The sequence below is a fragment of the Nycticebus coucang genome, chromosome 14, assembly GCF_027406575.1.
Source record: "Nycticebus coucang isolate mNycCou1 chromosome 14, mNycCou1.pri, whole genome shotgun sequence".
Classification (NCBI taxonomy): Eukaryota; Metazoa; Chordata; class Mammalia; order Primates; family Lorisidae; genus Nycticebus; species Nycticebus coucang.
Window position 1 is genome coordinate 45,752,233 of NC_069793.1, and position 70,464 is coordinate 45,822,696.

Consider the following 70,464-nt stretch of genomic DNA (forward strand, 5'->3'; position numbering starts at 1 on the left):
TCGCTCCAGGTGCTCAGGTGTGGGCATGGTGCGGGGAGCGCCACAGCATGCCCACCGTGCACCACCGCCTCCTTCCCCAGCTTTGACCCCTTTGTCTCACTTGCTTCTATTCCCTTGTGTGGACCTGTCTGTCCCGCCTCGGGCTCGGCACGCGCAGCCCTACTGGGGTCCCTCTGGCGGTAGCCGTAGCCGCGCAGCTGGGACTTGGGGCTTCCAGAAGAGAAAAATCATGAATGAAATGGATGCAGTGTTTCCACTCCCCCGCCCTCCCTGTCCAGACAACCTTGGCTTGGGGCGATGCCTGCGGGGACTCCGCACAGAGTTGCAGAGGGAAGGAGGGACAACTGCAATAGGGTCAAGGGTTAAGGGTGTGTGATCCGAGACCCTCGGGCCTTGGGCGCTGTCGGAGCTCCCAGCCCCCCAGCCCCGCGGGCCCTGCGCAATTCCCGGGGAGCGGCGCAAGCCCGCCGGGGGCGGGGCGGATCTGAGGCCTCGGGGTGCAGAACCGAGCCGGCGGCTGCGCCGGCGACTCCGCAGCTGAAGCGCATTTGGTAGGGCGGTCGAGCGAGGGAGCGCGCACGGAGCGCGGGACGGAGCGCCGGGCAGACGGACCGACGGACGGACGCCCCCGCACACGCAGACGCACAGAGCTCTGCGCGTCCCCCGTCACACATACATTGGCACAGAGACACACAGGGACACACGCAGACACACGCACACTCGCGCGCGCACAGCCTCCCGCCGGCCTGCCCGCTCGCTCGCCGGCGCCCGGAACCCGCTCTGGCCGGTAAGTGAGGCGCCTCCGTTGGCGCCTTTGTGTGGGGAGCCGGAGGGTGGAAGCCACGGGTGCCTCCCGAGGCTGCCCCGCAACTGAGACCTCCTTCAGCCTTCCCGGCAGAGGAACCGGCGCCCGCCCCCGCCACGCCCCCATGGGGCTCAGAGCGCCCCCAGACTGGGGGAGGGGTCCCCAACGAGGGGGACGGGGCTTGGTGCTTGGTAGCGGAGAGCGTGCGGCAGCCACTCCCCAGGAAGCTCGTGCGCGGCTCCGGGAAGAGAGCGGGATAGCTGTCCGGGGTCCCGAGTTTGCGGCCGAGGCTAGTGCGCGGCTCTTGCCTGCATCGCCTCTCGGAGTCTGAATCCCTGGAAGAAGGTTGGAAATCGCCGCCAGCCTGCTGGCCTCTGAACCGCGCCTCCCAGCCTTCCCATCGCTTTGCCTCCCCCGACCCTTTAGCTGTAGCCACCCGCGTCCCACCCACCCTCAAAATAAAAGCCAGGCGCGTTCCCCTCCCCCAGCATGCCGATTTTTTTCTGGATGCGGCCCAGACTCCTGCAAAATCCGGAGACTGCCTGGGTCAGAGCCTTGGAGGGACTTTCCTTATCAAGGATCACGTGGTTTAAAAGGTCAGGAGGAGAGGAACCTTGTAAACTCATTTAACCCCCTCTTTTGCAGATGGGGAAACTGAGGCCCCCCGAGATGTCTTAACCAAGGTCATCAAAGAGTTAGTGTCAAAGCCTTCGTTAGAATCTAGGGTCCCTGGCTTTCAAACCCACTTCCTTCCCCCAGATTTAATGGGGAAGGAATCCCCCCAAAATTCACCTGTGTGTACCATGAGAGTCTGTAATGCTAGCTCTCCCCACTTGAAGCCGGCAGGTGCCATTCCTTTGCTACCATCCTCATTGTTTAACAACAACAAAGATTGGCCTTTAATTTGCCTCATTCATCCTCAATGGAGAGCTCTCTTATGCAAGCACTCCAGGTTTGGGATTTAGGGTGGGGAAATAAGCCTTGGACCAGAGGTCAAATTCTGGAATGTTAGTCCTGATCCTCCCAAGAGTCTCTGAGTCTGAGTGTCCTCAGTTGGGCCAGGTGATGTGGGTTCAAGGATTCATCCCCTTCCCCCTCTTTGACCTGACTGCATGCCCTCGAGTCACTCTCCTCTCCTTCAGGACCCTGGTCTTCTAGTCCAACCAGGCCCCTTTTGTCATCCCTTCATGGGGGTCCCCCAGTCCTTCATGCCAGGCCACCTCTTCCTTCCTGGTGTTTGTTTAAATGCAGCCTCTTGGTATTGCTGACAAAGCTGCCCGGGAAGCTTGAGTTACAACCATACCAGGCTCAGGTGGCTTCTCAGCACAGGGCTCCCTCAAGGGCAGCAGGGTGTCCCCAGAGCTGAGCCCGATGTCTGGTACAGAGAGTGCACTGAAGTGTGTTGAAGGAGCACAAGCATAGATGGATGGTGAAGGGATGCTCTCAGTCACCTTTGAGGAAACTCTAGATCGGTGGTTCACAACCTGTGGGTTGCGACCCCCACCCCCATTGTGACAATGAAAATACATCCTGCGTATCAGATATTTACATTATGATTCATAACAGTAGCAAAATTACAGTTAGGAAGTAGCAATGAAAATAATTTTATGGTTGGGGGTCACCACAACATGAGGAACGGTATTAAAGGGTCGCAGCATTAGGAAGCATTAGGAAGGTTTAGAACCACTGCTCTAGTATTCTTGCCAAGGAAGGCAGTGTTCAGACTCTAGGGGCGGAAGACTCTTTCCTTAAGAACTTTCTTCTTGAGTGGGGTGAGCAGCCTGGCATGGCAGAGCTAATGTGGTCAAGTGGCATAACTCCAGGGACCACCACTGATGTTGTAGTCCACAGATGACATTGTGCTCCAAGAGGTGCCACTTACATGGACTTCACAATGATTAGTGGCCCCTGGGTTTTTGCCATGCAGAGGTTTCTGTCCTGAGAGTGAAGGGATCTGGGTTCCAAGCCCAATCTCTTCTTTCCTGGCTGTACAGTTTTAGTAAAATGCACATAACCTCTCTGGGTCTCAGTTACTCAAAAAAAAAAAAAATAAGATGATTGGATGGAGATTTTCCAGGTATCATTCAGATTTGAACTGTTTCTTAGGGGATGGGAAGAAAGGAAGGGGAACACTTATTTCTGTAACTGCCATGGACGACTTCTACTCTGTGAGGGAATAATTCCTCAAAAAGATAATGTATATAGTGCACTTAGCACAGTGCCTGGGGCATAGTAAAAACTCAGGAACTGGTAGCTAATAATACTATTAGGGCCTCAGCTTTATGGAGATTACTTCCACTTCTTCCCTTCTTTAGATCATCCAAGGACATAAGATTTTAGGGCTTCAATGTCTTCCTTCCTCAAAAAAAAAAAAAAAAGAGGGCGGCACCTGTGGCTCATGGAGTAGGGCGCCCATCCCATATGCTGGAGGTGGCGGGTTCAAACCTAGCCCCGGCCAAAAACCAAAAAAAAAAAAAAAAAAAAAATCCCTCTCCCACTGACATAATCCTGGACTTAGGGCTCAGTCAGCTTACAACATTCATGAAACCTCCCAGGGAGGAGCAGAACTTTTGTTTATCAGTTATTTTGCATCTTAGCATGTTATAACTTAATAGTCTTTAGTGTCAAAAGATTTTCCTGCACTCTGGAACTTATATTTAATCCTCATAACAGGCTTTTGATAGCCATTGTGTTATCATCCCCATTTTACAGATAGGATGGTTAAGACTCAGACTTTAATTTATCTAAGGGTACATACCTTTAAAGTCTCAACAAGGCCTCTAGATGATCTGAATCCAGATTCTGAACCTTCTATTCCACATCCTGGAATAGAAAGCAATTTATTCCAATTGGAGCAGAAAAAGATAAAAGAAGAGTTATAAGAAGGAAGGCTAGGTAGACAGTTGGGGGCAGTTGGGGAGCTGGGGAGAAGGGGAATTGAGTGCCAAGCTAAGGAGTCAGTCTTTAGTATTTGAATGGGGAAGAAGATGATCAAACTTGACCATGAGGAAACTCACTCTGGCTGCCCAAAGGAGAACAGATTGGAGGGGGAGAGCCTGCTGGCAGGAAGCCCAGGTAGGAAACGATGACAATGGTCTAGGTGAGAAATAATGAGGGTCTGGACTGGGGGTGGTTGTAAGAATGGAGTTGATGCAAGAGGCCGCAGTGTCACCAAAATTGGCAACTGATTGGATGTGGGTGCTGGAGGGAGGGAGTTATAAATGATGGCAAAGCTTGAGACTAAGTACACAAGGATGCCATTCACAGAAAAAAACCAACAGGAGCAGGAGTGGGGCAGGAAGGGGGTGGGGCATGGCTCTGATTCCTCCTGCAAAGCCAGCCCAACCAAGCACCCTAAACTGTGAAGAATCAGTTCCTTCCTTCCTTCATTCATTCATCCTCCAAATTTGTATAGACATCTGTTATGTGCCAGATTGTTCTAGGCTCTGGGGATACATTGCTGAAAAGACGAACTTCCTGCCCAAGCTCTACCAGAGGAGACAGAAAATAAAACATAAGCAAAGATAAAATAGTTCAGGGGGTGAGCATTACTCTGGAGAAAATGCAGGATGATGGGTGACCAGGTGGAAGGGCAGAGGAAGACATTTAAATAAATTTTTTTTGAGGAGATGGTATTTTGGACAAAGACCTAACCAAAGTGAGGAGGAAACCACAAGTGCAAAGGCCCTGGAGTAAGAATAGCTTGTTGTTTTCAGGGAACCTCAAATGTGGCTGTTGGAGATAGGCAAAAGGGAAGAGGGGTGCGGAAAAGGGTAGGAGAGGCCGTGAGAGCCAGTCACATAGGTGCTGATAGCCTTGAGCAATGAGAAATTGCATGGCCTTAATGAGTCCAAGAGAGCCTGGGTCCTGTTCTCCTTGTAGTCTTAATGCCTAACACTAGGCACTAGGATCAAGCTTGGTCCTCCGCAGTGGCCCACTAAATAGTGGTTGAACGAACAAATGTTGGAAATGACCATTTATGTATGAGGCTTCCTATATTAGGCTTTATGAACCAAAGATAAAGATTATGGCATTGTAAGGGCATAGTAAGCTGTAGTATGATCAAAATGATGAAGCTGAGATGACTTGAATGTGTGTGTTGTCATTCAAGCATAAAAACTTGAGTGAAATCTGATACTGTATTCAGAATGCTTGATCACATAAACACTGCAGTTGGCTAAGTCTAAACAGTAAAACATACCTGAAATGATGGTAAAACAATTAAAATGGTGACATTTTTGGTCTTCCTTCATTTCCTTTCCAAGGCCAATGCACATGCTTCTGGCTTCATGTCATGTTTTCCCTTGTGTATCTCATGCCCTCAGCCATTTTCTTCATAGAGATCTTAAAAGAACTCACCTCTAGCACAAAGGTCCATGTTTTCAGGACAGGGCATTATAATCTCCAATAAATTGACAGATTCCCAAAAAGGCAGAGAGGGCAGAATTATAGAAGTATAAATTCTTAATAAGGCACCTAATTGATGAGTTAAGTCCATCTACAAGTGGGAATGGGAAAACTGGCTGGACCATCTGAGGGGCAAATTGACATGTGCCTCAGTCTCAGCTCAGGGCTCCCTGGTTCAAATTCCATCTAAATCCATAGGTCTGTCGCCTCTAGAAACTAGAAACTCAGGTCTCAAGAGAAAAGAAAATACCCTAAAAATTCTTTCAGTTTTTGAACATTATTATCACCAAAAAGCTCTTCCCTACCTTAAACTGGGGTATTATGGAAAATAAGATCTCCCCACCCCATTTTTCACTGCCATCTCCATCTTTCCTGAATCTGATGAGGTGTGGAATGAGCACCGTGACCACTAATGTCTGGCAAAGCTCAGAAGTTCCCAAGCTGTTAGACTGAAACAAGCTTTTCTCACTGAGCTCAGACACATGCAACAAAAGCCACCCTCCTTCCTGTGTCTCCCTTGAAGCAAATGTGACTCCAGTGTCCACACTTGGGTCACAGCATGTTGGGTTGAAAGGGGATCCCCTTGAGCTAGATGCAGTTTGCACATATGGAAGAGAACGAGGCTCTTGGTGGGAGTTCCTAACTTCCGGCTATTGTAGGGGTAATCCCCTGCAATAATCCTCTGGTTACTGGGATGGCAAAATAAAGACCCTAAATTGCCTTCCCTTTTTGTGGTGAGGTGGTTGGTTGCAGTCATTACCAAGTCTCAACATGTCTTTCTTAAGAGTCGACCTGAATTGCCCCTCCTCTAATCTCTCTGGAAGATGTTCACAGGGGATCTGTGCACTTTAGTGGTGGTGTCACGTGGACATCTGGAGTCGACTTTGAAGATTCTTCTGACAATAGGTATAGTTCACATCTTCCTAAAGGTATTGCCCCACCTTTAAAAGATAGATTATAATTATGAAAAATAACCCATTCAAACTCCATATTAGAAAACACAGGTAAGAGTAGTCATTATTTTGTATGTCCCATTCTATTTTTTCTGAGGATCTGTATTTTGTACTAGTTGAAGTAAGTTCATATATAGTTTTATATGCTGAATTTTTCACTTAATATTTTACCATAACTTCTCTTTTCATACGTGGTCATCTTCCTATCCTCAGTGTCTTTTCCATACTTTATGTAACCATGTTTATATTGTTGGATATAGTCAGGAATGAGCATCTCCATACGCATAAGATGGCTTTTCCATCTAGAGTCTCAGGGCATCCATTTGAAGCATCCTCAGGGTGTATGACGGGACCAAGCATGGTTAGAAAGAGGGGCAAGGAAGAGAGCTTGTCACAGTCCTGGGTCCTGGCTTAGAAAGGGAACAGGAAACACCAGAGCTGGAACCAAGATGGAGAGGGAAGTGGATCACGGGCCAGGAGGCCATGGTCACAGAGCACTGAGGATGGCAATGGCAGAGGGCAGTACAGCTCTGCCAGATTTCAGAAGGAGTCCCTCCAGTGTTGTGTTTGTTGGGTTTGGGATGCTTTTATTCGTGGCAAAATACAAAATTTCCTATTTTAACCATTTTAAGTGTATAATTTTGTGGCATTAAGTATATTCACAGTGTTATGCAGCCATCACCCTCACCCATCTCCAGAACTTTTGCATCTTCCCAGACTTAAACACTGTGCTCTGTAAATACTAATTCCTCGTTCTCATCTTCCCCAGCCCCTGGTAACCTCTGTTCTACCTTCTTTGTGAATTCGCCTAGTCTAGGTACCTCATATAAACAGAATTATATTTGTCCTTTTTTATCTGGTTTCTTCACTGAGCTAAGATTTTCAGGGCTCATCCATGTTGTAGCATGTATCAGCATTTCTTTTTAAAGCTGAGTATATTCCATTGTATGTTTATACCACATTTTATTGACCCATTCATCTGCTTTCACCTTTTGGCTATTGTAAATGCTTCCGTCAATATTGGCATGGTAGTCTCTGTCTAAGCTCCTGCTTTCAATTTTTTGGGGTGTATACCTAGCACTGGTAATGCTGGATCATATGGTAATTCTAGGTTTAAAGGTGTAGGGTGCGTTGATTTTTTTCTAAAGGATTTTTCTGTTCCCAGCATGAAAAAGACCACTGAATGAAGTCTTGGGAGTGGAGGGTCCAGGAAGAAGCCATTAATTTAAAAAAGTGAATTTTATTTAGGTTCTATGTGGCCTTGGAGGTATTAGAAAGAAGGAAAGAGGGAGCAGAATACAAATGAATCCAACCTCCATTTCTGAAAAATTATTGTGATTTAGAAGCATTGTGGGTGGAAAAAGAAAGCTCTCAAGAGAGATCTTAGTGGGTGGAATTCATTCATGCATGCAAGTATTTACTGTGCTGGGCGCTGTGGTGGACACAGGACCCTCAGTAGTCAGCATGGCCACGAGGATCTTGCCTGCAAGGTGCTCATACTGGTGGGGGCACCAGAGAAGTAACCTGGCAACAGTGGTCTGCTGATGCATGTTATTGCTATGATAATAATAAGCACTGAGTGCTCACTGCGTTATCTCACCTAATCTTCATAACAGTTGAAGTTTGCAGGTGAGGAACCAGACTCAGAGAACTTTAGTAACTTGCCAAGAACACAAAGCAAATAGTGGCAGAGCCAGAATTCAGACAGGCAGTAAGTGTGCTCTGGGCTGGGTTGAGGGCAAATGCAGACAGGAAGGCACTTGCCCAGGCAGAGTTCAGAGAAGGCTTCCTGAAGGAAGGGATCTGGAATGATAGTGTAAGTTGGCTGTGCTCTTCTTAAGCCCATGATTTAAAAAAATGGTTTTCTGTGGTAGTAGCAGTAGCATCTGGCCCTGTTTCTAGTGACTTCAAACTCTCAGGGAGCCTCCTCACTGAGGCTCCACTTCAGAGGAAGGTGATGACTTTTATCATCCTTGGTGCCTATCATGAAGCTGGAAGGCAGCAGCAAAGCATTTCCTTTGCCCACTGACATCCTCCCATCCTTCTTCCCTAGCTAGCTTGCATCCTCTTCTGTGTCTGGGCTGCCTTTGAGGGACCTCCTGGGCCTCAGCATCTTCAGGCCAGTGATCTGGAGTTAGGCAAATACAAGGCCCAGCAATTGCAATGAAGATCACATGTCCACCTTCTGTGCCTCATCATGGTCCCAAGATGCCTGGACCTTGTGGGTTCCTGCCACTAAACACAGATGGCACCAGTTCCATCTGCCCTTTCCATTCCTCTGTGGCCTTCAATGGTGTCCTCAACAGGGATTCTGATGACCCTTGGGTGGGAGAGTTCTTTGCTGTGAAAGCATCATTGGCCCATCCTGTTTATTTGCCAGTAGCACCTGTCAGTCATTGTGACAAACAACAATACTCAAACACATTTTTGAAGTATATTTTACAAGCAGTCAAGAATCCAGATCTTAAGTGTTACGTTCAGTGAAGTTTGACAATCGTATGAACTTAACATAACCCATCAACAAGAGCAAGACGGGAACATTTCCATCACCCCTGATGTCATTGTAGGTGAGTTTGTCTGTCCTTGACCATCATATAAATGGGGTCATATAGTATGTGGTCTTTTGTATCATGCAGTAGTTTTTGAGATCCATCTATATTGTGCTACGCCACGCACTAGAAATTTCTAAATGCCAACTAGAGTGACAATGCCTGCCTTACTCCCCCTCCAAAAAAATGGCCTGTGGGTTAAAATCAGTGTGTCCTAGGCTGATGTGTGAAGCCCTCTGCTGTGTGATGAGAATCCCCCTCCTTCCTACCCTCTGGCCACACGGAGGTGCCTGCACACCTTGCCTTTTCGCCTCTCCAGGCCTTTGCCCCTGCAGTGTTCACTGCCTGGAATGCCATTTCTGGTGTCCTTCAGGTCTCTTCTGTGCAGCCTCCCAGACCCTTCCCTTGCGCCCTCCTGCATAGGCCCATAAGACAGTTCCCATGGGCACTTAACACATTTCTGACTCTGCTCACCGGGCAGGATGCTGGTGGAGTGCAGGGACTGGCCCTTAGTTGTCTGTATATTCCCACAGGCCCAGCCAGGGGCTGATAGTAAAGAAATGGATATATGATGATGGCAGGTTCTGCCTCAAGATTATCTCAGAGACAAACTAGATTTTAAAATAACTATGCAAAATGTATTCCAAACCACCCTCTGAAGCTGATAAAAGAAAGGTAGTCAAAAAAGACAGTCTAATCTCTGACTACAGATGACAAATGTAGACTGAAACTTCCCCAGGGAACCTGGCACCATGGAAAGGTGACATCAGTGAGTGCAAAGTAGCTCAGCTCAGGGAGCCAAGAGCAGTGGGAAGAGATCAGAACCAGTGAAGGGAGATTGCCTGCAGGAGGTGAGGGCCAAGGGTTTTTGAAGAGGAGTCTATTAGGTCCAGGAAGAGCCTAAAAGCATAACCCTGGATTGTGGGCCTGTTCTGTCCTCTCTGACCCCAGTACTGAATCTCACAGCTGCCCTTCCCTCCTTTTGCTCCTTTCCACTCATTTTTTCCTCCTTTTTCTCCACATGGCCTCTCCTTCGCATCTTTCGTTTAAATCTGAATGTAAAGGAAAGAGCTGGGTATACATTGCCCTGCCTTCCATCCCTCTTCCTCTGCACCGGGCTTCTTACCATGGAGGATATAGAAGGAGGCCTTGTTTGCCCCTCCTCAAAAGGGCAACTTGTAGAAGCCCAAGTTGTGGACAGAAGACCCAGGGAGCAGCCCAAGATGGGGGTGAACCTGGAAGGAGAGAATTCAGCCCCAGGAGAGGTCAGTGTGCCCTGAACTCACTGGAGAGGTTCCCTGAGGAGGCCTGAACTGAGGTGGTATGGAAGAGCAGGAAGCCAAAGCTTGACGGGGAGGAGAAAGGAGGCCCATCCATGAGGCAGGAGGAACAGGGAACACCTAAGCTAAAAAGCAGGAGGGAGCATGGCTGGTGGGGAAGACTGATTTCATGGTGGAGGAGGATTTGGGAACTCCTGCCAAGTAAATTGGGTTTCCAGTTCTTTTAGCCACCCTTCCAGGTCTGACAGGGGGGCCTAGAAACAGCCTGGAGCTCTCCAGAGGGCAGAAGAGGTTCCACTGGGAAGGTCCCTCTCATCCTTAAGCTATTCTTTCTTGCATTGTTCTCATTAGCTCTAGAAACACCTGACAGAGCCTGAGGAAATCAGAAGCAGACCTTTGTAACTGGTGCCACTGCCTGCCACAAAGAGCAGAGTGTCTGCCATGCTAGGTCGACTTGGAGGAAGATAGGAAATGAAGCTCTGAGCCAGGACAGCAGAGTGCCTGCCTCAGGATTGCACAGCTCTTTCTATATACATCACTGACTTTCCAGACTTCACCACCTTGCATCTCCTGTCACTTCCATGTTACAGGGGAGGAAACTGAGGCTCAAAGAGGTGAAGACACTGCCCCAGCACCCCCTGGGGATTAGGTGGTGGCACACTGCATTTCACTCTGAATCCATCCTTTTTCCATAGGGCCTTGGTTGTGTGACCTCAGAGTGGTCAGCCTGTATGCTTTGAGGGATTCATCCTGGTGACTGAGGACATCTATTCACACCCCACATTGGCCCCAGGTTTCCAGCTGTCCACTAGCAGAAGGCGGTGAGATCACCTATCCTCGGCCAAGGACCAGGCTCTGTCCTGTCTTCTCCTTTGGCCACCCGAGCAGGACCAGGGTGACCACTTAACAAGTCTGTATCAATCCCTAAACCCTCTAAGTGCCTGTAGCTATTGCAAAGTGAGTTAAGATGTCTTCTTCCTGGGGTTGTCTTGAGGGACTGATGAAATAAGGTGTTGGAAATCATGCGGCACATAGTAGGTATTATTTATTTATTTTTAAATCAGAATTTATGGACTTTGCATCCTTCACTTCAGTCCCACCTGGATTTTTTTTCCTAGTTCACACTCTCTTTCCTGGCTAAACGGCCTTAAGAGCCAGCTAATGTTTCTAAACCTAGCCTCTGCCTTCCTCTCCCAGTCCCTGCTTCTGACTCAGTTTATCTGACTCTTTCCCCCAAGCCCTAAGGTGCCTGGATCTTTTCTGCCTGTGTTGCCACAGCCTGAGCACAGAGGATTAAATCAGGTTGGATACAGAGGCCCTAATAGGGAACTAGAGCCCACAGTGGGGCGTGGCAGGAGCTAGGGGCTTCCCTAGCAGCAGGTGGGGTGGCAGCAAACTTAACTTTGAACTTCAGCACTCCCCTCTAAGTTCACCCAAGCCCTGGGAAAAGGAGCTTTGTAAATAGGAAGAGCAGAGTAGATATGTGAAGAGATCATCATGGTTGATCCGGAGCAAGGCACAGCCTGCACCGAAAGTCCAGGCCAAGGCATGGCATCAGGGAAGCCTAGAGATGAAACCAGAGGCATGAAATAATGTGTGATCAGAGTGGGTGTGTAGCCAACACTCATCTGGGCCAAAATGAGGAGTTCCAAGAGGAGTTGGGAGAGCTGTAAGGAGGGATAAGCCCTCAATCCTGGAAGGTGGAGATTCCACCTGCAAGGGCAGAAGGCCAATGCTGATGTTGAGCCAGTGTCAAAACCAGATGAGCAACAGTGAGACTAAGTTAAAACTATGAACAATTGCAGTAATAATTGGCTAGCATACTATGTGCACTCCCAGGTTACTACTACTGCTCCATTTTAAATATGATGAAACTGAGTCACAGAGAGATTGAGCAAAAGTCCTGCCATCTGCCGATACTAGCAGCATGACTTTTCCCATTCTAGCTTGAAATTAGCCATGATGGGAGCACGTATGCCACAGAAATTGGCAAATGCCACAAATCAGGGCCTTTTTTTAAGAACTAGTTTGCTAACACACCACAAGATTCATCCCAGAGCCTCCATGGACCTCATCTATAGGGAGAGAAACAGAAAAAGCTTGACACACCAGATGATGAAAATGAACGTTTTAGGAGTTTCCTAGGTGCTCTTCTAAACATTGTACCTCATGTCACACAAAAACGTCATGTGAGGATCAGAATTTAATACTCTAAACACAGTTATCCCTGTTTCACAGGTGAAGAAACTGAGGCACAGCGAAGTCAAGTGTATTGGCCAGTGGAAGAGCTTTGATCCATACTTGAGCAGTCCAGTAACAGAGCCTGTGTGTTTACTACTTTGGTGGTGTTTTTAATGAGCCAGTTGTAAATGCATAGACTAACCCAGTTTTCATTTTTTGGACATTTGCCTGGTGCCAGATATAGTATTAGGCTGGGAAACAGGAAGGTCCATATCAGAGGCTATGTAAATCTTGTGATTTAAATAAAGCCTAGGCCTGGTATTGAGGCAAACTGAGTTTGAAGCCTGGTTCTGCCACTTGCCAACTCTGTGACCTTGATCAAGTGACTCAGTCTTTCCAAGTCCCAATCTCCACATGTGTAGGAGGATGACTATGTTTACCTCGTAGAGTTACAGTGAGGAATGAATGATGTAATACTGTTCTGTGCACAGAGCCCTAAATAAAGGGAAGCTGCAGTGATTACAGACCACAGGCTTGTGTATAGGTATAGATCAGTATGACCCAGAGGTACGGGTGTCTCCGTTGGTAATGACCATGAGGAGAGGTGAGAACAGAAAAGGGAGCAAGCCAATTCTTCCTAAGGGAGTCAGGGAGGGTTTTACTGAGGAAGTGACATTTGAACAAGGTCTTAAAAGGCAAGTAAGAGTTTTCCAAGCAGAGAAGGGAAAGAGGGGGACTTTTCCAATAGAGCAGTGGTTCTCAACCTTCCTAATGGTCGCGAGGGAAATGTAAGGCAGTATAGGTAGGAGCAAGCTATCTGAGCAGAAATACTCAGAACCCTCCCACCCCTCCCCACTCCCCGCCACAAGAGGTGTGATCACAACTTCACATTTGTGATTGCCTGTTTTCTCCTTGTAAGTTAAACTGCATACCTGGAGGAGGAGGATAGAGAAAGTTAGCAGAATATAATGTTTTCACAGTCTTGGAGACTAGATAACCTTTGAACTACAAAATCCATCATCTTTTGGGCTTCTGTCAGCCACACAATTTACAGTCAGGTAGGACCATGCACAACATCAACTCATCACTGCTGAACACCTCCGTCAATAATTGGCTCAGGTGAAATCCACCCCCTACGGTGAAATTTGGTCTCCATGGACCAAGTCCTGCTTCCCTGGTGCTGTGAGTGCCCTCTGCTGGCTCACTGCCATTCTGCCATCTGCCTCATTAAACCTTGAGCCCCAGGGTTCTAACAGCCCCAGAACAGAAGCCTGACATGTAAGGAAAGGCCCTTGAAGATGCCTTATCCAACCCCTTTGATATTCACTTGAGGCTGCTGAGACTCAGGGGAAATGACTGGCCCAAGGTCACACAGGAGCCTGGTACTTTGTCACTCCACTGATGGAACACAGCTGACACCACACACTGCCCACTCAAGGCAGCCTTCCAAGGCCAGCTCCCTGGGCTGCTGCTTCCAGTGGAGAAAACCAAGGTCATGATTCAAGGAGGACTCCCAGTCATTCTGCTCCTGGAGAGGGCACACCAGTGAGCTCCTTTGTGGCCCTGGACAAGGGAACAGGCATGGGACTCTCCCTCTGGCTCCTTCACTAACTCATGATGTGAGCCTAAGCTTTCGTATCTTAATTTGTAAAGTGGGGATCATCACATGTGACCCCACAGATTTATGGTGAACCTTTTTTTACAGATATGTAGAAAGCAACTGCTATAATGTGCACTTCTTTTTTTTCTTTTTTTCTTGAGACAGTCTCATTCTTGTCACCTTGCGTAGCATGCCCTGGGTAGTGTGCTGTGGCGTCACAGCTCACAGCAACCTCAAATGGGCTCAAGTGATCCCCTTGCCTCAGCCTCCTGAGTAGTTGTGACTAAAGGCACCCGCCACAACTCCAGGCTTGTTTTTCTATTTTTAGTAGACACAGCGTCTCACTCTTGTTCAGGCTAGTCTCAAACTCCTGAGCTCAGGCAATCCATCAGTTTCAGCCTCGCAGAGTGCTCGGATTATAGGTGTGAGCCACTGCGCCCAACCCTATGTGCGCTTTGTTCCACCAAAGGCTAAAAAGTGGAAGAAAACAGAGGATTGGGGGGGGGGGAGGTTTCTGTAATCACTAGCCATGTGGCATTGGGCAGGTCCTGTCACTTCTCTGAAGCTCCATTTCCTCCTCTAGACAATGCAGATAATGCTAGTATGTTCCTCCGAGGGCTGCCATAAGGATTAAATATGCTAAAAACCTACAAGGTACTTGGGGAAGTGCCTGGCCTGTGTGGTACATGTTCAGTAGTAGTGACTGTCCTTTCAGCTATTAAGACTATTGTCATTATTATCCTGTTAGCTGTAGAAGATATCCCTGAACTGGTGGCCCGAAGACTGATTCTTCTCTCTTTCCTGCTTCTTTCCTCACTCTGATTGCTGCTTCCTGCCCTTTCCATCCTCACTAACCTGGCCACAAGAGAAGAGAGTGTGGATTCTAAACAAAAGTGGGCTTGGCCCCCAGAAGAGGCTGGGAGCATCCACAGAGCCTGAGTTGGATGATGAGTTTCTTGACCCTTCACCCCAAAGTTGCAGTCAAGACAAAATGCTTTGGCCTCAGCCATAAGCCTCTGCTGTCTCAGTGCTGCCAATGTAGCTGGCCCCTAATGCTTTGGTGCCAGCAGGGTAGCCAAGACCAGCACAGAATCTTTGTGTGTCTCTGCTCTCCCATCCCACCCCATCTAGGAATTTGACAAGACAGGGACTTCTCCCTCCAAACCCTTCCACCTGAGAGCACAGGGGGCAGCAGGTAAATTCAGTTCATACCAGGCCTCGGGCCCAAACCAGAGACACCTGCGGGCCTGACGGTGCCTTCCTGTTATCAACAAGAAGAGACACATGGTTCTGGGATGCCTCACCTGCCCAAAAGCTGCTCCAGAGCCCTTACCCCTTCGTAGAATCTAGGTTCCAGCCTTTTCCTAGGAGTTTATGCATAGTTCATACCTGCTTCTCCCACCACCACCCTCGTTTCTCTTCTCTGTTTTTGGTCATTGCCACAGTTCCTGAGCACCTGCTGTTTACCGAATACCATGATAATCATTTTCACATTTTTCTTACTCGTTGGTAATCCTCACCTCGATCTTGGGTGGAAGGTATTGTCAGCCCCGTTTGACAAATGGGAAAATTTAAGACCCAGAGTGATAAAGATACTTTCCTGAGGCCACACAGCTTGACTAGATCAGAGTGAAGATCTGTCTCCAGGGAAGGCTCCTAGAGCCTTGAAGGTTAAGCTGGAGCTTAAACTCCGAGTTGCACATTGAGGATGGGTGCAGAGGTGAAGACATTCCAGGCAGGAGAGACAGCCTATGCAAAAGGGCAAAACAGAGAAGGTGGTCATGAAAGTGATGGAAAGGCAGTTACAGTTTGAAACCAGAGTGGCTGGAGCAGATGGTTCAGCAAAGGAGGTAATCCCTTACTTGATTGCTGCACCCACCCTTCATCTGGTCTCAGGGCTTCACGGTCAAGAATCTATTCTTGGCATTGGTGGATTTCTTCATCCTCAATATTGGGCATGGAAGAAATAATGTCTCACCGTGCTCCTTAAGTGAAATTACACTGGACTAGGAGTTTCCTATCACCCCTAGTTGGTAGGAAATTCATTCTCCGTCTCCTTATTGGGGTGCCCCTCCCCATCCTCTGCCACAACCACCATGCCAGAAGTGTTTTAAGGAAACGCACTGGTTATAGCAGAGACGGCCCCAGTCCCACCTGAAAGGCCCCTCCAGGTCTGCTTTCTCTGTTTCCTCTGGGGTGGGCACTGTGGAAACCCCAGAGGATAAGATCCAGCGTGCTCTACACACTTCATTGCTATTCCCAGGTGATCCTGTCACTGCCCACACACACCAGACACCTGTCATGGAGCCCACAGCCTCTCCACCTTCCCAGGCCTGGACACCCCTCTCCACCCCTTTACCTCCTTCTGTCCAGGAGACCCTCCCTCAAGGTGTAAGACTCACTTAACAAAGACCACGAAGGATAGCCCCTCCAGGAACTCAGCTTTTGTTCCTGCAGCCAAACCTCTCCTAAAGGGAGATGTTGGCCTTACCTCCCAGAAAGAAAGGAAGAGGGAAGGAAAAAACCCACAAATTAGTCTCTCAGTAAATTGCCCTGTCCCACGCCAGCCTCCCTTTTCACACATCCCCTGTACACTGAATGCTTTCCATTTCCTTGAATGGGCCCTGCTTTCTCTCAACCCCAGGCCCACGACATGCCTGTCACCCACCCCTGCTCTGACAGACCCTGCCTGTCATGTCTCATTACAGATGGCACTTCCTGGCAACCTCCCCAGGCTTCTGCCTTATTAGGGGCCTCGCCAGTACTCCCAGGGCCACCTGAGCCTCCATTGCCTATGTTCTTACATAGGCAATCCTCTGTATCCTCTATGAGATGCATCTAGTTATTATATTTCCAGGGCCACAAATGAGGCCTGCACGTAGTAGGTGTTTAGTATACATGAGGTGAATATGGTGATCGTCCAGTCCCTGAATCAGACTCACATAAAAGAAGGAAAACCGTGTTGCTGAAGCCCCTCAAAGGCTGAGCCTGTGTGGCACCCTTCTGTGTTCCTTCCCTGGGGCCTCTGCCACACCCACACCCCTGTCTCCCACCAGCAGAGCAGGGATGGAAGGGAAGTCAGTCATCTGGGCACATGTCAAGCAGAGAACACTCATCCTCTGTGTTTGGGATCCAGAACACGCTAAGTTTGTAGTCTGCTCAGACGTGGGGACAGATGGCTGGACAGTGGACAGCTGGGCAAGGAGGGTAGGCAGCTTGGTAGGATGGAAATAGCAGTGAACTAAGCTTTGGGAGTCCTGGGCTCAGAGCCTACCCATCCTACAGGTTTGCTACATGCATCAGTCTGGGTTCTCTGGTTGCCAGCAACAGAAGCGGACCCTGAGTAACTCAGGCAGAAAAGATATTTATTAGAAGGCTTTGGAATATGACACGGAAATGGCAGGTAACTGAGCTCCAGTTTGGGGCTCTCTGTGTGACAAGGGGCAGGCAGGACGTACAGGGAGAGAGATGTAATTCTCAAAATGAAATCTGGATTTTATTAACTACGTGAAAACAACTGTTGACACGCTTCGTGACCTGAGACTAGTCACTTAACCTTGCGTACCTCATTATCCCCATCTGGATGTTCTGTAACCGGCTTCTCTCCTCTGTTCACATCTCCAGTTTGCTTTTTTGCTGATCAGACTTCCTGCCCTGGCCCAAATGGCACCATTCCCCATCCGGACACCTTGGGAATGAATTATGAGGGAGCTAGGTGAGTGAGCATGTGTGTAGTCCTCCACAACTTGCCCATTGAGGAAGCCAAGCCTTCTCCACTTGTGTGCTCTGGGACACGTGACTCATTTGCATGAGGTGGTTGGCCTGATATTCCTTTGCCATGAAACCAGCACGTCCTCTGCCCCTGCATGCTGAACATGCTGATGAAAATCTGGATGGCTTTATGGGCTTCTTTCTCGCCAGGGTCTGGCCATCTTCTCTAGATTGAAAAGCTTCAAGCTGGAGCCTGCCCTTGCAGACCCTGCAAAGCCATCAACCCTGAGACCCTGTCACTGCCCTACATTTGACCTTTAACATGAACAGCAACAGGATCAGGCCCTGTACTGAACACCTAGGATGAAAAGATGGTTGAGGGGGGGTGAGGATGCTTCCCTAGTCTCTCGGAAGCCAGTGGGAGCGGCAGGTGCATAAACAGCTAACTATAGCAGCAAAACAAAGTATGAGACAAAAGGAAGTATGAGCCAGGTGTGTGGGGGTGGTCTAGAGGTGGGAGATCAGGGGGTGCTCCATGGAGGAGGTACCACCTGAGTCGCTCCTTGGAGAATGAGTAATATTTGGAAAAGGGAGGAAAGGATATATTCCAAGTAGAGGGAACAACATGAACACAGGCTTGAAAGGAGGAATGGACAGATTCAAGTCAATAGAGATATCTGCTGGGGTCAGAGCTGTAGGAGGGTTGTTAGAGTTCAATGCTGACAGTGAGGGGTGTTTAGCTGTACCAGGAACATGAAGTCCAAGGCACAGGGCATGTCTGCTTGGGATTGGCTCAGCCTCACACCCCAGAATCCAGCATCCCAGCTCCTCCTTGCTCTTGCCATATAGGAAGTGGGCTCAAGCTCTTCTGCTTGCGTCTCCAAATCTGCCAGCTCCTTCTCTGTGTAAGTCCTGGGCAAAGCTGGCATCTACTGCAGGATATCTCCTAACAGCCCCCATCCCAGCCTCTACTAGAACACTTCACCAGCCCACAGCAGCTGTCTATTCTGTCCACTGGTCACGAGCTCCTGGAAGAATGAATGAATGGGTGGGTGGTCCAGGCAGGTTTCCCAGACCCAGCCTTGGAGGAGTAGCTAGCTGCACAGCACACGTCACCTTCACACATATGAACATGCACATGAAGGTGATGACATTCAGGCTACAGGGGGCTTAAAGCCTGACCCCTTTACTTTATAGATGAGGCCTCAGACTCCAGGCAAGGAAAGGATTTCCCAAAGCCGTGAGCATGTTGGGAGCAGAGTATGAATGAGTAGATCAGTTCATAGCAGCACTATTCACATTAGCCAAAAGGTGGAAACAACAAAAATGTTCAACTGATGAATAAGTAAATAAAATGAAATCTGTCTTACCATGGAATATTATTTAGCCATAAAAAGGAATGAAGTGCTGATATAGGCTGGAGACTGGGCTGAACCTGTGCTAAGTGAAAGAGGCCAGACACAAAAGGCTACGTATTCTATGATTACATTTATATGAAATATCTAGAAGAGGAAAATCCACGGAGACAGAAAGCAGATCAGTGGTTGCCTTGGGTTGGGGCAGGGGGAGGGGGAAAGTGGAGAAGGGGGAATGACCCTTAATGGATATGGGGTTTACTTTGGGGGTGATAAAAATATCCTGGAACTATGTAATGGTGGTGGTTGCACAACATTACAAATGTATTAAATGCCCCTGAATTATATACACTTCGAAATGACTAAAATGGTAAATTTTATGCTGTGTGAATTTTACCAAAATAAAAAAGGTAGTTTGAGACCAGATGAAATGCTGCCACCTGGGTCTAATGTCCAGTCCTTAAGCACATACAGCTGCCCCTCCTTCCTGTTACAGACCTCCCAGTCCAGGTGTGGGGCAGCCCATGCCTCCTTTCTAAGGCAAGGAGGCCACATGGTCAGATGGGAGGGAGCTGCCCCACCCAGGGGGCAGGATTTCTGGCTTCTAGGATGCTCCTGCTAAGGGCCAACCCATCCCACTGACCAGCCTACTTCCAATCAGTGCCAAATGTTCCATACATCTTGGGCCTCCCTACCTTGCTCTTGCTATTTGCTTTATGCAAGAAGTTCTTTCCTTCATGTCCCCTCATCCACCTAGAAACGTCTTTTAAGAATTAACTCCTGTCTTCCTTTTGGAAAGGGCTTCCACCTCCACTTCCCCCTCACCACAACCTTAGCTGAGCCTTCTCCAAAGTGTCACATGCAAAGCTGGCATCAGGGTGCAATCGTATTTGCATGTCTATCTCCTCCAGAAGACTGGGATCCAGTAAGGAGGGGCCTGGATTGTTCATCATTGTATTTCTGGGGCAGCTCTGGGCCTTACTCATAGTAGATGCTCAGCAGAAGCTTGTTGAATAATGAAGCAGTGGCTTTGGGAAGATTCTTTTCCTTACAAGTGGACATTCTCCATCAGTGGACTGGGGGCAGGCTGGGTGATTTCCAAGGCCCTTCATCTCTAGGGTTCTCTGGTTCTGAGAGCAGCAGCGTAGGGCCAGCCCAGCAAGCTGCTGCCTATTGTTACCAGCCAGTGTTCTGCTCCTGTTGCTTAGCTGATAGAAGTGGGGAAGCAGAGACTGGGAGCCAGCAGCAATCCACTGCAGGTAGCTATTTCTGCTCTTGGTGGGGAGGGAGAAGGACAATGCGCAGAGACTGGGCTTCTCCATCCAGCCTAAATGGACATCTACTTTCTTTGGGAATCTAATTAAACCCTCCCCTGGACAACCCAAATATGCAGGTTTGGGCTGGGATTGCCTGGAGTCCTTTGACTACAGGACAGAGCAGCAGGCTCTTGCTCCATTTTCTTCTGCAGTCAAGAGGTGCTACTCTTTCTGCTTTTCTGATTATGAAATTAGTCATTTTCTAGGAAGCTTATTTATAGAGTCCGCTGCACACATGCAGTACTGAGCTATTCTGAACACAGCTTGGAGCCTGGGAGACTTAAGGTGTGAAAGCAGGTGTGAGTCACACACGGGTCCCCTTCCAGAGATAGCCAGATACCTTGCCTTTCTGCATCCAGCCAGGGGTCAGCCCTTATGGGCTGCCCTCCAGGCGGGCTGCTCTTTAGAGTGGAGAAAGAAAACGTTTAGGATTGGGAGATTGGGGAGAGGTGTTCTCAAACCTGATTCCTGTGGCTACCAACTCAGTACAAAACCTGGGGCAAGTCAGACCCCCATTCTCTGCCTCAGTTTCATCCTCTGCAAAATGAGAGGCCTTCTAGAGCTGTGATTCTCTGAATGCTCTGGACAGCAGCTGGGGAGGAGGCTTTCAAGTGGCTTAACAAAGATCTGTCCACCAAGTAGCTCGGATCATGGCCATGTTTGAGGTTCCTGATGTTTCTTCAAGAATGTCAGGGTGGCATTCACTCATTCCACAAGTATTTGCTTATTGAACACCCTCCTATGAGCCAGGCACTGTACCAGGCTTTAAAGATATAGTAGTAAATAAAACACATACAGTGCTCCCTGCCCTCATGTAGCCTACACTCTCATAGTTGAGACAGATGTTAAGTAATTAAAATGATATTTGCAATTGTGTCACATATGTACGATGAACAAAACGTACTGGAAAGTAGAGCTGAAGGGGCTCTCTAGGCAGAGAGAAAAGCAGTGCTAAGGCACTGTAAAGAAAAGAGCCTGTCTACTGCGGCTGGGGTACAGAAGTCAAGGAGAAAAGGGACATAAGATAAAGTTAAAGGGGCCAGAGCACACAAGATCTAGTGAGCTATGTCAAAGGATCTGTATCTTTGTTCTTAGAACAATAGATGCCATGAAAGTATTTTTTTCAAGAAAGATTAGGTGATAAATACTGAGTTTTAAGGAATTGATTCTAGCTCAAGCCTGCCCTAGCCCATTGTACAGGTTGTAAACCACACAACTTTATAAGTCATAGCATTGGAGACATGTGGAGGATCCTTTGGAGGCCAGCCTGAGTGGATGCCACCGACCAGTTAAAATATTGCTGCAGTAATGCAGGCAAGAGATGGTGGTGGCTTGGACCAATATACAGAGTGAGGAGGGAGGAAAGTGGAGTGACTCTAGAGAAAACGTTAGGCATTTACCTTGAAGATAGCAACCCCCTCTCACCAGGAGAACTGTGTTCTGGGACTTGGGATTCTCAGAGACCCTACCAATTAAAGTGAGGAAAAAGTAAAATAATACAATCTAGTTAAGAACAGAACATAATTGGGGTGAGAAGGGGTACCCTTAATCTGGCCTGTCATTTTAATTATTTAAAATGTGTAGTTGGGCCTGAAATAGGCCCCAGTACCAGTTAGATGAGAGGCATGATTGCAGAACTGGTGGGCAGAGAGGCAGCTGGACCCCTGGGCGTCTTGAAAATATTATGCTAGCAAGGCTGTATCAAGACTGTTGCCAGTTTCAGAGCTCAGATCCCACTGGCTTAAGCTAAAATATGGAAATTTGTTGGAAGGCTCCTCAGGCATTTCAGGGTCTTGATGGACACGTTGCCCAGTCAAGACTCAGTACAGCAGGTGGCAGTGAAGCAGCTCTGAGCCCCCCAGCAGCAGATGTTTGTGGATCTTCTCTGCAGGGCACTACAGCCACCATGATTCAGCACCAACATCCATAGGCTCCGGGCTCTCTAGAATGCATTTTCAATGTGCAGGGCAGAGGATCTAATCAACCTGGTCAGCCTGGTCTGTGTGTCCAGTCTGACCCTCTGTCAAGGGTCAGAGACATGAATGGTAGACAGGACCATTGGAGCCCACACCTGCATTTCAGGCCATTCCCAGAGTAGGGGAACCCCTATGAGCGTGGTTGCCTTCAGGATATGCCACTCTAAAGACATTTCATCTAATTCATATCTTGCAACCTTTTCCCAGCTTATCAGGTGAAGAAGAAAAGCTAGACTCCCAGTACAGCCCTATATGGTGCCCTCTACGCTAGAAAGAGAGTTTTCTGATTTCAAGGAGGGACCCCTTCAAATATGCAAAACACATATATAACTGCTTTTTCTATCTATCCCGGAGAAGTGTTTTGCATGTCACTTTTCATTGCCTGAAACTCAGTGTACTCACATGTCTTGGGGAGCTGGATTCTTGGGCTACCCAGAGTCCTCTCTTGTTCACCCATGGTTCAATACCATAGGAACTAGGACGCAGAATAGCACAGCAATGAGACCATAACCCTGGAGTTCTAGATGATAATTTCAAACCCAGCTCTACAGCACTACCCTAATGAGCTGTGTGACCTTGAGCAAGGACATCTCTGACCTTGTTTAAGAATCGTTAATTCATGGGATCATGGTGAGGACTCGGGGGGGGGGGTTGTAAAAATTCTTTGTACATAATAAACCATCCTCCCCTGGGAGATGATGACGATAATGGTTGCTGCTGCTGATTCCACATGAAAGACGTCTGCAAAATTCTGGTCCCCCCTGTGCAGCTTGACCCCTCCATAAGATGGCATTTTTCTCCAGTTCACCTGATGAAGTAGGGTTAGTCAAAGGGACACAGTATAGGAGAGGGAGGCTTTTTTATCTTTGCCTAGGATTTTATCTCAATCTCAGCTTAATAGCTTTATCTAACTTTTTTCCTCCTGCTGCAGAAGCGAGAGAAAGAGCCACACCACTGATGTCCCCGAGGGAGGGACCCTGGACATGTGCTGCAGTGAGAAGCTGCCGGGTGAGTCCTCCCAGTGCCTACGTGCCCCAGAGCTCTGAGCAGAGAGCACCCAGCTGGAGTAAAGCCTGGCCAGCTGTGAACTTCCTCGAGGAATGATGCAGCGGCTCCATAGGTCTTCATTTAAATGGGGAATTTTTTTTCTAATCCCCTATGATTTTCTGACCTGTTGTTATTTAGAGCTCTAGGCTCACATGAGGGGAAGAGCTGCAGCTGAACCTGTGCTAGGAAGCAGAAAGAAAGGTGAAGAATTGGGGAGTCCAGGGACATGGCCACTGACTGGTGATGTGTTGAGCAGACTTCAGAAGGTGAAGTAGGAAACACAAACAGCTGGAATGCTGCGCGAGCCAAGGGTGGGGTGGAGGATGTGGAGCCCTGCTGAGAAGCTCGCTGTGAGTGTGGAACTGTGATGCCTGAGTCCACCTGAGCACCCTGCGGGGAGCCTCACTCTCTGACCCTCAGGCCCCTGCAGTCACTATGGAGACATCACTAAGGCACTCCTGCTCACAGGTGGCAACACGTGCCCGTTGTACACCCAATACCCAGGTTGTGATAAACACCGTTGGAAAAAATAGAAGGAAGCGGGTGGAATTTTTAATTTTTTTCTTTTTATTAAAGTTTTTATCCTTGTTTTTCTTCTTATAGCAAATGTCCATTGTAGAAATATTAGAAAATAAATATAAGTGATAAAAAAGAAAAATCACTATAATCCTATGAACAGCATATATACTTTCATATCTCTCCTTTCAAACATTTTGTTTAAAAACAACCCTTTGAACTCTTAATGTCCCACCCTGTACCATGTCAGAAACCCCACAATTGGTGAGAAACCTTAGAACAGAGTCTTCAAAATAAGCAGCTGTTTTATTTACACCTTGTGCAGGTCCCTCAGCTCCTGACGAAGGTGCCTCAGGCATCCTGAGGATTGAGCCCTTTCCTGCAGTTCACCCTCTAACAAGTAGGGGGTGACATTGCTTAAAACATTTGGATGGCCTGTTGGGATGGTCTAGGATGGACGCCATCTTACTGAAAGTGTCATCTTGGGGACCAGAAATGTCTAGCTTGAAGAAGAGAATTCTCTGAAGGGATCTGAGAGCTGCCTGAACATCTGAAAGGCTGTCTTGTAGAGGGGATAGCAGATCCATTTTGCGTATTTTAGGATGATGTAAGTCCAATACATAGAAATTAATGACAGGTCTGTTGGCCCATGGTGCACAGAACACTTTCTGACTCCAAACTGGCCCAATCATAGAACTTGATATTTCAAGAGGAAGAAAATGAGTGTTCCATCCCTGGAGTCATTCAGGTAGACATGTGGAGAGGAAATTTCCACAATGGGTGGGAGGTCCAAATGACATCAAAAGTCCCTTTCAACTATTAAACTGTTCTGTGATTCAGAAATGAGTCATAGAATTCAGTGATGGTTCTACAATCAGGGATGGCCCCACTGGCTAGAAAAAAATCCAAGGAAAATAGGACATGATGAATAGGAGTCAAGAGAATAGCATGGTGTGGGGAGAAGAGCATGGGATTTGGTATTGAGTCTGGCTTTCTGCTTCAGGCTGTGTGTTTATGGACAAGTCACTTAACTTAGCTGGACCTCCCGTAAGTGAAAACAACAGCAATATAAATATACTCGTGAAGGTCCTTGAGGAGTAAATAAATGTAGCCAATCAGTCATTCATCCAACAAATATTTATTGAGCACCTACTAGGTCTTGTGTACTGTACTAGGTACTAGAGATGTGGTGGTTACCAAAAGAAACCAAGCAAACTTAGTCCCTGCCCTAATGAAAGTGCATGGACAAGTTTTGCTTTTTGAGCTGATTCTGGAAAATAGGGTGAAGCCACAATAGAGAGGCTACGGTAATAAGCATAATATGTTTAATTCCAATCCTCTGTCCCCTTTTCCCCAAAGCCAGCAACCAGTGTGGAATGGAAAAGGAGTGGTGGTCATCTCCATTGGAGCTGGCGCATTGCCTTCCTCATGCACTACCCCGGGAAGTCGGTGTCATATGCTACCCCCACCTTACAAATGAAGGACCAAGGTCCAGGGCGGTTAGGCAGTCTGGCAGTCTGTGCAGGTCACTTAGCTGGTAGGCAGAGGATTCACTCCAGGGAGTCTCTCACTCAAGCCCGTGTCCTCACCTCTATCCTGTTCTGCCTCCATTGCACCCATGGAGCCACCACGATCTTCTAACAACCTGTGGAAAGAGGCAGAAAGAGTTAAGGTATATTTGTGCCAGGGAGGAGTTTGGAGGAGGTAGGCAATGTCACTGTGCATGTCCCCATCCATATCCTTCCTACCTCTGTTTCATCTCTGCGTCCTCTAGGTCTAGCATTTATTCCCTTATTTCTTCATTCTCTTACTACTGATCAACCACCTACACATGCTGGGCACTGTTGTAAGCACTAGAGATTCAATAGTGATCCAAACTGAGAAGCTTTCCCACCCTCACAGGACAGTACCGCGTATGACTTGCTGGCCAGCAGCAGGGACTCTGGCCCCAGCTTAGCCCAGCATAATCACTGGCAAACTATTTAACCTCTCCGGGGTTCCCATTTACAATATGTCAAGCAGAATATTCACTGCCCTGTAGAGTTGTTGGAGGCTTCCGTGAATTCATAGCTCAGAACAGTGTCTGGCCCATAGCAAGTGCTGTGTAGACATTTGCTATTGGTGATAAAAACTAAAATGTATAGCGTGGCAAATAGTAGTTAAATGCTGTGGAAAAAATTAAAGCCAATAATAAGGGGATGGGCTAGGACTGGGGTGGTTTGGCATTGTAAATAGGGTGGACCTGGAGCCTGGGGTAGAGTAGAGATGTTTGTCAGCCGAAGCCACTGACCTATACCGAAACTTGGACGTGTAAAAAATGGTGGGGGCAAGAGAGTTGGAATACTGGGCCTTTAGAAAAGCCCATAAGCACTGCAAGCAGTAGCATAATGGTGGTGTAAAAATACAGCCCTGGAGTACTCTCTCCCCTGCCCTGCTGTCCTCCCCTCTGGGCAAGATGGGTGGCGAGGCAAAGTGAGGGCCAGCGTGACTCATTTGTTCTCACACACACCTCCAGACGAGGGCATTGTGGCCAACAATCCCAGCCACAGTCACCCAGGCCTGAGCCTGTACTAGGCAGGTCATACAGTCCTCTCAGATGAGCTTTCTGGGACAGAAATATCCTCAGGCATCACCAACTCCCCCTGGCAGCCCCCCATTGCTCCAGGGCCAGGCACATGGCTCATACCCCGAAGGCGTCCCCACGTGTGCTTACATGCTCCTGTTTGTTCTCGCTTGCCACAGCCTCATGCATGTACCCACGCACGGTCCCCAGGCACGTGGCCTGCCTCTGTCTCACGCAGTCCTGCAGGGGCGGACACACACCTACAGGCTCACACACCTGCACGTCGTCGTCTTCCTCTTGCACACTCAGCTCTCCCAGCTCCATCCGCACTTCTACTCTGCATGCTGCCCAGTGATGGACAGACAGACCTGTTCTCTTCCATCTTCTGGAGGTGTCCTCTATCTCCCACACCGCACCCCTCCACATGTACACACACAAAGATCGGCAGACAAGCTCCTTCCCTCCCCTACATTCTCTGTCCTCATCCCAGGCCCTTGGTCACTCACAGTTCCCAGGTACTGCAGGGCACTGGGTGTATACCCAGCTGCCTTGCCCAACACATGCATACCCCCCACACACACATATATTTTTCCTCTCTCTCAAGCATATACTCTTTTCTATATGGCCAACCTCATTTTCTTCTCTTTCACTCCCTTTCTTGCTCTCTTCACTTGCTCTCAGTCACCCAAACACATTGATGCATTCAAACTCACACTCTCCCTTCTTCTGTGTGTAGGTGTTCACATTTGCTGGAAACCAAGCAACACTGATATTGGTGGGGCTGCCACACCTTCCTCCCACCAGCACCACCACAGGCCTAGCCTGGGACCAGCAGCTTCCTTGGTGGGACAGGGTGGAGGAAGACAGTAGATAAAGGAAGAGTAAGTTGCCAGTGGGGCCAGTATGTAGCAGGGAATGTTATCACCCAGTGTTGCTGTCAGCATCTCCTTCGAACAGACTCATGGGCAGGCCTGTGCCTAACATTTGCAGGGACCAAGGCCAGACTACAAATGAGGCCCCTAGTAGGACACCACTGTTTGCTCAGTCTGGCACTGCAGAGGCCTTGACATATTTGCATGTGGGCATGTCAGTCTGTGTGTCCAAGTCTGGTTCACACACCACCCTAGTAGCTGCCTGATGGCTACCCCTCAAACCTAAAGATACGTAAGTCAGAGGCAGTGTCCACCTTTGGAAGGGTATCCCTGGGAAAGAGACCCATACAGGCTTTGGGCTATTCGGGCAGGAGATTCTGGAGTCCTGGTAGCCAGAGCATGGCCTGGGAAGAGGGGCAAGGAGAACAGGTGGTCACAGAGTCCAGAAGAACACATCTTCTGAGCCCTGTGTACTTCTTTTTTTTTATTAATTTATTTATTTTTATTGTTAAATCATAGCTGTATACATTAGTGCAATCAAGGGGTACAATGTGCTGGTTTCATATACAATCAGAAATATTCTCATCAAACTGTTCAACGTAGCCTTCATGGCATTTTCTTAGTTACTGTATGTAGACATTTGTATTCTGCATTTAGTAAGTTTCACCTGTACCCATTCTAAGATGCACCGTAGGTGTGGCCCCACCCATTACCCTCCCTTCACCATAACTTACCCCCTCCCTTCCCATTCCTTGGCCCTTTCCCCATAGTCTTGTGCTATAGTTGGGTTATAGCCTTCATGTGAAAGCTATAATTTAGCTTCATGGTAGAGCTGAGTACATTGGATACTTTTTCTTCCATTCCTGAGATACTTTGCTAAGAAGAATATGTTCCAGCTCCATCCGTGTAAACATGAAAGAGGTAAAGTCTCCATCTTTCTTTAAGGCTGCATAATATTCCATGGTATACATGTACCACAATTCGCTAGTCCATTCGTGGGTCGATGGGCACTTGGGCTTCTTCCATGACTTAGCAATTATGAATTGGGCTGCAGTAAACATTCTGGTACAGATGTCTTTATTATATTGTGATTTTTGGTCTTCTGGGTATAAATCTAATAAAGGAATTATAGGATCGAATGGCAGGTCTATTTTTAGGTCTCTAAGTATTCTCCAAACATCCTTCCAGAAGGGACGTATTAGTGTGCATTCCCACCAGCAGTGTAGAAGTGTGCCCTTTTCTCCACATCCACACCAACATCTCTGGTTTGGGGATTTTGTTATGTGGGCTACTCTTACTGGGGTTAAGTGATATCTCAAAGTAGTTTTGATTTGCATTTCTCTGATGAATAAGGATGATGAGATTTTTTTCATGTGTTTGTAGATTGTGCATCTGTCTTCTTTAGAGAAGTTTCTCTTCAAGTCCCTTGCCCACCCTAAAATGGGGTCACGTGTTCTTTTCTTGCTAATACGTTTGAGTTCTCTGTGGATTCTGGTTATTAGACCTTTATCGGAGGTATAACCTGCAAATATTTTCTCCCATTCTGAGGTCTGTCTGCTTGTTTTACTTACTATGTTCTTGGCTGTGCAGAAGCTTTTTAGTTTGATCAGGTCCCAGTAGTGTATTTTTGATACTGCTTCAAATGCCTGGGGAGTCCTCCTCATAAAATATTCACCCAGGCTGATTCCTTCAAGAGTTTTCCCTACACTTTCTTCAAGTATTTTTATAGTTTCATGTTTTAAGTTTAACTCTTTTATCCAGTGAGGGTCTATCTTAGTTAATGGTGAAAGGTGTGGGTCCAGTTTCAATCTTCTACAGGTTGTCAGCCAGATCACCCAGCACCATTTGTTAAATAGGGAATCTTTTACCCACTGAATGTTTTTAATTGGCTTGTCAAAGATCAAATAATGGTAAGTAGCTGGATTCATCTCTTGGTTCTCTATTCTGTTCCAGACATCTACTTCTCCGTTTTTGTGCCAGTACCATACTGTTTTGATCACTACCGATTTATAGTACAGTCTCAGGTCTGGTAGCGTGATTCCTCCAGCTTTGTTTTTATTACTGAGTAATGTTTTGGCTATTCGAGGTTTTTTTCTGATTCCACATAAAACGAAGTATTATTTTTTCAAGATCTTTAAAATATGACAATGGAGCTTTAATAGGAATTGCATTAAAATTATATATTGCTTTGGGTAGTATAGACATTTTAACAATGTTGATTTTTCCCAGCCATGAGCATGGTAGGTTTTTCCATTTGTTAACATCTTCAGCTATTTCTTTTCTTAAAAGTTTCACAGTTCTCTTTGTAGAGATTTTTCATGTCCTTTGGCACTACTGTGAAAGAAATAGAGTCCTTAACTGTTTGGTTATTGTTGGTATATAGAAAGGCTACAGATTTATGGGTGTTGATTTTGTAGCCTGAGACATTGCTGTGTTCCGTGATCACTTCTAAAAGTTTTGTAGTAGAATCCCTAGTGTTTTCCAGATATACGAGAAAAAGCTTTTGATAATATCCTGTGTACTTCTCATCTCATGGGGAGTGGCATGGCTAGAGGCAAGGGAGTACAGGGCCCAGGCCTAAGGCCAACACTGGTCTTGAGAACAAGGTACTCCCAGAGCTTTGAGTACCTTGTTCTGGAGCCATGACAGTCCCTGCCAACCTGGGATTTAGGTGAGTCATGATTATCTGGGTTTATTCAAGGTTGTGAAGACATATTCAAGGCATGAGTAGACCATCGCTCTTCTGATAGGAACAGTTGGCCTCTTGAATCACTGGCTCTACTACCTTAAGTACTCGTATCTTGAAGCCTATACCCAGCCCATCTCTGGGTGCTGTGCTCTGTATCATTTTGAATATTAAGAGAACCTATCTCTGAGGCCAGGGATGAGATCTGGGTCTCAGCAAATGGCCACTGTCCATCCTGAGCACCACTTTATAAAGCAAAGAGGGTGGAGGAAAGCTTTGTCATGCTAAACATGCAGTGACCACCTTTGACCAGCAGGAAGGATCAGGTCATAGCTATGACTGCTGTCTTACCGTGCCACTGATGAAGTCTTGTACTGGAAACAAACAGGACCAATTGAAAAGGCAGCCCGATTCTTTTACTGATTCAAATTTATTGCAAATATGCTCTATGCCCAATATTTGCCAGGCACTGGTAATACAGTGACAAGAGAGACAGAGGTGGTCCCTGGTATCAAAGAGTTCAGGGTCCCAGGGAAGGGTGCATAATGTTGCAACCTTGTCATTGTGAGTCAGGAAAGCCTTACTGAGGACGAGTATGGTCTTGCTTCATGTCTTCAAGAACCTGCTATCAAGCATTTTAAGGTGCAGGTTAACCTCATAATGGGCCTTGTCCCTGTTCTTACAGAACCCCCAAACTAGTGTCTAGTACTGACTCAAACTGGTTTAGGAGCAGGTGCAGGAGCCCAGGTAGACAAACACCGAGATGATCTGGTTTTAGTAATATCACTAAGATGTCACTTGTGCTTATCACCACTTACCAGCAGAGAGTCTCTTGATTTTTATTTCCTTGTTGAAATGTTGGTGCCATTTGCATTCAAGACTTTTAATGCATTTAGAGATATTTATTGTAGCTGATGGTATGATGAGTTGTCTTTGACTTGAGTCTTCAGAGTAGATGAAGTGAAACCAAATACCATTTGGATGTGCTAAGAACACTGGGTAGCATTCTATAAGGATATTGTTGTCCTGAGAAAACAGTACCAACCCAGCTACCCACTGGTCAACAATAGTAGGGGTTAACTATTCTCAGGCACCAGGAAAGACATGAAAGGAGGAGCCCATCTAGCAGGGACTTGGGGTGCTGTGGAGAGACAGACAGACCTGAGTTCAAATGCCAGCTCTGACACTAACCAACAGCATAACCTCAGGTAAATGATCTCACAGTGTTGAGCTCCAAATTCCTCACTCTAAAATGAAGGTGATAATATGATAAGATCTTCACAGAGCTTTTGTGAGGATTAAATATGTTGATGGATGTAAAGTGCTTATTACACAGTGGTCGATAAATGGCAGGTAATAATGATGGTGATGATTGTACCACAATATAGAGCATGAACAGAAAAAACTTTGCCTCCTTGCATTCTTATTCTGGGGCTCAGACATCAAGTCAAGGTTAATCCATTAGCAGCAGAGTGGGTAATGTAGCGTGTGGTTCTTTCACACCTCCCCACTACAGGCCTGGACCTCACAGAACCAGCATAGCACAGGCAAGAGTGTTTTCTACTTGCAGCGTTAGGCAGGAAAGGGGGCCAAAGATGGTGGGGAGAATGAGCATCCACTTTTCTTTGCCAGAACAGAAATAGTTCTGATATTCCAGGGAGTTACCTGGATGTGTGATGACACGTGGAAGAAAAAATCCATCTGGTCCAATCCCCTGCTTCCACAAAGGTTGATGCCAAAGCCCTTTCAGATAAATGGGCATTTGGTATACTTCTAAAATATGCAGTGACAGATGCTATCATCTTTTTCTTTGGCTTGGCCCAGTGACAAATCACCTCCACTCTCAAGAAGTCCTTTGTATCTTTTCTTAAAAAGAAAAACAAAAAACTCAGCCTTCCATTTACACTCACTTCTCTCTTTTCAGATGTGAGCATTTGTTTGGTTACCTGTTGCTACCTAACTATCTCAAAACTTGCTGGATTAAAACAACCACAATTTTATTTGCTTATGATTTGGTGGGGTCATGCAGGGCTCATCTAGCTGGTTCTTCTGTTCCAGGCAGCATTTGCTGAGGTCATTCCTTTGGCTGTATTCACCTGGTGCTGGACTGGGATAGACAGACAGGAAAACTTATATGTCTGGTACCTCAGTCCTCCTCCCTTTGGCCTTTCTCTTGATGCAGCTACCTTGGGCTTCTTCACAGCATGGTGGGCTCAAGGTAGATGGACTTTTTATATGGCAGCTGATTTTTAAGAGGGACAAAAACAGAAGCTTCAGAGCTCTTAAATCCCAGCCTCAGAAGTTACACTTCACATTTTATTGATCGAAACCAGTCACAGGGTCAGCCCAGATTCAAGGGGAGGAAAATAAATGCCATCTCTTGATAGGAGGAATGCAGAGACTCTGTAACCATCCTGATCCACCGAGCATCTTCTTCATAGGCTTCCACATTCCTCCTAATACTACCCTCTTCCTCTCCTAAATCTTTTCTCCCTCAGCCCTCGCATCCCATTCTGTTCCCCAGCCTCCTATTATTTAAGCTACTCACTCTCTGTTGCTTCATCTTTGTCTCTTTGGGTCTTCCCTTTTCTTTGGCTCTTCTCCCTGCCACTCCAAAGAACATAGCTGTATGCAAGCCCACCCCTAACATTCATAGAACCTGTCTGTGTTATATCTGAATAGTTAAAAGTTAGAAAGCCAGCTAATAAACTTGGAAATGAGATAAATATTTTCCTTGTACCTTGACAAATACTCATTTGTAAGGAGTTTGGAAGCCAGACTCAACGTTACAATTCTTACTCCTCAGAATTCTGCACCAACATGTGGAATCTAGGGAAAGCCAATGTCCAGCTCACCCCAGCTCTGTCCAGTGCCACAAGGATACTCAGGCATGTTTATGTAGATGGCTACCCCAGCCCACACATCCAACCTCCAAACGCACCTTCTGCAGCCACCTTAGCCAGTCCTAGGAATGCACACAGCAACACAGTGCACTGCCATAAAGCAGTCATAAAAGGAGCCATGGGACTCAGGACTGTATGGGTAGGGAATTCTGTGGTTTTGGATATATGGTCTAAAGGCGGGAAGGACCCTTGGCTGCATGGACTCCACCTGTGAGGAAGAGCATGCCTGATAAAGGATTGAAGCAGGTCCCCCACAGTGTGAGGTCAGGACAAGAGACATTTTCCTGGGTGTGAGGACAGGGCTGAGTATGTCGGTCCCGGGATTGGGCATCACCTCTCACAGATGGTCTTGGACAAGCCCCTGTCCTGCTCTACCCCTCTGTGAGGCATGCAATGAAAAGCAATCTTCTCATAGTAGTTAAGAGAATTCAGTGAGACAATGGATGTGAATCAGGGTTTGTAAACCATATCTCATTTTTCTGGTTTTGTATTGTTGGAGTCAGAAGCCCTGGGTGTGAGTGAAGTTACACCCTACCCTTTCCAAGCTTGGACTCTTGCACAAATCACTTTGCATCTGTAAACTTAAGAATTTCACACAGGCACGTATGAAAGTAATGTGCAGGACATGTGGGCTGTTAATTAGCACCCTAGTGCTATTTCTTTTTAATCCTGAATGATTAAAACCTGAAGTATCTAAAGAAACAGAGGGAGTTATTAGCAATGAAGGAAGCAGGGGTTCTCAAACTACGGCCCGCAGGCCACATGAAGTGGTGTGATTATACTTGTTCCCGTTTTGTTTTTTTACTTCAAAATAAGATGTGTGCAGTGTGCATAGGAATTTGTTCATAATGTTTTTTTAAACTATAGTCCGGCCCTGCAACGGTCTGAGGGACAGTGAACTGGCCCCCTGTTTAAAAAGTTTGAGGACCCCTGAAAGCTATCTGAACCAAGCATAACCATATGTTAACTGGAGTTATCTATGTCTTTTAAAATATAGATGAAAAGCCTACCCCAAATTTCCCATTGCATGCCATTTTCCTAAACAAAGACAAGACTTTGCAAGAGCACCCCTCTTCTAAGGACCAGTCACCATCTTTTCCTCCTCCTAGCCCCATCTGGGCTGTGGCTAATCGCAACTATTCGACCTTTTGCCTGCATCCCTGTTGAACATCACCTCGCTTAAGATAGACCCCTTACTGATCACAAACTAGACCATTTAGAATTGTGCTTCCTTCCTCCTCCCAGCCCAGCAGTCAGTCCTGGCATCCAGTAGCAGGGCCAACCCTTGACCAAACCCAGCCTCTTAGGCTTCCCTGTCCCCAGGGAGAACACAGTCTGTTATGAAAGTCTCCATTACCTGATGAAGGGATAAAACTGCTTGCATTAGTTATAGCCTACTGTATAACAGATTACCCCAAAACTTTGCGACTTAAAATAACATTTATTATCTCACACAGTTGCTAAGTCATGAATCTAGGAATGGCTTAGCCACATGGTTCTGGCTGAGCCTCACAATATCTGAGATGTGGACCAGGGCTACAATTTCTGAACTCGATGGTGACTGATGAACCCACCTCCAAGCTTGCTCACAGGTTGTTGGAAGACTTCAGTTCCTTGTAGCCTATTAGCCAGAGACCTGGGCTTGCCAACACTCCACTCCCTACACCCTCCACAGAGAACACAGGAGGGAACACTGGTTTACATGCTCCCTTAAAGGACTGCATAAGAATTTCTTTGATGTTTACACCCTGGAGCAAAACTATCAGTTTCTAGACTTTTCTACTTCCTAGACCAGTTCCAGCAGAGGATCTGGAAGAAGCCAGAACGTAGAGAAGGAAGGTAGTGTGGGTGGAGCCTGGGGAGATAAGCAGAGATCAGAGCGCACCCATCCCTCTTATTTGCCATGGCAAGGATTTTGGTCTTTAACTTAATAACAAAAGGAACCCATATTGAATTGAATGAAAGCAGGCAGTTCGGTTTGAATGTTTGTTTGTTTGTTTGTTTTTTTAAGTAGCAATGGGTCTTTAGAGCTAGAAGGACCCTAGAAGACCCCTAGTCCCACTCTTTGAATTTACAGAAGGCCTTGAAGGCCCTTGTAGGCAAGAAGATGCCCAGAATCTCATATCTGGATCAAGCACTCAGGGCCTCTTGATGTCTTATGAACATGTTGTAAGCCTCCCAGATTGCTGAGAGCCATCTGATGGTGGCAGCCTCTAGAGGCTTGGTATTTTTCTGCCCTGCTGTCCTTGGTGGAGCCTTGGGCTAAAGAGCTTACCTGGACTTTCCTAGACCACTGAGGGCATTTAATAGCAGCCACGAAGAACCCCAAGCCAGGACCCAGCCTTCCTCTACCAGAGGCTCTCAAGCCTTAGACCTTCAGATACCCACAGGCAGCCTCCACTAAACATCCTATGCTGGCTTAATAAGGGAGATGAACTAGAGAGTTCTACCTCTTACTCTCTAGACCTCAGTGTCCACATCATGGGAGAATAGAACCAGATGCTTTCTCAAGTCCGTTCCTCCCTCCCCATGCTTGTGTGCTTCTCAGGCACTGGGGACTTCTGGTACCCCATTGCCCCAGGGCCTCTGCTTTCAGTTCCTTTAGTTCTCAGCGTGGGCAGCCTGGAAGGAGGGGCACCTTCAGAGTTTCATTGACCCTTTTCACCCTCATACTTCTGAGCCTCCACTCCAGAGAGGCACAAAGAACTGAGCCTTTGTTTGCAGCAACAAAGCTGTTTGCAATTTCAGATAGAACCATTTTATTATATCCCATCCAAAGAGTACTTGAGTTGTGTTTGTTTTGAAAGCTTGTTAGCATTCTGGACTTAATTAACTGGCAGAAACAAAGCTGCCTCACTGCCCCCACCCCCAGTCTGTGCCCACTCCATCCACCAACCCTAGTTGCCAGCCAGCCGGCAGCCTCACAGCCCCTGCCCACGTCCAGGTGGGACACCAGTTGTCTTGCTCGGGGTGGGGGGCAGGAGGGCCTCACCTGGCAGATGAAAGGGAAATCCTTCATGCTCTGCTTTTCCCCTTACTCCCATCTCTAGATGCTGGTTACCATTTATTGAGCACTCACCATGTACCAGGCACCAGGCTGAGCAATTTTCCTGCAGGCATGATGTCTGCAAAGTCTTAGGAGGAAAGTTTTACCATATCTGTTTTCCAGAGGAGAGATTGAAGTTCAGAGAGATTAAATCACTTACCCAAGGTCACATAGGTAGTATATGGCAAAGTCAGGCCTCACTCCTAAGACTGTGACTCCAAAGCCTTTTCCTGATAGCCAATGCAAGGCCAATGTTTCCTCTGTGGAAACAAAGCCACTTGCGGAGACAGAAAGAGCCACAGTATAGACTCATAGGGTCCAGTAGAGACTGAGTTGATATTATTGGAAATTTGTCTACCTGGAGCTTCCAGGCCTTTCAGTGTAGCACAGGCGTCCTCAAACTGCAGCCCGCGGGCTACATGAAGCAGTGTGAATTGTATTTGTTCCCGTTTTGGTTTTTTACTTCAAAATAAGATATGTGCAGTGTGCATAGGAATTTGTTCATAGTTTTGTTTTTTTTTAACTATAGTCCAGCCCTCCAACCGTCTGAGGGACAGTGAATTGGCCCCCTGTTTAAAAAGTTTGAGGATGCCTGGTGTAGCACATCCTCAATGATGTCTTCAGACAGTGGTCAGGTTCTCTGCCCCCTCTCTAGACCAAGCATTGAACAGCCTTGGTTCCCTGACCTCTTCTCGTCATCTTGGCCCCAGTCCTACTTTTTTGTGCCTCCCTCTCCAGAAGAGTCCCCCAAGCAGAGTATGATGGACTATGCCAAGGGGAGAAGGCCTGTCCCCTCTGTCCTGGGATGGATTGAAGCTCCTTCTCAAGCTGACTTCCCCCAATAGGGAGGAAGAAGCAGCAGTTGGAGGCCCAGTCTGGGCAGGCTGCACAGTGCAGGTAAGAGGACAGATGTTGGAGCCCAAATGCCTGGGTCTGAGTCCTGGCTCTTCTGTCTATGAGCCATGATGGCCTGGGCAGGTCCTGCAGCTCTCATATGTCTGTCTTCCTGTCTGTCAAAGGACAGTCCTGTTGCCTACCCATAGTGAGCCTCCACTCCAGAGAGGCACAAAGTGGTTATAAAGGTTAAATGAGCCTGTTTTTGTAAAGCAGTCACTGTACAGTCACTGAAGTGTCTCTCTCCACAAGGCAGCCTCTGGGTAGCCAGATTTCTTACACAGCTGCCAAAGTTTCCAGGGCAAACGTCCCAAGACTACAAGCAAAGGCTACCTGGACTTTTCTAACCTAGCCTCCTGGTTATAACATCACTTCTGCCACCACTTCTTCAGGACACTTAGGCAGGCAGGGGACATGGCTCCACCTATTGATGGGAGAAGCGTTAAAAAATTTACAGCCACACTTTAAGATTACCACAAGAGTTAAGTTATAGAGAGGCTAAATTTTCCCAAGACGTGCAGCCGATAAATAGTGAACACCCATGTTCTAGTCCAGAATCCTCTTACGCTGGAGTGTTTTTCCATTTCCCACTCCATCCTGCCTGCCTGGGGAATGCAGAGATAAGGACAGCGTGGGCCCTGCCTTCAGCCAGCTCTCCAGCCAAGACGCACTCACCGCCGACCCAAGCCCTTGCCACCCTGCTCCTTCCTTCTGTGGACCTCTTGGTCTTATTGCTCACCAATGAGCAGAACGAACAGGGTGGAGAGGCTGTGGGGGGCTAGTACTTATTCCCAGAACCCCAAATCCACCATCTGTTTGGAAGGAGCTTGAAACTTTTTTCACAGGGCTATTCTTGCTGCTAGGAGTCCTGTTGGTCAGTGTTGGGGTGAAACATAAAACATCTTGAAAACAGAAGATAACCTTAGTGAAGGGCCAGGCATTTGCAGACACTCAGTAAATGTTGGCTGTGGTTTGGGGGACTCTACTCTCAGGCACCACATACCATCTGTCTCCTAGTTTGCTCGCTATACTCCCCCAAAAGATAGCAGAAAATGAGGGACCTCCACTGCAGGCTCTCCCAGTGAGGAGAGAGACCACAACAGTGCCCACCAAAGCTAAATTCTCCCTCTCAGAGCCCAGGGCAACCCTGAGGGTGTGTCATTATATGGCAGAAATGGCCAATTGGGACTGTTCCTTCTAGATTCTTCCACTCCTCAGCCCTTCTCAGTTCCACCTCCCTTGATTTGGGGCCTATCCAACCAAAACTTCAAAACAGGCCTGGTAGGTAAAACTGCCCCACCCCATCCCCTCATGGGTTTCTAGACCTTACTGTGGAATAAGAGAAAGATCAGAGACCTGGAGATCCATCAACTGTTCACATCCCAGTTTTGCCACTTCCTGGCTCTGTGACCCCAAGCCCCATGGCTTCAAACATTAGATATGGGCAGTAATGTCAATCCACAACATAGTTGTGAGTCTTGAGTGGCATGAGGCTGATAATGTGCCTGGCTCAGAGTTGGTAGAGAAGGAGCGTAGGAGGATAAATCCTCCCTGTTGATTAACCCTCCACAGAGGAGAGCTGGTAGGAAATTGCCTAAGGTTACCCAGTATGCCTCCCACACTTCCCTCCATCCCCACGGTGAGATACGAGCACTAATCCTGTAAACAAGGGGTCAGTGTCTACTGGGCACATTTTGGACATGGTAACAGGCTGTAGAGCCCAGATCCATCACCCAGATGGATGGGGGGTGGAGGATGTTGCAAACTTCTCCAAGATGAGGTGGTGCAGAAGTAAGTGCCTGGGCCTGGATTTGGAAGTTATCTCGTCTAGTATGTTGGCCAATAGCATGGGCTCTAGAGGCAGACTGCCTGGGTTCTAGTCTTAGCTTCTACCCATTAATTAGTGGACCCTGGCCAAGTGACTTAATTTCCATGTGCCTCAGTTTCCTTATCTGTAAAATGGTTCAAGTTTCCCCCAGAGTAGAACCTGCCTTCTAGAATTGTTGTGAAGATTAAATGTGTTAGAGTGTAAAGAACCTTGGGACAGGACCCCAAACATGGCATCAAGCATGTTAGCTGATAGCGGCTGTGATAGTAGTTGACATCCAGGCTGTGCCATTTGCTGACTTTTGACCTTGGGCAAGCCACCTCTCCTCTCTGGGCCTGTTTCTCCATCTGGAAAACTAACAGACCAAATATCCTGGGCCTGTTAGGCCTGATGGCCATTGGTTCTTGGAGCCTAGGCAGGTCTGAGTGTCCTGTTCTGTTGGACAGGGCCCCTGTGGCTGTGTGGGCATGGCTAGAAGGTCACAGCTGGCCGTGTTGGGAAGAGAAGAAAAGCTAACTGGGACAGAGCCTCCCCCCTCACATAATCAGGAACAGACTGAGCCAGCCTGCCACTCCAGTTCCGGTGGGCTGGCAGCCTGGGAGCTCAAAGGATGAGTCACTGACAGAAGCAGCCGGAGTTCTGGATCTCAGGCAGCAGCAGCCCCAGGGCACAGGGTAGCTGCAGAGTTTCATGGTGGAATTTGGGAGCTAGGTGACAAGAGAGGGATCATAGTGTTTCCTCATGCTCCGGGTGAAATCTGAAGGCCGTTTGCCTGCATGCCTTACCCAGGATGCCTAGAGCACTGGCTTGGACACTGAGCCTTTGCCTTCCATTACTGCTTTCCTTCATTGTGTACATGTAACTTTTGAGGATCTACCAGCTAAGGATCAGGCACAAGGGCTGCACCACACACAGCTGGTTAGGGTTCAAGTTTCCCCCAGACCCTGGCCCGCCCTCCCAAGCTCTCTCCAAACTCCCTGAATTGCTGCCATGACCCGTTAGTGGGAAGTAGTATGGCAAAATGGAAACATCTCTTAGTGTTGGGAAGCCCTGGGTTCAAATGTCAGGTCTGCACTTATTTGGCCAAGGCACTTAACCTCCCTAAGTCTTCATTTCCTCTCCTGGAAAATCCCTTCACCCTGTGCAGGAGGAAAGCTTATAAGGAGCCTGATGTTAAATCACTTGTCAGCAAGCTGCCTCTGAGTCAGGGTTTCATGAGTGGCAAAGCAACTACCTCGCTGTGAACTATTGAAAAGCCAGCCCTTGACACAAGCAGCCGCCTCTCACTGACAAAACGGGGCTGATAATGACAATGTCTATCTCACAGGGCTGCTGAAAGAAACAGATGCAACTGTGTGCATGGAAGCCCTCTGGGAAGTGCACAGAGCCAGCCCAGTAAGGCGGCATTATCATTCCCAGAACAAGGTAGTGAATGAAAGAGAGGGCAGGGTGGAGAGAAGACGTGGCGTCATCTCTAGGAGAGGAACAGAGGCCAAAAGGACAAATAGGCCCAGAACCACGGTGGTTCATATAAGTGGGGAATATTTGGTTCACTGCTGCATCCCCAGAGCTTAGCCCAGTGCTTGGCAAAGTGGGTAAGAAGTAAATACTTCCTAAATTGCATCAAATTGAATCTTTGTGTTCCCAGTGCTTGGCATATAATCACATATAAATGTGTGCTGGACTCAGTACACAAATGAACAGGGACTAAAATCAGAAGGATGGGTTCCTTGCCCAGTTCTCCGTCTCTGTACCTTCCACCACTTTCTGTGACAAATGCCCACTGCCCCTATATCGGGGGCTCTTAAGTTAACATCCATGGATCTCCCCCAAAATTATTTGCAGAATATAGTATGTGTTTGAATGTGTCTTGCTGGATTAAAAGATGTCAGATTTCTACCCAAAAAAAACTTCTAAATTTCTGAATAAACCCTGCTCTGAAAAATATACATCCACCGGATGCCCAGTGACTACCCATCCGTTGGATGCTTCTGGCCCCCAAAACTGCCAGGTGCACAGTGGTTTAAAAGAAAATTAAAAGGCCTCCCCCTTTGTCTCTGAGATATGCATACAAGGGCCTGCCAGCCTATGGTTTTTCTTCCACCCCCGTGCAAGGCAGCTAACCTGCTTTCTTTCATATGCAAAAGTGATGATCACACAGTATCAGGGGACCTGCCTTCTGAGTGGCTGTTCTGCTGCTGGGTAGGTCTCACAGAGCCACGCCTACTCTTCCAATCTCTTATATCCCAGCGTATGTATTTATGTGTGAAAGGTAGGAACCAGGGCCTGAAATTGGGGAACATTGTATTTCATGATATCTGAACTTAGAACTTTGATTTTTTTCTAAAAAATACTTTTTTCTCACTAAAAATTGTGTGTATATATACTTTCACTTATCACATATATATTTGTCTACTTATTTATCAAAGGAAATTTAGGCTATATAAATAAAATTTACCTCTCATCTGACTACGACCACCCCAAAGAATAGTTGCTAACACCTGGCTTATAGTCTCCCCATTTACTATGTACACCATTTATTAAGCACTTACTGTATGCCAGGCATTTACTGTGCTCCAGACTCTACAAGCACTATCATGTTAACCTCTAAGATTGATTGACATTTTTCATCTTTTTATAGACACATTTATCCTTTCTTAATTTTTAGGCCAGTGAAATCATGCTGTTTTGTAACTTTCCCTTTCTCAATCCATCCCATTGAAATTTCTTTCCATGTCATTAAATATTCACCAACAGAGTCATTTATAATGGCTGTATGATGCTTTATTGCAAGCAGGTCCCATGCTTCTCAGACTAGGATGCATGTGCCCCTGAGGGCAAAGCCACAGGATTCTTGTCACCATCTTCCTGAAACATAAATTCGATTAGAAGCTTTAGGAGGGGGAAAAAAACATTATTTTAATATCAGAATGAGTACAGATGTGTTGAAGTGTAGAACACAGAAAACACCCGTATATCTTAAAGCAGCAGAGTCTGAGATCATGACAGCTTTCTGTTATTCCCAAGAAGCCCTGGTTTTCTTTCCTCTGTGGTTGGCAGAAATGTCTAAACAGCACTGAATTTTTGTTCAAGACCCTCTTTTTACAGATAACAAAACTGGGATCCAGGGAGTAGAAAGGATTGCCTAAGGTCCCCAGCATGTACAATGTGAGCCAAGGCATACAGGCCAGGTGACCCCCCCAGCCTAGACCCTTCCCACCCTTTCATACTTGGCATCACCTGTCAACTGCACGTGAATGGACACCTTGCTCCTTAAGAAATCAGCCCTCTGGGGCGGCGCCTGTGGCTCAAAGGAGTAGGGTGCCGGCCCCATTATACTGGAGGTGGCAGATTCAAACCCGGCCCCAGCCAAAAAAAAAACTGCAAAAAAAAAAAAATCAACCCTCTGCTTATCAATAGTAGGTATTGGCTTCCTACATGATCCATCCTTTAGAAGCAGCTTCTCCTTTTTCATCTTGCTTCCAAGATTTGAGCTGACTGCTCAGGCAGTCAGAAACTAGTCGAAGGTAGTTAGATACCTTTGGCATATAATCACATATAAATGTGTGCTGGACTCACATTTATATGTGATTATACCTGTATAGTCAAAAGTAGCTGCCCTGCCCCTACCCTCTTAGACTCCATTAGCCCTTTAATTTATTGCTTATTGCATGTGTTGTAAATGTGTATTTGCTGGTCAGTTTTACCCATGACACCAGGAGCCTTTTGAAGGCAAGAATTATTTTTTTTTATTTTTTTTTTTTTTTTTTTTTGTAGAGACAGAGTCTCACTTTATGGCCCTCGGTAGAGTGCCGTGGCCTCACACAGCTCACAGCAACCTCCAACTCCTGGGCTTAGGCGATTCTCTTGCCTCAGCCTCCCGAGTAGCTGGGACTACAGGCGCCCGCCACAATGCCCGGCTATTTTTTGGTTGCAGTTTGGCCGGGGCCGGGTTTGAACCCGTCACCCTCGGTATATGGGGCCGGCGCCTTACCGACTGAGCCACAGGCGCCGCCCTGAAGGCAAGAATTATTATATCGTTGGGCTGGGTAAGGTGGCTCATGCCTGTAATCTTAGCACTCTGGGAAGCCAAGGCAGGTGGATTGCCTGAGCTCAGGAGTTTGAGACCAGCCACAGCAAGAGCGAGACCCAATCTCTAAAAGTAGCCAGGTGTTGTGGCAGGTGCCTGTAGTCCCAGCGACTGGGGAGGCTGAGGCAAGAGAATCACTTAAGCCCAAGAATTTGAGGTTGCTGTGAGTTATGACTCCATGGCACTCTACCCAGGGTGACAGAGTGAGACTGTCTCAAAAAAAAATTATATACTGTCATAACTATAATCTGCCATGTATTGGGCACCTACTAAATGCCTGGCACCATGCTGGATTTCTCATCTCTAGTGTCTAAAGTCTTTATAACAGTTCTTCAAAGCATATATTATTATACCCATTTATCAAGTAAGAAAACTGAATACAAGTTTATCATTTTCCCATGATCATTCACTCATTTAGTAAATATTTATCATAGACTTACACACAAGGACTTGTGCTAGATGCTTTGGCCCATGTCCTCACCAAGGACTGGTTTCACAGAAAACACTTTTTCCACAGACAGCAGCAGGGAATGGTTTCAAGATGATTCAAGCACATTACATCTCCACTTAAGATCATCAGGCATTAGATTCTCATAAGTACCACACAACCTAGATCCCTTGCATGTGCACTTTGCAGTAGGGGTCATGCTCCTATGAGAATCTCATACCACAGCTTAGCTGACAAGAGGCGGAGCTCCGGCAGTGAGGTAAGCAATGGGGAGCAGCTGTAAATACAGATGAAGTTTCACTTACCTCCTGCTGTGAAGCCCAGTTCCTAACAGGCCATGGACCAGACCAGTACTGGTCTGTAGCCTGGGGGTAGGCAACTACAGCTAGAGACAGTGCTGATGAATAAAACTGATACCACCTCTGCCTTCATAGAACATCCAAGTGAGTAGAAAAGATGATAGTCAAAAATTATTTTACAAACCATAGCGAGTATAATGGAGCATGGAGCCCACCTGACTGCCTCAGATCAAACCCACCTCTACCACTTACCAGCTAGGTGACTTTGGTTAGCACTTCATCTTCCTGGTCTGTACAATGGAGGGGATAACAGTAGTACCAACTTCATAGGGGTTCTGTGAAGAGGAAATGAGTTAACACATGTAAAACTCTCAGGACAGGGCCCTGCACATTTCAGGAGTATTGTCATTGCTAGTGGGATGAAGGACAGGCATGAGGTGCCTATAAGTGATGGAGCAGGACCCACTTCAGGAAGCATCTGATTGAGATCTACAAGATGAATAGGAGTGACCTTGATAAAGTATGTGGGAGGCAGGGGAGCGGGGCAGGGTGCTAGAGGGATGTTCCAGGCAGAATAGCATGTGCACAGCATAGGTGCAGGCTTACCTAAGAAGTACAAGGAGTGTGGCTGGAGATAGTGAGTGGAGCCATATGGGTCAGCAGCTGGGAAAGGGAAGCCTGGGATACATATCTGGTGTCTCCAGGACCTGGTCTATGTACTACACTATAGATCTAGGCCACGGGAGACACTCAGTAAATGTTTGTCAAGCAAATGGGCAAGCACATGGACAGAGAACTACAGTGGCCTCATGTGATTCTGTAGTCACCCACCTAGAAAAGAAATCTATTGTCTTTCATACACGGTGATAGGCAGACAGCCTCATCCCAGCTGTCTAGCTGTACACGTTCATTTTCTTGGTCCCACTCTTCCTGGCAATAAACTAAACCATGTGCGTTTGGGCTGGGACCTCCAATATTTGGGACTCACTGAGGTGGCTACAGCTGGAATCTTCATACTATAGCCAGAGGCTTAGTTCTAAGCCATAGGTCTTCCAACTTTTTAGTAATGGAACTCTGGGTTCTGAGCACAACTCCAGGATCCAGTACAGATACAGGCAAGAGCTTCCTGTCTTGAGGAGCACTTGATGACACCTCCGCTGCACCTGAGAAAACACAAGGGCTCTGAAAGTAGTTAGAAATCTAAGGCTAGAACCCAGTCCCCATTTCCCAGGTTGGGGAACTGAAACTCAGAGAGTAAGTGACTCTCCCAAGGTCACATCAACTAGGGGCAGAGCTAGATCTGGATCCTAGACATCTAATATCAGTTCTACTGCACCCAGATGTCCCTCCACATTGCCCTGACTGTCCCCCATGCCATCTCAGTGTGGAGGGCTTGAGATGGCGGAGAGACAAGTAGCTGTGACCTTGTCAAGAGTCCAGCCTGCAGCCCCAGTCAGGGCACAGATCCCGAGAGACAAAAATCTGGAGGGCAGGTGTGGGCGGGTTGTTCAGGGTCACGTCCTGGTTATGCTATGTCTTTTTTTTTTTTTCTTTCCTTTTTTAATTGAGTTTGAGGTGGTTGTTTTTTATTTCCTTAAGAAATGGAAAAGAATGAAGCTACGTAAATACAACGATATTAACTCCCTGAAAAACCTCCTGCCATTTTAACTCTGTTACTGGAGAAATAAAAGAGAAATAATTTGTCCACCCACACTTAGCTCTTTCTGACGAAGGTAGGTGAATATTGCTTTGCTAATCGAGGGTGACTGCTGGAAGTGGAGCCACGCTGACTGATCCCAGATTGAGAGGCAACCACAGCAGCCCCAAAAGGAGCGGCCCACTGTGGGTCACAGAGCCTGGTGTACGGACGGGGCGGAATCACCGGCCTGTGCCCACCTTCCGCAGGTCTCCCCCAGCCGGTGGTGATGGAGGCACTGGATGAGGCCAAAGAGCTCCCAGACTCACAGAGAGAGATGCCACCGCCCCCTCCTCCCTCACCACCCTCAGAGCCAGCTCAGAAGCCACCACCTCGGGGCACCGGGAGCCACTCCCTCACTGTCAAGAGCAGCCTGTGCCTGTTTGCTGCCTCACAGCTCCTGGTAAGGATGTCACAGGCCTCACAAGGGCCTGGGGAGAGGGCAGGGAAAGAGACAGCCTTCCACTTCTTCCGCAGTATGGCTGCCTGGGAGGTGGAGGGATGAGGGGTCTCCTTGGTGTCCATCAGGGACTCCAAGCTAGTGGGAGGGGAAGGCTGGGATTCTGAGCTACCACCTCAGTAGCTAAGCCCTCAAGCCTTGCCCTTCCTAACCCCAGAATCAGGAACACCGCCCTCTACGCTGTACTGTGGGGTTCTCTCTGAGGACTCCTGTCTGTAGAGGCCTTCCTGGGAGACTTCCCTTTTCATATCCACACCTGAAGGTTCGCCTCTGGGAAGGGCTTTCTCTCAACTTCCTTCAGTCAGTTTTTCTCCAGGCAGAGTCCTGAGTCCTCTAGTCACGTGGAACCTAGGCCCTGCCCTCAGCTTCCCAGTCTGGATCTTAGATGTTTAAGAGCCTCCTTGGGGGGCCCACTTGAGGCTGAAGCTAAGCTCAGCAAGGGGAACATGGGGGCGAGAGTTGGGCTCTGAACCCAGTCCGCTCCCCCGGCTGCCCCAGCTTGCCTGCGGGGTGCTCTGGTTCAGCGGCTACGGCCACATCTGGTCGCAGAATGCCACAAACCTTGTCTCCTCCTTGCTGACACTTCTGAAACAGCTGGGACCCACGGTGAGTATACTGCAGCAAGCCCCAGGGTGGGAGGGATCTGTCAGGGACCTCCAGTCCCACCTTCTCTGGGCCCCTGAAGTTCTTCTGCCAGCTCCATGATCTCGACCTGGGATGCAGTTTTTAGAGCCTGAAAACACTGTCCCCAATACCACGCTAACCTGTTTATCTACTATCCCCCAGGCCTGGCTGGGCACTGGGACCTGGGAAGTCCCCAGTCTGCTGCTGGTCTCTCTATCTGTGGGCCTGGTCCTCGGCACCACCCTGGTAAGGGGCCTCCTGACTCAGGCTCGTTGCTTTCCTCCTCTGACCCTGAAGCTTGATCCCTACCACTGCCAACCCACCCTCAGGCTAGACGAGGTAGGGCGAGGATGGGACTCTGTCTCCTCCCACCAGTGTGCCCAGTGAGGGGTGAAAGGCTCCTTCTTTCTGAAAATTGGTTTGCAGAGATCTGGGCTGGGAACAGGGCTGAGACAGGGAGAAGATTGGTGTATGGGCCCCACCAAGCGTGGTTGACTCCACAAGGGACAGAGGGGCAGGGAGGGAGAATGGGCAGTGAAGCCTCTCATCTAGGCGAGAGGCAGTCCCATGTAGGCAGCTCCAGGAAAACAGGGCCACTCTAGACACATTGAAGGGCCAGAGACTCAATCCCGTGAGTACCTCCAAAAACTCAGGAGGCAGCTGGAACGGTCCCGGGTCTGTGATGCCATACACCCCCACCCAGGTGTGGCACCTCCTGAGGACTCCCCCAGAGCCCCCCACTGCACTGCCCCCCGAGGACAGGCGCCAGTCAGTGAGCCGCCAGCCCTCCTTCACCTACTCGGAGTGGATGGAGGAGAAAGTCGAGGATGATTTCCTGGACCCGGATCCCGTGCCAGAGACGCCTGTGTTTGACTGCGTGATGGACATCAAGCCTGAGGCTGACCCTGCATCACTGACTGTCAAGTCCATGGGTCTGCAGGAGAGGTGGGAGGGGTGGAGGAGGGGCGGGCTCTATGGGCCCTTAGGCACGTAGCTCTCAGTAAGATAGGTGGATGCCTGACCCTTATTCTCAGGGCCTAGGACAAAGGTCTCTTGGCTTAGACACATGTTCTTGGGGTCATTCATATAGGTCAAAGTGCCCCAGATGAATGCTGAGAGATCCTGTTACTGCAGACACACACAGAGGCATGCAGAGGTGTATACGCGTTCACACTCACATACTCTCCTGTGCTCAAATAAGTTTAAGTGAGTTTCTTTACTGCAGGGCTTGTCATAGCTTTTAACATGCTTGCGTCTATTGTAAATCAGCAAGGGGCAGTGTGAGGCATTTCCCAAAGTCCCCTGCCCACAGAATCACCCATACAGAATGCTCACAGTGTTCCACAGAATACACACTGGGTGTAGACACACTTTTTTCAGAGCTTAGGTGGTTAAGCCAGATCATACCAGGTTTGTTACCCAAACAGTGTCACGGAGAGAACGTTAGATGAAGAGGCAGAAAACCCAGCTTTTTATTTCAGCTCGTGAAAGCCTACGCCATTCTTATCCTCTCATGGAGACTCAGTTTCCCTTTCTTTATAATGAGGGCCCTTCCTGGACTATGAGCAATGAGCATAGTAGAGTTCGTGAAGACATCATTACTGCTCCTGGGACTCCTTCCTTTCCTAGATAAGATGTCCTTGACTCATTGGCACCCTCATCCAAAACTGCTGGGCCCAGGGCTGTGACACAGAGGGTGTTGGCGCATCCACGGGGCTCACGCCCTGATTCTCTGCTCCAGGCAGGTGTCTTCTGTCTGCAAGACCCATCTGTCTGAGGGCCACAGGGAGGAACTGCCTCCAGCAGTGGCAGAGAGTCCAGAGGGGGCCATGTCAGGCTTCTTGAGGATGGAACTTTTAGAACTAGAGCCCCAGACTCCCAATCCAGCTGTTCCACTGTGGGAGGAAGGAGACAGAGTCAGGCCTATGCCTCAGGGCTGAGATTCGTGCACCTTTGACAGGGTGTCTTGTCACATGCCTACTCCTCTTCTTCAAGCCCACCCTGTTCCCACCTGCTTTTTCCCTCCCTCATTTTCCCACCCCCCTAACACCCCTAACTGGTTCCCCTTCCCTGCCTCTGAATCTTACTCCCCCTTTCCTGATCTATCCAGGAGGGGCTCCAATGTCTCCCTAACCCTGGACATGTGCACTCCGGGCTGCAACGAGGAGGGCTTTGGCTATCTCATGTCTCCACGTGAGGAGTCAGCCCGCGAATACCTGCTCAGCGCCTCCCGTGTCCTCCAAGCTGAGGAGCTTCACGAAAAGGCCCTGGACCCTTTCCTGCTGCAGGCAGAATTCTTTGTGAGTCTCCTTGATCCAGCCCACCTCCCTTTGGGCAGACCTTTCTACTCCTATCAGCCATCCACAAGGCAGTGGAGCATTGTGTCCAGAACTCAGCATCTAGAGTAGACTAACATCACTTCATTATCAGCTCTCACACCTTGGGCAAGGTCCTTCCTCTCTCAGCCTCAGTTTCCTCATCTGCAAAATGGGGATGAAAATAAAAGAGTGGTTGCAAGGATTAAAGAGATTGATAATGTATGTAAAGAAAGGAAGGAGGAAGGGACTTAGGCCCCAGAGGCCATTTCCTCAATCAAACTTACCTATCAGGCAACTTGCCCACTTTTGTGGACAGGAATGGGGGAAAGGATGTGAGTTTGGGGAGGAAGTCCTCCCAGTAGAAGCTGAAGGAGTGGGGAAGAGTGTGCCTCCATCTCATCTTGTTCCTTCTGGTCCCTGGCCCCAGCCTGCCCTGCTCTCTATCTGGACCAGATGGCTCTCCCCTCTGAGAAGACCTCCATCACTCTCTGAATCACTGCCCCACATTCTCCAGAACGTGGCACCGTCTGCAGACGGCCCACCGCACCTGAGTCAGTCCAGCCCCAGCCTCCTTTGCCAGCCGTCTGCTCCATCCTCCACCCTCTGGATGATCCCCTCTGGTTAATCTGCTGTTCTCCATCCTGTTCCCACCCTCTAAGGCTCAACCCCATCCTCACCTCCTCCTGATGTCCTCCAGGGTGGCTCCCTCATTAACTCTTCTGAGGCCTAAGTCCCTTCCTCCTTTCTCCTCTTTGCATACATTATCAACCTTTACTTTCATCCTACCCCAGCCTGGATGCCTCTAGAAAGCCCTTCTCAACCACCCCAGCCTCAGCTCCTGCTGAGTCCCCATAACCATCATCTCCCCTTGTAGAAAGACCTCACATCCTCTTCCTCCTTCCCTGTTCAGTGGATCATTGTTGACTTTGTCAGAAAGGAAGAAACATGGCCTGAGCACCCACTCTAGGGGAAGTTTTGCAGGCGTTGTTTTTTTCTTTTCATTCTCACAAGACCCCTAGGTGGTATTATGCACCTCATTACACAAAGCCCATACTTAACTGTGCCCCAGAACCACAAAAGTATGAAACTAGGTGTGAACAGGTGCTAAACTGTGCAGACAGATCGGAAGGGAGTGCAGAGGCCGGAGGCGTGGGGGAGTCACCCTGGAGGACATCAGGAGGAGGTAGGGACAGGGGCAAGCCTTAAAGGGTGGGAACAACTTGGGGAAATGGAGGATGAGGCCAGTGCTCCCAGCAAGCAGCACACCATCAGCTCAGGCCTGGAGGCGGGATGGAGAATGGCAGATTAACAACAGAGAAGAAACCTGCATAGCTGGAAGTAAAGACAGGCCAGATCCGAGAAGAACTCCCATGCCAGGAGAGGTGTGCCTAGCTAGAGCTTTTGCCACAGAGAATGATGGAGGGCTGCAGGTACACCTGGGAGCTCAGAAGGAGGGTTCGATTTCCTGCTGGTGAATCAGGGAAGGCTTCTTAGGGGAGGTGGCAGGACCTGAGACGACAAAGATGGGGTGGGTGTCACCACAGAGTAAGTAGCACCAATCAAGCTCCCAAGGTGGAGATACCCGGGACAGAAATGCTGCACAGAGAATGTGGAAGGCAGTAGCAGGTTAGCCAGGTTACTTTTTTGTCCTGTTTTTCAACCATTTATTGAGTGTCTATTATATGCCAGGGTGGCCCACCATCAACAATAGTCATAATAACATTTATTATGCACTCAGCATGTGCCAGGCACTGTTCTAAATGTTTTATGTGCACTGACTCATTTAATAGTTAATGTTTGTTGAATGAATGCATGCACTCAGTCCAATCCCTGGATTCTAATGTCTGTGAGAGCCAGCCCACAGGTAGTCACAATCCTGTGTCCTCCTCCTGCAGGAGATCCCCATGAACTTTGTGGATCCGAAAGAATATGACATCCCTGGGCTGGTACGGAAGAACCGGTACAAAACCATACTTCCCAGTGAGTACCCACTGTCCCCGGGGCATGGGGGCAGCTCACCTTCACGGGGGTGCCCCCTCGCCCGGAAGAAGCTGGGCCTCCAGGGATGATGAGACAGTCACCACTGGAGGAGAAAGGAGAGAGAACTGGGAGATGAGCAGTGAAGAGGTGGGGAGTTCCCACCCCGGTGAGAGAAGAGGCTAATGCATTCCCTCACAGAGTACTCTGGACCTTTGCCCTGCCTGGCCAAATATTGTTCAGGGCCCATAGAAATCTCGAGAGAAAGGGTGGTGATAACAGCAGCTCCTAGCCAGTGTGGTATGGTGACAGAAAGGTGTTTCACATCCTTTATCTCTTCAGAGTAGGCAGATTCTAAGGAGAGGAAATTGAGGTTCAGAGAGGTTAAGTGGCTTATCCACAGTCATACAAGTACAGAGCTAGATTTCTGTGACTGCAGAATCAGGCTCTTTGTCTATATTGTAAGTCCTCTAACAGATAGATCTACCCCACAGAGGAATGAGCTGCCTCTGTCAGGTAGTGAGTTCCCCTTCACTCCATGTGTTCAAGTGAGGCTACATGAGCAATCCCTCAGAAGGTATCAGAGAGTTTTTCTTCTTTGGGGGCAGTTATACCAGGTGACCTGATGTTGCTCTTTCAGCCCCAGGGTATCATTTTCAGGTGACTTTCATCAAGCCCTTGTCTGCCTACCACCCATGCCAAGTTCTAGCCCAGGGCCCAGGGCTACCTTGGAGGTGACTTGTTGAAAGTGAATCCCTGCAAACCTACTCCACTCAGTTTGTGAACTAGCAAGGCTTTAAAAAAGCAGTTTTGCCATCAGCAACTCTGACAACATGTAAGATGTCATGACTTATTTTTAACTTTTAAAATATCGACTTGTAGTTACTATGGTTACAGAGTCTCTAGGTAGTTCCGGTTAAACAGAGCGCCATTTAAGGCCAGGATGTATTATTCAGGACTGCTCACCTCTTCCCTCATCTTGCCCTCCCTCTCCCAGCCCTACCTGGATGGAGCTTAGAGCTCAAGATCTAGAACCCAGGGCTTTGCTAGCTGGGGGAAGATGGAAGATTCCACATGGTCCCCACCAGATTGCTAAGAGGCTCAAGCCTCCTCCAGCCAATCCTAGAGCCTTGAGACCCCCAAGTCCAATGAAGAATCTTGGCTATGTTCAGCAAGAATTGACCCTACACCCTCTGAGTCTGGATTGGGGGGTTGAGGGAGATCAGGATTGGCAGAGGCTGCCTCTCAAATCCAGGACATGCTGAGGTTTGTTCTCTCATTCACTAGACACACATTTCCTCAGCTTCTGCCTCTGGGCCTGGAGAATTTAGATGTCAATAAGACACAGACTTTCTGTACAAGGACCTCCCAGTCTAGTGGGAGACACAGGCCCATGCACAGTTATAGTAGAGTGACCAGTAGCCCCGCAGGAAGCATTGGGAACAAGATGCAGGGGAGGAATTTCTGGCCCTTTCACCACTGTATTCCAAGCACTAAAACAGCACCGGACCACGGTGGACATTCTACACCTACTGGAATGAATGTATGAATATCTCTCAAAGCTAGCTCCTCCTCTCCATCCTCACTGCCAAATGACCTTTCTGGGGGGAGGGCTTTCACTTTCCCCAATTCCAGGGGCCACCATTTATATAGATGCCCTCGAGTTGTGCCACGTATGATAGCCCTGTGATCCTTGATGCTTCTCAGTTGGATCATCTCAGTAATCTTCTAACTGGTCTGCTGACTTATATATCCTCCTCCCTGTCCATCTTCTAACCTTGCCACCAAAATGATACAGAACAGAAATCTAATCGTGTCATTGTCTTCCTTAGCATCATTGCCCCCTTCATAATCCTTGGGTTTAGGTCCTGCTGTCTCACCATGGTTTATAAGACCTTTGTCATCTGGTTCCTCTCCTCACCTCTCACCTCGCCCTGTGCACTAGAATCCCACAGGACGATATTCCCTGCAGACAGGGGAAGGGAGAAGGCCCAGGAAGAGAGCGTCCCACTTCTCTCTGTTGCTGGCTACCCAGAAGCACCCTGTCCCACTGTTTCTCACTCCTCTCCCTACCTGCTACCCTCTATGCCCTTCTACAAGAACTGCCCCACCTCCCAAGTCACCTGCCAAAACCCCAGGAAATGGAGCTGGGAAAAGAAAAGGTCTAGGGAGAAGAGGCTTGGGCATATCCCCTTTGCTGTTCTTCCTACTATGTTTGGAATCCTTTTTATCCATTAATTTATTATAATAATAGCAATAATAACAATTACCTGCCACACAGTGTTTACCATATGCTAGTCTAACTTAATGACTAAAGGCTCGCCTTTTACAAAAATAAGAGAGATCATTGTGGAAGGAGTATCCCCAGTTTACAGGTAAGACACAGGGAGATTAAGTAAATGGCCCACATTGACACTGTTAGTTAAGTCAGAGAACTAGGATTTAAAGCCAGGCTTTCTGGCTCAGTGGTATGGACTCTTAATGATTCCCCTCTACTGCCTTTGAGAGCCCCAAAATAAGCACACTAGAAGTGCCTTTAGTTCATCCCTCCCTATTATAGGAGAAAAAACTTAAATAAGAGATAAGACAATGGAGCTGTTACCAAAGCTAGACCAGAACCCAGGACTCTGGGCCCCCAGCCAGCTTCCCTGCCTATCCCACGTGTCTCCCAATCTTAGTCTCAGACTCTGAAGGCTGACAGAATAGTCAATACAAGGAGGCTCTGGCTGGAACGAAACAAAATCTACTCCAGGAAGAAGAACAGGATGTTACAGGAATGTGTTACTATGGGATTTGACGTGTAAATAGATTAAAAAAAAAAAGTCAGTGGCTCCTGTGGCTCAAAGGAGTAGGGACGCCGGCCCCATATGCCGAAGGTGGTAGGTTCAAACCCAGCCCCAGCCAAAAAAATAAAAACTGCAAAAAAGTCTTTGTGCACATGTGTCCACATAGCTAAGATCCTACATTTTCGTTGTAGATGTAAGAGGCTTCACCGTTTTCATCCCAATAGTCTCCCTCAATTTTCTACTCCAAAATTTTTGTTTTTTTAAGAGATAGGGTCTCACTGTGTCATCCAGGCTTAGAGTACAGCAGTATGATCACAGATCACTGCAATCCCAAGTTCTTGGGCTCAAGCAATCTTCCTGCCTGAGCCTCCTGAGTAGCTGGGACTACAGATGCCTGCCACCACACCTGGCCAATTTGATGATGATGATGATGATGAATTATTAGAGATGAGGTCACACAGTGTTGCCCAGGATGGTCTCAAACTCCTTGCCTCAAGCAAGCAAACCTCCTGCCTTGGCCTCTCGAAGTGCTGAGTTATAAACATGAGCCACCACACCTAGCCATAGCCCCCAAATCTTAACAGTTCTTTATATGTTTAAAGCATTTTACAGTTTACGTAACACTTTCGCATCTGTTTCCTCTTTTATCTTCCTAATAACCCAAGGAAGTACGCATCTTTGCCCTCATTTATAGGTAGGAAAACTAAGGCTTTGAAAGGCCACGTGTTTTATAAGCATTCTTAGAAGCCAGTGACAGTCTGTATTCCAACTCTAGCTGCCTCCTCTATCCAGGATCTGTGCCCTAGGTAGTTCCTTTCTTGACTTAGCTTTCTCCTCTCCAGAACATAAGACACAGTAAGTATAGGGCAGCTTAACGGGCACAGGCAAAGGGTAGGCATTGAGCCTATAGAAGTAGAAACTCAGGGCATCTTTCTCTCTTTACTTTCCTCTTCATCCTATATCATCCCTTCCTGAATAGCCCAGAGATAAGTCAATGTTTCATGACAGAACAAGGGAAGAAAGAAATGCTAAAGTCCCAGAAGAAATGTGGATGCCCTGGAGGGGACCACAGAAGGTGGGCCCTGCACAACAGGGCTCAGCTTCCAGCCTCACCTATTTCCCCCTACCCCAGACCCTCACAGCAGAGTGTGTCTGACCTCACCAGACCCTGATGACCCTCTGAGTTCCTATATCAACGCCAACTACATCCGGGTATGTATCCCCATCCAACAGTCTCTCACCAAAGCAGAGTCCTGAGTCGATGGGACTCACCTTCCAGCCTTGTCCCTAAGCTAGTGTGGTTCCTACCAGCCCCTGGGAGGAGCCTGAGTATGGGGAGTGGGCCCGAGGAGTGCTGCCTCTGACCCTGATCACCTGGACTTGGCTGGCCACAGGGCTACGGTGGGGAAGAGAAGGTGTACATCGCCACTCAGGGACCCATCGTCAGCACAGTGGCCGACTTCTGGCGCATGGTGTGGCAGGAGCATACGCCCATCATTGTCATGATTACCAATATCGAGGAGATGAATGAGGTAGGGACCTGCTTTGTACCCTACACTGAGTTTATCGTTTACATATTAATCCTTAACAGTGATCTTGGAGGTTTGTAGTATTCACTGCCAAAATGAGAAAATGTGAGGCTCCATGAGGTTAAGTCATTTGCTCAGGGCCTCACAGAGAAAGGCAGAACTTGAGGCTGGGCTCTCCACCTCCAGTGCGAGCAACCTTAACCACAACACTCTGCTGCCTCCCAGCCTGCCAGGACAGCTAATGGCTGCTTCTGTATTCTGTACCCGTAATAGCCCATTTAATTGAATCCTTATAAAAGTTCTTCAAAATAGGTATTACTTCCATTTATTTTCCAGATGAGGAAACTGAGGCTCAGAAAAGGGAAGTAGTTTATAGGTTATAAAGCTGATATTTAAACTCAACTCTCTGTAGCAGCAAACCTGTTGCCCTTGTATATCTCTCCATTGGCTCTGGAGGGGCATTGGGAAGGGAATGAGGTTGCATCGCAGCCTGGTCTGGGCTCCTGCAGAAATGCACCGAGTATTGGCCAGAGGAGCAGGTGGTGTACGACGGTGTTGAGATCACTGTGCAGAAAGTCCTTCACACTGAGGATTACCGGCTGCGACTCATCTCTCTCAAGGTGAGGCCTGGGGCTGAGCTGGGAGGATGGAGTGTAGGAGCTTAACTGGGGACTCCACCAAGAACAGGGCCCCAAAGTCCACTGTAGCTGAAATAGAGGGCTGTGTAACTCTGGGCTTTTACTGATAAGCAGAGTGTGAATTGACTTGGGGGCCAGAGGTAGAACCAAACCCATTACATTTCCCAAACCTCAGCTGCATTTAATAATGCTTTCATTCATAATGTCTTCTACCTCTGCTTCAAATGTACCCCAGGCCAGGACTGTCTGGGTGAGGGGACTTCAGCAGCCTCCAGCACTGTCCTTATAACTGAGGGTTCATTATAACTTTGAGATCTGCTTAGAAATGTCTCTTGACCTGGGACTCTGGGTTTCTGGCCTGTAGTGACCAATCGGTCCACCAGAGGGCAAGCACTCCTTGCTGCTTTGAGGTTGCACAGAGAAGCTGTGGTTACAGAAAATGGCAAAAAAAAAAAAAAAAAAAAAAAAAGGAAACCATAGAAAATATGAGCAATACAAAACAGCCTGGAAGAGTGGGGAAAGGTATCCTCCCACCCTGGAGTTGTGCCTCTTTTGGAATCAGTATGAGAGGAGACTGTCCCTGTGGAATCAAATTAGTGGGGGTTCTGTTTTTGAGAAAGGATAAGAAGGTAGAGCACCACTGTAATAATCCAGAAGGCTTGGAGGAGGTAAGCCAGGCACCAGGAGGCTGAAGCACTATACAGAAATATTCAGGGAAGTCCATTGATGCTGATATTTTCAGGTTGCTATCACAGAAAATGAGCTTAAGGCCTGAGACTTGTCCTTCTGAACTGCTTTCTCCCTCAATAGCATGCTGGGTAGGATGCAGGGGACACCTCAGCTACAGAGAACACAGCCAGCCCAGACAGCTTATAGATACAGTTATTACTGGAGGCCACGAAGAGCCAAGAAGGAGCAGAGACTGTAGTATCTGTCACAGCCAGGTGACCCAAGGATCCAAAGAATGCTTCCTAAGTAGAAATTCCCCAGAAAGAGAGGGTGAGGTGAGGTGCAGGCTGCTTACCTTCTCAGTGCCATGGGGATGATTGGGAAAGAACCAGGGATGAGGATATGAGGATGTTTATTTTTGTCTATAAACCATCACAAGCACCTGCCCTAGGCTGTGTTTGGCCCTGGGGACAGGGAATACAGAGCTGTCCAAAGCCTGGACTCGTTCCTCAAGAAGTGCCCAAAAGATGGTAAATACTGAGCTAGGGATGGGTAAGGATCTGGAAGGACACTCAGCCAGCCCTTGTGCTCAGGGAGGGCTTCTTGGAAGTGGTGCTGCTGATCGGGTCATCAAGCATGACTTAAGAGTTGACTAGAAGCAAACAAGTGGGGAGAGCAATCCCAAAAGAGAAATAAGTAAAAATGAGGGCATGGAAGGTGGAACAGTTATGTGCACATGCCCATGAGATTTTATATACAAACCTTTTGGAATATGGCAGCATTGAGTACAAGTATGCAGGGGCAGGAGATGTGCCTGGAAGGGTAGACCCTGTAATGGGTGCCTTAGATGCCAGGCTAAGGAATAAGGAGAGTAAATTTTATTTGGAGAGCAATGAGAGCCACTGAAGAGTGTCACAGACTGTTCAGGTGCCATAACAAAATGTTACGGACTGAGTGGCTTATAAACAACAGGTTTATTTCTCCCTGTTCTGGACACTGGGAAATCCAAGATCAAGCCCCCAGCACAGTCAGGTTGTGGTGAGGGCACACTTCCTGGTTCATGTCCTAACATGGCAGAGGGCTAAGGAAGCTCTGGGCCCTCTTTTATAAGGGCAGTCACCCCACTCATGAGGGCTCCACTCTCATGACTATGTCATCACCCAAAGGCCCCACCTTCAAATACCATCATGTTGAGGATTTGGTTTCAACATGGGAATTTGGGAGGGACACAAATTAGTCCGCAGCAAAGGGTTTTGATCAGGAGAGCAGCATGTCCAGATTTGTGTTGTGGACAGATCATGTTGACTCTGGTCTGGGCCAGTCAGGGATGAGGGAGAGATCTCATGCACTGAATTGATGATAAAGGTCAAGGTGGTGGTGACAGTGGGACTTGGTGGAGGGGAGCGAAAAGGCGGTAAAACTGGCAGCACTTAATAGAAGATAGATAGAGGTGGGAATGGCAGGCAAAGCATAGCAAGGTGAGAGGAAGAGTCCCGGGGCTCTGGCTTATGTGACTAAGGACAGCTACCATTTGTTAAGCTAAGGAACCCTGGAGACTGTAGTGAATTGGGGAAAGAGCTTTTGGCCTCTCTCGGATGATCCTGGAATTGTTGGGGCAGAACCAAAGAGAAGACCGATGCTGGTGCCACCAACCAGCCCCCACTACCAGGCTGACTTTGGGTCTCTACTGGTTGGGTAGTATGGCATAGATGGGAGGGATTAGGAGTCCCACTCTTTCCTTCCTGTGTCCATCCTCATTCCATCCCATCCTATCCCATCCCATGTTATCTCTGGGCTGCTTTGTGGGCTAAAAGACTTCATACATATCTCAGGTGGGCCTCTGTCTCCTCAACAGAGTGGGACTGAAGAGAGGGGCCTGAAGCATTACTGGTTCACATCCTGGCCTGACCAGAAGACCCCAGACCGGGCCCCCCCACTCCTGCACCTGGTACAGGAGGTGGAGGAGGCAGCGCAGCAGGAGGGGCCCCACTGTGCCCCCATCGTTGTCCACTGCAGGTGGGTCCTCCCAGCCAGCCACTGAAGCAGGGCAACCCCCCATCCCCTGGGCTGCCCCGCCCCTCACCTCACCCACCCCCTCGGCCCTCAGCGCAGGGATTGGGAGGACTGGTTGCTTCATTGCCACCAGCATCTGCTGCCAGCAGCTGCGGCATGAGGGTGTGGTGGACATCCTGAAGACCACGTGCCAGCTCCGTCAGGACAGGTTAGCCCATGGGCAGGGGTGGGACCCATTGGGGTTCTAGAGCCTGGGGGCAGCAGGGAGAGACAGATGTGTGCATGGGGGTGAGGGGCAGATGGACACTGAGTATGAACTGGCAGACAAGGAGTAGGGAAGACAGCTGGGTGGAGGAGCAGGATCCAGACAAGCCATAAACAGACTTGATGAACAGAAAGTGCTAAAAGTGGTGGAACATGTCATCTGTGTCTCTGACAGAAAGGGGAGAGGGCAATGGCTGGCAAAGGTTGGTCTCTCCAAGCTGCACAAGGACAAGGCCCCTAGTGTGCCTCACAAATATTGCACTCTGTGGGTTTGGGCCCCCTCTCACAACCCATCCTCGGTGAGCCCATCCCCAGCGTGCATCTCTGCCTGGCAGGGGTGGCATGATCCAGACATGTGAGCAGTACCAGTTTGTGCACCACGTCATGAGCCTCTACGAGAAGCAGCTGTCCCACCAATCCCCAGAGTGACCAAGCTCCTCCTCCAAGGTCCTCTGGGCACTCACCCCAGCCTCCCAGGGCTCTGCCTCAGGTCCTGGGCTTGCTCCCTGCCCTTAACTGCTCCTGCTTCCTTCCTTCTGTCTGCTCCCTCCTGCTCTATTAGCCTGGGCCTGGCCCCTGCCCCCCAGCATAGCTCTTCCTATTGTACATACTGGGGAGTGGGGGGCGGGAGGGGGATGTGCCAGGCCAGGCCTGGGGCCCCGGGGCCTGACCCACACCATTCAGGCCTGGTGCCTCAGTTTTTAACGATGATTCCATCACTACTTGATCCAAAACATTTCTATGCCGTACTCCTAGCGTCCTGCTGCAGCGTATTCTGTCTGTCCGTCATCTCTACTGTCTGTACCGGACACTGTGTCTCCTCGACCCAGAAAAGGGGTAATAAGCTCCAGCCCCTAAGCAGCCCAGGCAGAGGGGCCTGCCTCAGGCCCCACCTCAACTTCTCCCAACAAGAAGATTGCATTTTGCCCCAGTTATTGGGACCAGGAATGGGTGGGCACTGAGGACCTGGAGGTCAGGCATGGGGAGTTCCTGGGGGGTTGGCAGAAAGATCTTAACTGGGAGAAGTCTCTGGGTTGGGGTGGGCATCAAAGCCAGGGTGACCTCTGGGGAGCACATGCCCTCAGGAGGCAATGACCAGTCTGTGAGGCTTTGAAGAGAAAGGGGACAGATGAGAGTTGGGAACCCAGAGGACCTGGACCCCAGTGGGGGGTGGGGGAGGGGACTTGGGGAGTGGGAGTACTCAGCCCTAGATCTGTGTGAGACATTTCTCCGTGTCACTGTGGGAAAGCCTTCCCAGAAGTCGCTCCACGTGTGTTCCCATGTCTGCGTGTGTTGAGAGCCCATCAGCAGGGCGTGCATGATTCTTTGGCAACGTGTTATCCTGGAGCCACATGTTTTTACTGCTGACTTTAAATATTTATTCCACGGCAGAGAGACATTTGGTGTCTTTTTATAATTCACTTGTGGTCATTGAATAGAGCAATAAATGGAGCATTTTGAGCAAAACTAACCTCCTGGATCTGTGTGACTTTCCTCTGCCCTGCACTCCTGCCTCCCGGCCCTCAGCCTCTGTGCCCCTCTCTCCTGGGCCAGCACACAGAGCCTGGCCCTCACACTTACTGGCACCCTTTGTGGATTTGGGGAATATGGAGGAAATCCAAATTTGAAAACCCAAAATAAATCCATTCTGTAGGATTCTCGCGTACCCTCAGCCCCAGCCTAGCCAGGTGCTCTGGGCCATGGGGAGCCTCTCAGACAGGTGTGGAAGGCATCCAGGGAAGGCAAAGTGTCACCTACACCAACAGATGGGCCACAAAGGCCAAGGCTGGGGCAAAGGGATGTTCAGGTCACTCCCAGGGCCCTCCCTGTTGGCCAAACACTTACCCCATGTTAGTTCCACAGGTCCAAACAGCAGCTGCAGCCCAGAAATTTCCTTGTAAGGCCTGGGCCAACAGTAGCCCCTCCCAAGGGGCCCAGGGAATCTGCCTGTGGCCTTAGATCCTAAGTCATCCTAGACACTCTTACTCTATTCTTATCCCCTTCCCCCCTGAGATGGAGCAAAAGTAGCTATGATGCCACTGTTGGCAAGTGGGGGTCACCCCAGGACAGGAGGGTGTCCAGGACAGCTCTTTACAAGATACCAGAACCTTGGGTTGGTTGGCCAAGGGTCCAGGCCTGCAGGGTATGCTTCAGATGATGAGGAAAGAACAGGGGGTGGATGAAGCAGCCCAGATGGGGGTCCCAGAGAAAGGGCGCATGCTCTCCAGCTACCCTCAAACACAGATCTCCCCCCAGAAGATGAGCCTTCCTACCTTGCTACCCAGGTTAGAGAGATTGAGCTGGGTGGAGTGGGAAGGAGCTAACATTTCCCTGTCCTCTCCCAAGGTGGCCCTGTAAGCTACTCAGGCTGTACACAAACCACACATAGAGTTCAACATGAATGGTGCCCTCTGGATTTGTGCAAAGTGGCAGATGCTATGACCCACCCCAGCCTCCCAGTTCCTGGAAAATATAGACCCGTTGCTTTGCTTCCTAAGCACCACTGGACTATATGTGCACCTGAGCATGCGTATGTGCATACTCACACACACCCTAAGCTCCTCAGCTCAGAGAAGTCCCACCTAGCAGCAGGGAGAACCAAAACCTCTACCACAGGGGAATGAGAAAAGTTCCCCTGGACCACCACCCTCAGCCTCCTTCCTACCTGGTCCCCTTCCTCCAGCTCTAGATCCAGCCTTGCTTCTCTCTCCCCCTTCCTCCTCCCTACCACAAAGCAGTGTACCATCTCGCTGAGACAGCTGCAGATCTTGAGTAAGGGATCGCCCCCCAGGGGAGGACAGACTTATAAAAACCAGGTGATTCCCAGCGGCACCACTGTTGGGACAAAGGAAGGAGGAGACTGGCCACCCTTCATCCAGGCACCAGCTGAGCCTCCAGAGCTGTGGACACTCAAGTGTTGGGAGGGATTGGTAAGCACAAAAGGTAGGGCTTCTCTCTTCCCTCAGGAAAGGGGCAGAGCGGGCTGCTGCCTTCTGAGTCCAGAGTCAGATACAGGGTAGAGGACATGAGCCGGGATAGGAGTGGTCTCAGAACACAGAGGTAGCATGGCCCAGGCAGAGACACATGGAGAGTGAGGAGTGGCAAAGGTTAGCCTCAAACCAACTGTCTCAGAAAAAAAGGCCTTTAGGCTCTCTGGAAGGCCACTGGACTGGAGTCAGGAGGCCAAGCATCTACTCTTTGTGACCTTGGACAGGTCATTTCTCTGAGGCATCAGTTCACTCATAATACTAAATAGGGGTTTAAAAATGGCAATGCTCCCAGCCCCGGCCAAACTGCAACAAAAAAATAGCCGGGCGTTGTGGCGGGCGCCTGTAGTCCCAGCTGCTCGGGAGTCTGAGCAAGGGAATCGCGTAAGCCCAAAAGTTAGAGGTTGCTGTGAGCCGTGTGACGCCACGGCACTCTACCCGAGGGCGGTACAGTGAGACTCTGTCTCTACAAAAAAAAAAAAAAATGGCAATGCTGGTTGAAGGATGATAGATCCATCCATTTGTTGAAAAACTATGTAACTATTAACAGGAGTAAGGAAACTTTATGAACCCATATGGAAAAATCTGCAAGGCATATTAAGTGAAAAAAGAAAGAGGTAGGATAGTGTGTTTAATAAGCTACCATAAGAAATAAATAAATAAATAAGCTACCATAAGGTAAAAAAAAAAAGAAAAAAGAAGAGGACAAGAATATATATCATATTCTTAATTTGCATGAAGGAGCTGCAGAAGGAAACCAGAGACCACAAGGGGTGCCTATTGCCATGGGGAGGGCTGGGAGATGGAGGGACTTAGAAGTGGAAGGGAGCCTCTTTGTGTAGATTCTTACATCGTTTTACTACTTTGAATTACCAGTTCAAAGAAAAACATGAGAAATAAAAACTAAACCTCTGCCTTTACCATATCACCAATGAAAGCAGAGCTGTAGAAATGTGCTGCCATCTGTCTTAGCATTCCACCAGTGCCAGTGGTCCCCAGGGCCCGGAAGGAAGAGCCACAGCTTCCTTCTAAGGCTCGCTCCAGTATGGCTTAGTCAGGGGGTTCCTTCTTAGGCCTGACTTCATTCCCTCCTGATGAAACATCCAGCACAGCCTCCCTAGTTCCACATAGCTATCTATAGGTATCTTTAGCTCCCTCTGCCAACCTTACCTGGTTGACAGGATAAGTAGTCTAAGCCCCACATCCTTTCCCTCCAAGACTGTGAAATGGTTTAGAGTTACTCAGTGAGGGAAGAGGCCCGTTGGTTCTTGTAACTAACCAGGGAAAGAAAGAGAACTAGGAAGTGAAGAGAGGCCAGAGATGAGGCCTGCTGCCTGACTGCTCTCCTGGCCCTCTCTTGTACACATCCATCTCCCTCTGCGTCCACACACACACACATCTCTGAATCTCCCTCCTACTCCCTCCCTTGTCCTTCATGGCCTCATCCTCTCCCAGGTCCTCACAGGTGAGTGCCCACGCCTGCTGTTACCATGACGACCGTTTACCACCAGCAGATGCTGCAGGAGCATGTGTCCATGGAGTTCTCCAGCTCCTCCACCCACATGCAGACCTTCTCCCAGACAACCAAGATCGTGGGAGGCAAGTGGAGTGGGGACGAGGGAGGGATTGGAAAGGGGCAGCCATTCTTCCTTCACACCCACCCCTTGGGTAGCCTCAGTCTTTGCCACTAATAGGCCCCTCAGGAACCCCCTCCCAACCTGTGCTTCTAATCTGGGCTTTGATAAAGCTTCAGCCAACTGGATGTTCACCACAGAGCAGATCTCCAAGAAACAGCTTAGGAAAAATCAGTCACATGGATGTGCAAGAATGATTGATAAACTCTTATTTAAGGAGATCAGAGCCATAGGTGAATGAATTGTATCTCTGATGGTAGAATTTCATGCATGGAAGAAGTTAGGAAGGTAGCTACCTTATCTACATATGAGTAATGCTGACCCTGCTCCATTTAAGAAATAGGAGATCAGTGCAGAGATGAACACATAAATACGTGACCTAGGCACCCAGGCTCTTGCCCTTAAGGGCCAGACTTGGGGGAGGGTAGATCCAGAAGAAAGCTGAGAAATGGTCTCAGAGCAGAGCAGACTGTTTTAGTCCTATCTCTAATGGAAAGAGATTAAAAGATGGCCAGAAGCCAGGGTTTGGAATATCCCTTCTCACAGTCACATCCCCTCCCTCAAAGTCCCAGAGGGACTGAGTCCCTCAAAGTCCTCAGTGCATAGAGGTCAAGGCCAGAAACACTCTATGCCAGCGGTTTTCAACCTGTGGCTCGCAACCCACAGGAACTGTATTAAAGGGCCGCGGCATTAAGAAGGCTGAGAACCACTACTCTATACCAACCAACCCCTCCTGGCCAGTGACAAAGCAAGTGAAATAGCTGAGACTCAAGGCCTATGTTCTAGACCAGAAGTTGCGAATGCAAATGATTTATAGCAGTGATGCTCAGAGTCACTGTAGTGTAGAGGGTGGGATGAAGAGGAGGGGTAAAAAAATGATATCTGAGTCTCACCCTAAACTATTTTTTTTTTTTTTTTGTAGAGACAGAGTCTCACTTCATGGCCCTCGGTAGAGTGCCGTGGCATCACACAGCTCACAGCAACCTCCAATTCCTGGGCTTAAGCGATTCTCTTGCCTCAGCCTCCCGAGTAGCTGGGACTACTGGATGTTCAGTGTGTACTGCGCCCGCCACAACGCCCAGCTATTTTTTGGTCTCACCCTAAACTATTAAATCAGGTATTTTTTTAAGTTATCCAGGGATGCTAAAGTGCAGCCAGAGTTGAAATCCACTGACCAACAACAGGATCCAGGCAGGGAACATAAATGTGGGGAAAAGCAGAGAGGACACACCCCATCTAAAAGGGTAGCCACTCCTCACCTCCCACATGATTGTTACCATATGGGAATATGAGTCCAGTGTTGAGAATCTAGAAAACTGAATTTTTACGTGAAATCTTTCCCTTTTCAGAGGTAGGGCTATTTTTTTGTTTAAACATTTTGGAGGTCAAATAAAAGACATTTGCTGGCCAGGTGCAGCCTGCAGCCTGTTTGGAACCTCTGGTCACTACAGTATTTAAAAGCAGGCCATGAAAGCTTCTTAACACATGTTTTTCATCTCAGTACCTCAGATTAGTAAGGATAATAAAGGCACCTGCTTCACTGGAATGCGGTGAGGATTAAATCAGATCATCTCTGATATGTGCCTAGTACAGTTCATGACGTAAGAAAAGTGCTTTATGATTCAAAGCAATTATTATGAATTGATAATTCACCAGCCAAGATTTTCTGTAATTTATACTGCAAAAACAGTTGTTTTCCCACTATAAAATCAGATTACCACAATGAATATGTTCTTTTAGATAAGGAGATTCCCACATACAGTGTCAATGGAGTGGGATGGTGTCCGATCCCTCACTCAAGGATCACCACTCCCCAGGCAATGAATTCTGAACCCACAGAACGGCAGGGAGAAAATCTGGAGCCGAAGGAGGCTTGGTCCCTCTTAATGCTACTGGGGAAACCAGAACTTCTAGGAGTGAAGCACAAAGACCAAGGAAATCCCAAAAGGGAAGACTCCTATTCAAAAAAGAAAAGAAAAAAAATTAGGACTCAGGACCATGTCCCGAAACAGACGATCGACCACTGAGGTGTGGCTAAGGCGTTAGCGTCCCCTAGTGGTAAACATTTGCCATTACACAATGACCCATTGACTCAGGTCCTTGGACAAAGCTAGTCCTGGCTCCGCTTGCCTTAAACGCCATTTGTTCCCATGCTCCACTGTCTCCTCAAGAAAATCTCAATCCTCCGATCCTGGGCCGAGCTTCTACCTGGAGCCCATTCTGACCTCTCGCCTGCCCCCACAGAGGAAGTCGTGACGAGCAAGTCCTCGAGCACAGTGGAGTTCTTCAGCTTGGTGACCCGGAGTTCCAACATCCCTGCAGGCGAGACCGCCCCTGAGTTCGTGGAGAAACCTCACCCGGTGGCCGCGCCTGAGGGTGTGTCGCTCCCCGTGCCCCCCATACCTCTGGTGCTTCGCCTTCTCATCTAATCTCCCCAGCCCTCTCTCCCACCCCAATATCCCCCAATACACAGACACTGGCAGAACCTGGCCAAGAGTTCATCCATCGTCCAGGGCCGGGATCAGACCTCTGGAAGCAGGCGGGGAGCTGGCAGGGGGTCTAGGCTGGTGGCTCAGAGGGGAAAATGTGTCCTTTGCTCACTGCAGGGGATAAAGCCGTGTTCCGAGCTCGGGTGCAGGGAAACCCCAAACCCAACGTCTCCTGGAAGAGAGAGAGCGGCATTCCCATCAAGGAGTCCGCCAAAATATTCTACGACAGCATTAACAAGGAGCACGTGCTGAAGGTACGGGGACCGCGCGGGAAGTCCATCTACTGATGAGGCCGGAAGCAGGGACCCCCGGGCCGGCCGCCAGTCCTCCCAAGACCAGACGGCCACTTCGGAGACCCGAGAACTGGGCGGTGGGGAAAGAATCTGTCATCGCTCGAGAGGCTCAGCAGGTTAACAGAATCTGGTGCTTCGATATTGCTGAAAGCAGAGGGCAGAAATTACCGGCGGGGCAAGGCAGAGCCAGGGCAAAGCCAGAGCGAGGCGGGTGGTCAGGGCCAAATGGAAGCAAAAGGGCAGTTCTGGAAGGCGAGTGATCCGGGAGATGGGCGTGGTTAGTAGGGGCGGGACCATGGTGGGTGGGCCGAGTTGAGACGTCACCTGGCAGGGCTGACCCATACACTGAAGATTAAGTATGCCCGACTCTGTGACAGCGGCGAGTTCTCTGCCCATGCTGGGGGGCCGGAACAGAAGGCCAAGCTCACTATTGACTGTAAGTAGTTGGCCAAGAACCTGAGGAATGGACTTCATGCCACAGAAACCTTCATGTGGGCATTCATCCATCTATCTATCTATCCATCCATCTCCTCTTTGTCAGATCCTATAACGAGTACCAAAAAGATAAGGTGTTCTCTTCTTTGTTAACCCCTAGTTTAGTGGGGGTTATACTATGGTACTGCCACTGACATTGTGGATGGTAAGACCCACCGTATCAATCACCGCTGACCAATTCCTCTGACTCTGACACTCTCCTACAGTGCATAGGGGGCAGATGTGAAAATGAAATTAGAATTGCCATTCTCGAGGCTAGGTACAGTGGCTCATGCCTGTAATCCTAGAACTCTGGGAGGCCAACATGGACGGATTGCCTGAGCTCAGGAGTTTGAGACCACCTAAGCAAGAGCAAGACTGACCTCATCTCTACTAAAAACTAGCCAAGCATTGTGGTAGCAGATACCTGTAGTCCCAGCTACTCAGGGAGACTGAGGCAGAAGGATTGCTTAAGCCCAAGAGTTCAAGGTTGCTATGAGCTATGATGCCATGGTACTCTACGCAGGGCAACAAAGTGAGACTCTATCTCCAAAAAAAAAAAAAAAAGAATTGCTGTTCTTATTCCAAGAGCCAAGATAGACCGGGGTCTTACCATCTGAGAGATCATGGACTAAGAAGTTATAGCTCTAGTATCATATAGTATAGTACTATCATATATTATAGTACTCTCGACTACTCACATTCTGATATTATAACTAGTTTAGGGATTTTTACATCATGATGTACGCACTAATGAGCATGTCACACATGTGAACCACACCTGGGATGTCTGTCACATGGAATTATCATTGCCATGATGGTGAGAGACAAAAAAAAAAAAAAAGAGCTGACAATGTCAGAAATTATATGATAAGGGGATATCCAAGTTTTACCAAGAAAAAAGTTGAGCTTTCAGAGAAATGGGGAGAGTAAAGGACATCTCCAGCAGAAGTAACAGCCACGTACAGAGGCCCAGACACCAGAAAGACAATGTAGGTATGGCTGGAGCTCTAAGAGATGGGGGTGGGGGATGTGGACTGTTGTGCTTTGAAAGTTCTTTTCCCATTTTATAATAAAGAAACTGAGACTCAGAAGGCAAATGTGTTATGTACAGTTGACTGTCAAGTAAGAGGCAGAGCTGGGACTGTCCCTGTCAAGTGCTTCAATGAGTCATATACTGCACACAAACACATTTGACATTGCAAGTTCTTGCCAAAAGGGAGGGGCCCGGGGCAGCATATAGCTGTAGAAAAAGGATGTAGTGGTTCAGGAGCAGGCCCAATTGTAGGTGTTTCTGTCTGCAGGAATCCCCATCAAGTTTGTAAGCACCCTCAAAAATGTACATGTGAAAGAGAAGAGCCGAGCATGCCTGGAATGTGAGCTGACATCCAAGTATGTGACCCTGCGCTGGAAGAAGGATGGACAGCTGCTGGCACATGGCACTAAGTACAGCATGAGCCACGAGGGCAAGCGAGCATAGCTGGTTATTGAGGATGCACAGCTCAGTGACGATGGTGAGTACACTGTTGTGGCCATGCAGGATGGGGACCCCACTGAATACTACAGTACTGCCACTGTCACTGTAGATGGTAAGACCCACCCTGTCAATCTCCATTTACCAGTTCCTCTGACCCTGACACTCCCTACAGGGGACATTGATCTATCCCACTACTGACCTCAATCCTCCCCCAGACCATGACCAACTTGTATTTCCATGCTCCACCACCCCCATCTCCCAAATTCTAACAATGCACTGAATATCCATATCTCCTAGGCCATAGTCATCCCCCATCTCCCAGTCTCTATTCCAAATTCCCTGAATTCATTCTTCACTTACAGACTCTAACCATCCTCAGCAATCCTGATCTGACCATCAAATCCTTAACTGGAACCATCTCCTACTCCCTAACCAGACCAATTCTCCACTGCCTCAGGCTACCCCCAACACCCAGTGACCCTGGGCATCCTACAGACCACCATAAGCACAACTAAACATCCCAGTGTTCCACTAATCATCTCCGCCATCTATTTCCCTCTTCAGCCAAGCATCCTAAGTCCCTGCTGACCATCGTTGGCTAATCAACTCCCCATTAACCATCTCCCAGAAAGACTTTCCTAAGCCACTGGCCTTTTCCCCCGCCCCCTCCCACCTATTTGCTCCAGTCTCCCTCCCACTATCCCCCAATCACCCATTGACCATTGGCAAACCACCTGTTCATCATAAATTATTTTGATTGATGTGGCACCCCTGTTTCCATGACCTAAACCACCAAGCCCTTTTCCTATGAGTCCCTCCCACCCCAACACTCTGACCAAGTCCCTGCCCGCTTTCTCCCCAGAGCGTCTGGCCACAGTGAAGAGTGGGATGTCTGACATACACACAGCCACGGGGAGCCCATCGGAGTTGTGTGTAGTGCTGAATGACGAGAAGGTGGAGGGTGTGTGGCTGAAAGATGGCAAGGAGGTCTGAAGCAAGGGCCAGGGAAGGGGGCAAAGGAGGCCAACCTGGCCCATATCCTCACTCACACCCGCCCCTGGCCCCCCAGATTACGAACTTGCCGGGTGTGCAGATCGTGAAGCAGGGTACAGTGCACAAGCTCATCTTCCCCAATACTGGCCCTGAACACAAGGGCAAGTACACGTTCCAGGCCAGGGGTGCAGAGAGTGAAGCCTCTCTGTTCATTGCAGGTATGCTCCAGCCCAAGGTGGGCAAAACTCAACCAGCCTGCACCTGGCCTGCCCACATGCTCATAGCTTCTCCAGATTCCCATTGGCTCCTCCCCTATTGCCGAGGCACTAGACTTTCTTGCTGCCCTTCTCTGCAGATCCTCCTGCCATTGACCCATCTATACTTGAGGCACTGGCAGCACACCCAGTGACTGTGAAGGTAGGCCACACAGCACACATCAAGGTGCCTTACCGAGCAAAGCCACTGCCCAAAGTGACATGGTACAAAGACGGCATGGAAGTGATCGAAGAGGAGCGTGTGTCCATGGAGCGCGGGGAAGACCAAGCTCTACTCACTATCTCAAAGTGTGTGCGTGAAGACAGTGGTCTAGTCTTGCGCAAGCTCAAGAATGACCATGGCTCAGCCACAGCCACTCTACACCTTAATGTGCTGGGTAACAGAAGGGTTGGGCTCCAGCTGCCCAAGCTCAGGGGGGAGGCTGGGGCTGGAGTTGGAGTTGGGGCTGGGACTGGGACTGGAGGGCTATCTTTGCAGCCAGAAACCCACTTCCTAACTTCCTAACTAGGTGGCCATGGTCAAGTGAACCTCTCTTGGGAAGAGTAGTAAGGATGAAAGTTAAATGGACTGGGCTGGGAGGTTATTTAGGGCTAGGGATAAAATAAGTAGGAAGAGGAAGATGGAAAGGGGGGTGAAAATGAGATTTAGGATTGGTCTGAACATGAGGACAAGGAAAGGAATGAGGAGCTAGCCTTAGTGAGCTTATATTCAACATGCAACACACACACATGGTCACCACCTCCTCTACCTGCATTTCCATCATGCTATGGGGTGGGAAGGTTTGAGTTTCAATTCAATTCTACAGCATGACTAAGCATCTCCTCTGTGTTCTCAGTGCTAGGGATGCAGAAATGAAGTATCCCCAGCAGTTCCTCAGCCCAAAAGGGATGAAACGGGTAGACAGATGTAATTATAATATAAGATAAATTGTGATAGCAGAAAGCACATGTGTTCTCGGAAGAGGGACGATCCAGCTAAGCCAGGGGCCCCCCAGACCACCCACTCCTAGGCAAGTGGGAGATTCAGGGGACAAGGATCAAACTCTTTGAGCAAGTCTTAGAAGGAGGGGCAGTGAACATAGGCAATGGCAAGGGATCCCAAAAGCTCAGGACCTGGCTATGCCCCAGCCTGGCTAGACCTTCATTGAGCGAGGAGGCCTTTCTCATCCTTTGCTCCACAGCCCCATTCTGAAGCTGTTCTTTGTCCCTAGACCGTCCCAAGCCTCCACAGGGCAAGGTGGAGTTCCTGGAGCTCTCAGGTAGTTGTGTGCACATAAAGTGGAAGGCTCCAAAGGACAACGGTGGGCGCCCTGTGACACAGTTCATTGTGGAACGGAGGGCAGTTGGCAAGAAGTCCTGGATTAAGATAGGCAAGGTGGATGGCAAAGTCACCAACTTCTCTACCAACAAGGTGGAAGAGGGAAAAGCCTACCAGTTCCGTATCCTGGCAGTCAATTCAGAAGGCGTGAGCGACCCGCTGGAGACTGATGAAGTGTTTGCAGGAAATCCCATAGGTCAGTGAGATAGCCTGGTGCTCAGTAGG

At 48.5% G+C, this 70,464-nt stretch overlaps 2 protein-coding genes and 1 long non-coding RNA gene across 7 annotated transcripts in view; 2 read left to right on the forward strand and 1 right to left on the reverse strand.

Moving 5' to 3' along the window:
- Positions 1-521: 521 nt before the first annotated feature.
- Positions 522-60,324, forward strand: PTPN5 (protein tyrosine phosphatase non-receptor type 5). 3 transcript variants are annotated; one of them, XM_053561825.1, is made up of 15 exons: positions 562-787; positions 17,400-17,490; positions 23,065-23,141; positions 45,231-45,424; positions 45,980-46,087; positions 46,268-46,351; positions 46,809-47,050; positions 48,216-48,405; positions 50,319-50,403; positions 54,319-54,398; positions 54,581-54,718; positions 55,225-55,335; positions 57,878-58,038; positions 58,130-58,243; positions 58,635-60,324. In XM_053561825.1, exons 2-15 carry the CDS (start codon positions 17,471-17,473, stop codon positions 58,726-58,728), a joined length of 1,698 nt encoding a protein of 565 aa, XP_053417800.1. In that variant the 5' UTR covers positions 562-787; positions 17,400-17,470; the 3' UTR covers positions 58,729-60,324. The 3 variants fall into 3 exon arrangements, with proteins under 3 accessions (XP_053417801.1, XP_053417800.1, XP_053417802.1); XM_053561826.1 differs by lacking the exon at positions 17,400-17,490 and having other exon boundaries at positions 522-787; XM_053561827.1 differs by lacking the exons at positions 562-787; positions 17,400-17,490; positions 23,065-23,141 and adding an exon at positions 36,554-36,663.
- Positions 41,263-47,035, reverse strand: LOC128565402 (uncharacterized). Of its 3 annotated transcripts, XR_008374257.1 has the most exons (5): positions 46,905-47,035; positions 46,043-46,193; positions 43,578-44,488; positions 43,019-43,303; positions 41,271-41,356 (listed from the first exon to the last, which is right to left on the reverse strand). It is a non-coding gene; the product is annotated as an uncharacterized LOC128565402 (long non-coding RNA). The 3 variants fall into 3 exon arrangements; XR_008374259.1 differs by lacking the exon at positions 43,019-43,303 and having other exon boundaries at positions 41,263-41,356; XR_008374258.1 differs by lacking the exon at positions 41,271-41,356 and having other exon boundaries at positions 42,782-43,303; positions 43,578-44,507.
- A 2,368-nt stretch (positions 60,325-62,692) lies between the features above and the next one.
- The window catches only part of IGSF22 (immunoglobulin superfamily member 22), a 16,108-nt gene continuing 8,336 nt past the window's right edge, over positions 62,693-70,464 (forward strand). Inside the window, 9 exon segments of the mRNA XM_053562940.1 lie at positions 62,693-62,885; positions 65,165-65,296; positions 65,527-65,696; positions 65,698-65,818; positions 67,481-67,765; positions 68,516-68,640; positions 68,723-68,864; positions 69,002-69,298; positions 70,133-70,435. Of these exon segments, the coding sequence (XP_053418915.1) occupies positions 62,777-62,885; positions 65,165-65,296; positions 65,527-65,696; positions 65,698-65,818; positions 67,481-67,765; positions 68,516-68,640; positions 68,723-68,864; positions 69,002-69,298; positions 70,133-70,435 (1,684 nt within the window). The 5' untranslated portion in view covers positions 62,693-62,776.

Bases quoted from the DNA above. Each gene is read 5' to 3' on its own strand.
- PTPN5 (XM_053561825.1), top strand. From the start codon at position 17,471: ATGAATTATGAGGGAGCTAG. The intron at 23,142-45,230 runs GTGAGTCCTCCC...CACCTTCCGCAG, and splicing joins CTGCAGTGAGAAGCTGCCGG to GTCTCCCCCAGCCGGTGGTG. The intron at 54,719-55,224 runs GTAGGGACCTGC...GGGCTCCTGCAG, and splicing joins ATATCGAGGAGATGAATGAG to AAATGCACCGAGTATTGGCC.